This window comes from Lycium barbarum, chromosome 8, assembly GCF_019175385.1.
Source record: "Lycium barbarum isolate Lr01 chromosome 8, ASM1917538v2, whole genome shotgun sequence".
NCBI lineage: Eukaryota > Viridiplantae > Streptophyta > Magnoliopsida > Solanales > Solanaceae > Lycium > Lycium barbarum.
In genome coordinates, this window is record NC_083344.1 from 16,184,381 (window position 1) to 16,256,469 (window position 72,089).

Consider the following 72,089-nt stretch of genomic DNA (forward strand, 5'->3'; position numbering starts at 1 on the left):
CCACTCCTTGTTTCCTTAAAAGTGATTCCAACACTTAATTTACGGTCCACCCGACGTTGGGGGTTGATAGCAATTAATATATGTCCAAAGATTTAAACTTTAACCCATAACTTAACCAATATAAGGTTACGTTCATTTAATTCATGGTTTAGATAATTTGCTAGTTCGGATTATGTGCTCCTTATACTCCGTTGTCATCTCCGAGAAAAGAAAGAGTCATCAAGTTTTACCATTTTTAGAAAACCCTAAGTTCGTCTCTCCTTGAGGATTGGATAAAATATTTGTAATTTCATGTGTTAATCCTTAGTAGATTCTTGCGTTAATCGACTAGAATTAGCATTATTTTAATGATGGGGAGCTTTCCTTCAATAAATTGGTGAAGCCCAAATTAAGTCATTTTTCTCCTCCAGTCCTGACATGCCTTTTATATTCTGGGATATTTTAGGCCGTGGAGACACTCTGTGTTACCTATTTCACACCTATCAAACTTGGAATTTCCTTCAAATGATGTGTAATCAAATGTTGTGTGAGGCACATTCATAGCGCCAGACTAGTATGGTATTTTCTCCAAGTGTTGTGCGACTCAAAGTTATAGCGACGCAATACTGAAATTATTCTATTTTATCACACACGATGGTAATGTAACGCATGGCTCTTGTTCAAGTTCTGAGACGTGTATTTGTCCATTTTGAATAATTTAAAGTCACCTTATTGCTTCTACTAAGTCCCGTATCGTATTGTACTTCCATTAACATTAAAACGTCATGGGGCCTTAGACGCGAATAATCGCAATTATTAACGAAGGACATAAGCAAACTTTTCTTATTGTTCAGTGGTAGTTTAGGACCTTTTATACGAGCAGTCTCTAGAAAGGTCATACTCCGACTAACTTCCATAACAAGTTATAGCAAAATCTTTGTTAGGTAAAGAAGACAAACCAAAAAGTTAAACCTTTTTTTTTTTTTTCGCGCGACAAGAAAAACACTTTTGGAGAAAACTCAAGTTTTTCATATTACCTAGTTCATAAAACCCAACCCAATTCCCTGACCGGCCATTTGAGAGAGTTATCTGTTAAATTTTTCTTACCGAATCAGCTTTATTACCTGAAAGAGTTCTTTATGTTGTATATATTATTTACATCCTCAAGTTAAATTGACCTATACTAACTAGTAATTTTTCGTAGCAAATTTATGATAATCTGAAAAATAAAGTAATATAAGATTTTAACCGTTAAATTAACGTGCAATGTTAACTGTACACTGTTTGTGTGTAATAATTAAAAATCCTTAAAATAAATATAACTTGATACATTAGTTACAAGTTAGAAATTTTTATTGATAATTAGATAGGAGCAAGTAATTAGTAAGTCAAAAAATGGACGCGGAAACATACGTGAGCAAAGAGCAGGCCTCCAAATTTGTTGTCATGAAAGATACATTTGTCTCTTATGAAAAGGTACGGAACCGTAATCACCGTACCCTTATTTGACTTCAAACATCAAATGTTGTTTTTATTTCATTGAGTAGACACATATTGATGCTTTTCTTCTCTTTTAAGTAAATGTGCAAACTTCTTGAGAATATATAAGTTTTAAGATTTTTTATTCATATCATATTCATTGGTTGGCGTAAGATGTATTATTTGTAAATTTCTGCACATGTCAACATGACAACTCTTTGGCACCTAATTTGATTCTTGTGATCTTCGAGGTACCTCCTACTTTATCTCTTCAGCTTTGTAATTGAAAATAGCTCCTTTTTGCAGTTACTACTTTGTGCATTCGTTCAAGTGTTATACAATTTGGAGTTTGGCTATCAAAAGGCTTAACACTGCAAAGCACTTTTTCGGGTCACTAAAATCATATCTGTCCTTTTTTTCTTGGTGCAGACATTCGAGTGAAAGAAGAAAATAAATCATACTGATTTGAAATATAATCTTTGTGATTCAAAGTGCTTGACTGAGAAAAATGAAAAATAAATTTAACTTAGTATTATAGAAAAAAAAAATTAAAAGGATTTACAAATTGTCCAAACCACCAAAAAACAAGGAGGTCAACTTAATTAAGAGAAGGTTTAAGAGAGAGATGGAATCACCAAGAGGTTGGTGAGATAGATGTGATTTTTCCATTTTTTTCTAGAGATTTCATGTTCGAAATCTAAGAATAAAAAACTTTTAGTAAGGAGTTCTTCCCCTTTTATAGTACCTATCGGATGTAAATATAAATTAGTCAAGTCAATATATTTCGAATACCAAATTATTACCAACATAAAAACAATAGAGAAATGGGGAGAGAAATAATATAAAAAATTCTTATAGTCTTCAACATATATGGTTTGTATTGCATGGTAATTGCAAGGGGTGGTGTACTACATCAAGTACTTTGGACGAGCTCCAACGCCTGTGCGTAAGCAGGATCTATGCGTATTGTTGAGTTAAATCTAGTTTGCAGTGATAAACCTCTATGACACAATATTTGTGTAATGTTGTATTAAATAAAAATATTTAATTCAATTTTTTTAATATGTTCATACCCTGATAAGAAGATATTCCTATACTCCTTCCAAGGATTATAGGGAACTCTTCATCCTTTTCCATTTTAGTTTGGAGCTCGGTTCCTTCAACTTCTCTGAAGTCCTCCCATTAGAGAAATGGAGAGAGAAATAACATAAAAAATTCTAACAGTCTTCGACAGATATGGTGACATGTATTGCACCGTAATTGCAAGGTGTACTTGGTGAACTACATCAAGTACTTAGGACTCATTAAAGACGAACGTCCCAATGTAACTCTATCCGCCAAGGTTAGGACAGATCATGTCAAAATCGAGACAGAGACGAGAATTTAGAGAGACAAGAATAATGGGAGAATTCTTTCTACTTCGAATTCCTCATAATGACCTCCTTATATAGAAGTAAGGTCTTCCTTCTCCTAGTCTAACAAGGTAACCCTATTCTAATAGGACTATACATCCTATATTACCATAATTACAATTTATCATAAATAAAACTATTACAATTAGATTAGAATAGGGTTCCATACCTCCTTCAAGTTGGAACATGGGGGCCTCAAATTCCCAACTTGCCAGTCAAATATTGATGCTGCGATTTGCCCAAAGCCTTTGTAAACACATCGGTCAATTACTCACTGGTTGACACATGACTGGGAAGTATTACACCGGATTGGAGTGCTTCCTGGACATAGTGACAGTCGACTTCAATGTGTTTAGTATCTTTATGAAACATCGAATTTCGTGCAATATACAATGCCTCTTAACTATCACAGTATATTTTCACCGGAGATTTATGTTCAACGCCCACACTATGCAAAATTCTATTTAACCATTTCAATTCACAGACTGTCATTGCCATTGATCGGTATTTTGCCTCCACTAACGAGCGAGAGACAATATGTTGCTTCTTGGTTTTCCATGATATAGGTGAATTCCTAAGGGAGATAAACTAACCAGTAAGTGATTTTCGAATCAACGGCCATCCAACCCAGTCCGAATCACACTATTCGTACAATTTGAGATAACAATGTTTTATCATCACAATGCCTTGTCCTGGGTTATTCTTTAAGTAGCGCACCACACGGAGAGCTGCGTTCCAAGGTGCTTCCTTCGGTTGCTACATGAATTGGGACTGAACATGCACGCAATACGACAACTTAGGTCGGGTAAAACTGAGGTATATCAATCTACTGACCATACGTCGGTATGGTTCAGATCACTGATGTGCCGTGAAATTATGGCACATTTGATGTCTTTTTTTACTAGAAGTTTTACTTGTTTTTAAGTGTTTTTATATCATTTCTTATGTTATTTTGATGTTTTGTAGGGTTGGTTGACTAAGGAACGAAAATGAAGAAAATCGCTAAAAAATGGACAACTTTGGAGCTAAAGGACGGTCCGTAACTCGTGTTACGGACCGTAACGTGATCCGGAACATAAGATTGAAGTACCGAAGGATTGTCAACGTTACAGCTCAGAAGGAAGGTCCGTAACAAGAGTTACGGACTGTAACGTGGACCGAACCTGAGAGGAAATTTCAGTAAAATGCTGAAGGATTGTCAACATTACTGTCACACCCCCAATCCTGATAGGGCATGATGGGCACCCGACCCTTACTTAGAGTCGAGCGAACCCACTGGCTCTCGTTATACTCATAATCTCACTGGACTTTCAGGTCATGAATTGAAATTCATAATGGAAGCTTTTCAGAAAAATATTCTTTTCATCTTTCTTAAACCAAGTAAAACTGTAGTCATATGAAATCTGTAAAGTAATGCATACTGAATACATCGGCTTAGATAGCCGCTTACTAGACTGGCAGGCTATATACGTGACTCTATCTGCAAAGTCTCTAACATAAATCAATACACCATAACACACATACTCTGACTCGGCAACACTCCGGAAAGAAATGGAGCTCGCCAATCCCGCTGGAACATCTTCTAGCATATCCTCTATTCATCTGTATACACCTGCGTGGCATGAAACGCAGCGCCCACAAGAAGGGGCATCAGTACGAATAATGTACTGAGTATGTAAGGCATGAGTAACAACGTAACATAGATATGAAAAGTAACAAGGAATAAGAGAGATAATCTGTACATCTGAATGCCTCGTAGAGCGGATGTCATGCATGCTTAGCCTCTTAAAAAAAAACATTTTTATACATATATATATATAGTAACATGCCCGGCCATTAAGGCACGGTGTCATATATAATATCATGCCCGACCATCAAGGCTCGGTGTTATCATCATTAGCCTGCGTCCAGGCCTCCCGCGTCCGAGGCAATATCATAACATGTCCACTGCAGTGGTGTACACATCTACGTGCCTGCCCGGCCGATTATAGCGCGGCGCGGTGTGAGAAAATACATACATACATATATATATATATATATAAAGCATGCATGAGAGCGAAGTAAAAGCTATAAATACATCGGAGTGACGTAAGGTCGGTAACCTCCGATTGTGTTATGGAATAATTATCGTCGCTTTGTCCCACCTTGAAGGAAAAGTTATTATAAGGTGAGATCAACCACAATGAGTAAGATTAAGAAAGGTCAAAAGATAGCTCAATATTCTCATATCGTCATTGAAATCATAAACTTGGAACCTTTGAACATAAAATCGTTCTCATCATAGTCATCATAATAATGTAAAGCTCATGTACATGAAAATCTCTATGAATGAAAAATTATCTCATAATAACATGAAATCCGTATGCCTTGGAGTTTGGATAAATAAATCTCTCATAATCATCATCATGGTTATCATAAGGAATTATTCATCTTTGGCATCATAAAAACTTTAAGAATCATGAATTTCTAACGTTCTTGGAAATGAAAATTTTTATGGGATTCATACATAGTTTGGTAGGAAAAGAATCATGCTTTTATAAATTCAAGAACCTCATAAGGATCACGAAATTCGCGGGCTTCTAGCATTTGCGGGAACAATGATATTAGGGATACGACACAGAGATTTATAACGGAAAGATCACAGCCTTTAGAAAGAAGGGGAGTAGCCTTAACATACCTGTAAGATAATTTCTCGACTTCCAACTTACTTCCTGTATTGCAATTCACTTAATATCATTGATAGCCTCGTAATCTACATATAGAACCATTCATAATATTGTTAGAATCATCATCATACGCTCGTCTCGAAACTTTAATTAAAAATTCTTTTAGATTCTGTCGAAATTCAGGCAGCATTTCCCCTGTTTATATGCCTCGCCCGAAATTCCAATTCAATAACCAACAACATCAACAACAATACCAATAGTAGTAATATCATTCCCAACACCAACATATGCCATAAAACAGCCCACACACTGTGTTTCAAATTTCTCAACCAACCCACTTACGATACGACTATTTAATAACTTTATTTCCGTAAAGAAGCCGACATTAATACTAACAACATTAATAACAACATCCCCAACATCCTACAAGATAAATATATGTATTTCCATCCAAATTTCTCTTCAACCCTCAATCCATAAATCAAAAACATCAACACAACAACTACAACTTTTATTTCTTGCAAATATTCCTTAATCAAGGTTGATAAAGAGAAGGATTTAATGATTCATACCTTGTTTTTATGAAGGTTGCAAAATCTTCATCATTTTCTTGTTCCCAAGCTACTCTAACACAAAAATGAAATCATCATCGCGTCTACGTGTTGTTTGGACTTCGATTAGTACTCCGTAGCTTGAAATTTTGCTCAAAATCTTCAATTTTATGTGATGTGAGAGCCCATTTTGGCTGCTGAATTCTCTGGAAATTTTGAGAAGTTTTTAGATGATAAAAATGGGGGTTTGCCGCTTTTTATAAGGGCTGAAACGGAGTCACTGTAGCTGCAGTACTGTAGCAGTACTGTAGCGCCATGTTTCTGCATCAACCGTTCAGTTTGTAACGTCTATAATTCTCTACTCCGATGTCCTATCAACGAGCGGTTTGTTGCATTATAAACTAGACTCGACGAACTTCATTTTTGGCTTTTGAAACGCCTTAAAACCCCAAATATAAATGGATATATACCCCTCCAAAGTTGACTAAAAATCCATCCAGCATTTCTCAAATTTTCGTCAAACTTATTTTCTTCAATTTGTTCGATCTCAAAATATTCCGACACTCTCCATACATGATATTTATCACTTATTATACTAATGATGGCCATGTTCTTGTATTTCAAAATACTCTTTCCCGATTACGGCTTACGAAATCGTAATTCACCATGTTTTCTTCGTTGTTACGTACTTTCCATGGCTTGTGCTTTTCAAAACATCATGGGACGTCTCCGACACTCCATTACTACGGTGAGGTACATGTCATACTCATGCTCTGAAAACACGGGGTATAACACAATTACGACTTAGAAGGACGGTCTATAACGCATCATTACGGGGCGTAACGTGGGGCGTAATGCATGTCAAGATGATACCCACTGAAGACTTGAGGCTCAGATCCGCTGGGAGATACGGACCGTAACCTGTGTTACGGTCCGTCGAAGGAAGCCGTAACGGTTGACCTAATATCAAGCTGACAAAGGACGGAACAAAGGACGGACCGTAACACGTGTTACAGTTAGTAACGATGCTGCGAACGGTGTTTTTGTCCAGAACTGTGGCGCGTTTTTAGGTCCTATAAATTGTTTCTTCTAGGTTTTTCATCCAATTTTCACTCATTGTAGAGTATTAACTCTTAGCATTTGATATTTGTGAAGTTGTTGGAGCATTTCAGGCCTCAACTTCATCCTTAGTTCACATTTATTACCATTGTAAGTACATTATGTCTTCTTTTAAGCTTTCCTTGTTGAACAAAAGTATGAGTAGGTAATTTTATTTCTAAGGTTGTGGACACTATGATGGGTATTATGTGAATGGGTTTCTACTATTGATATATGCATAATGGTTGTTGGTGTTTATTCAATCTTTGTGTTTTAGTGTTGGGTAATGATTGCAAGCATTAGCCTAAGCCATTATTCTAACTTTTCTTGGGAAAGTGGGTTAGAATAGGTAAGATTGAATAACAATAACTCGGGGTGTTAACCCTCGTTTAATAGACTAACTTAGGGATAAGAACAAGTCTAATTGGCATATTGATCGTTCGTCGATATCAACTCTTTTATATTTGGGAAAATCATAAAGAGGAAATACGGCCTAACTGTTGGGAAACATTAGGAAGTCTTGAAGAGATCAAGTGCAAATCCTTAGAACAGCCATTAGAAGTATATCACATTGAAACCTGATGTTATAGCCCGTATTTTGTACGTTCGGATAATTCGAGATAATTGCGAGAAGTTAAGGGCAAGACAATTTTCCAAAATTATTTTAATGTACAAGTTGTTTATGAATAGTATTTATGAACATTATTAGTATGGAATTATTGAGAAAGGCTAAGGGTAAAAAGGGAAATTCACAAGGTGGTTCATGGAAATATTGTGGAAGGCTAGGGGCAAACGAGAATCTTGCAAAAGAAGAAAAATTTCTTGAAAGTTCATGAAAGGCCATCTTTGGCCGTGTATGTGTGTGTGTGTGGGTGTGTGGGTCTCACCTCCTTGTTGGACCAATTAATTCAAGCCATGGTTAGGGGAAAATGTCCTCCTTTCTATTGGTTGAATCTTTATATATATATATATATATAAGAGGTATGATGAATATTTCATCTTTTCTTTCCACAAATTCAAGAAGATTGGAGAAGAAGAAAAAGAAAGAAAAAGAAGACAAGGCATTCGGCCATGGCTAGCCAAATTTGGCCCCATGGAAAACTTATCAAAAAAATATTTTCTTCTAGTATTCCAAACAATTTGAAGGCCCTAATTAACATGGAGAGGTTGTTGGAGCAATAAAATCATTCATTTGTGCAAGTTCACAACCCTAGCCAAGCCAAGAAGTTAAGTGAAAAGGTATGTATTCAATCTTCTTTTCATATGTTATGGATGCTTTGTATATGTTGTAGAGTGAGGAATGAATGAAATTCATGAAAATATGTGTGTGGAAGTGGTGGCCGAATATAGAGGTGGTGTTGTGAGATGTGATGAATTGATTTTATTTAGCATTTTGATTGTTGTTGTGTTGTGGATTCTATGATGTTAAATGAAGATTTAATGGTTTGAACTGAAGTTGTAATCGTTTGTGGATTATGGAAGAAGTTAATGTGATATTAGTATGGTTCCTTATAATTACAAGAATAGAGTTGCTAATGTGTAGGTTGTAAATATAATTCATGAATTTGAAGGTGAGACATGTGGTTGGAAGATTGTAAGTTGGGTTGTTGTGTTTGAATTTGAAAGAAGAAAATGTGTTGTTATTGTTCTTATTGAATTTGGAAGGTTTCGGGCGAAGTAATATGTTGATTGGGTTGTTTGGAACATTATGTGAATTGTTTGAAGTATTCTTGAATCATGTTAGAATGATCTCGGACTAACACTTGAATATGAGATCATTGGTATTGGCTTGATTATATGTGATTGAATTGAATATAAATGAAATGCCGTTGAATTGTGTGACGGAGGTTGTTAATGTTAGAATATATTTTGAAATAATTGTTGAAGTTGGAGATGTGATTGTTGATATTGTTGTTGATAATTTGGCCGAGTTGAATTCTCGGATTGTTATTGATAAAATTGGCCGAGTTAGAATCTCGGGGATGGTGTATTTACAGGGGAAATGCTGCCGAAATTTCGGTAGAATATAGATGAATTCATTTAAAAGACTTAGACAAGTATATGTCGATGAATCTAATGATTATGTAAATCTTCTTGAATGTAGACTAGCAAGTTTGGACGAATAAGCGTAGCTAATAGGACGTGGGACAGGTATGAAAGGCTTACCCTTTCTTTCTTTTGGCATGATCTTTATGAAACGAAAAAATAACGTATATGAATGATTTCAAAGAAATTCCCATTCTTAGAGCCACTAGGATGGCTAATAATCTTGATTTCCATAAGCCGTTTCATATGATTTTGATGCGTATCTATGATGTCCGAAGATCTACTTGATATGTTTCCGAATTGGCATTCGAGAGATAAGTGATATGATTAATGTCTTGATTTTCAAATGATAGCACGTCTGATTATTCCGTTAAGTCTTGATATATTTTGATATGTACATATGGTTCCACAAGCTATATTTGATTTGATCCATAACGGTATCCGAAAGATACTTGATATGATCGTTGCTTTAATTTTCCAAAAATGGCTTCTGAAACGTTCGTAGAAGGTTCTGTACTTCAAACGCTCGTAACTTTCTTATACTAAGTCGGATTGACCCGAAACTTGTTTATGAGCCTTCAGATGTCAGTACGTGTACGTATCTATCGAGTCTTGATTTGTGTGCATGTGGTTTCGCACTACTCTGTTCGTGCAAGCCTCAGTATGTCCTCCACTGCGTCCCGGACCAGGTTCTGTTATCGTGCACATTCCTCTGCATTGTTCACCGCGCCCCTCGTTGGAGAGCCGAGATCTGTTATATGTATGTCTGTATATGATAATATGATGGTGGCCAGGATGGCTATACACCGCGTCTCTCCCTAGAGGGCCGGGATCTGTTATGTGCATATATGATATATGATATCGGCATATATGATGACTCTATTCACCGCGTCCCTCACTAGAGGGCCGGGATCTGTTATATGTGTATATGATATATGATGTCAGCATACATAATGACTCCATCCACCACGTCCCTCACTAGAGGCCTGGGATCTGTTACATGTATATGTATATGATGACATATGAGGTCAGCAAGCATGATCTGTGTTTGGAAAGTAAGTATTCTGATACTCTGGACGATTTACTCATTTTCTGTACTTCTTCTGACATATGACATCGGTATGCATGATCTACGCTCGAAAAATAAGCACCTTGGTATTCTGGCTAATGTACTTACTTTTGTACCGTAGTTCCGGTTATGTTTCTGTTTTCTGTATTTCATGCCTTACATACTCAGTACATATTCCGTACTGACCCCCTTTCTTCGGGGGGCTGCGTTTCATGCCGCGCAGGTACACCCAGATGAGTTGAAGCTGTTATAAAAGATGTACCAGCATAGATGGCAAGCTCCATTTTCTCCTGGAGTGCTGCCGAGTCAGAGTATATGTGCTATGATTTCTGATTGATGTTAGAGACTTTGCAGACAGAGTCATGGGTATAAAATGTCAGTTTGTAAGCGGCTTCATCAGCCGATGTGTCATTTTATGTTATGTTACAAATTCCATATGATTACCGATTTGACTTGTTTCTGAAAGTTTCCAAAAGCATTTATTATGTTTGTCATTTTTATTGATTAAGAATTCAAAGGATTATGTATGTAATAAGAGTCAGAGGGTTCGCTCGGCTCTAAGGAAGGGTCGGGTGCCCATCACACCCTAGCGAGATTAGGGTGTGACACCTGAAGCATAATATCTAATCAAAACGGGGAACACAACCTTAGTCTCTCTCTCTTTAATTACAATTCAAGTCATAGTGCTAATTTTTACTACAAAACAATTATTCCAAACTATTCGGAATAGAATTAAAGACTTTGAAGACCAGTATTACATACAATTAGTAACCTGTTCTCTCCATATTCCCTGTGGGATTCGACCCCAACCTTGATCAGGTTACTATATTTTACAACATCCGCTTTACGCCACTAATAAGTGTAATTTGAGCATATCAATCACCCAAATTAGCTCCTTTGGACAACGCTAAACCGCGATTCTGTTCCATGGGAGTATTGATTGGTTTAGCTCCCAAAAATCCGGACTCAGAGATTACATCCAAGGCATATTTTCAATGACAGAGAAATACCCAGTTGGTCCACGTGCAACTTTAACTCCTAGAAAATACTTCAGAGGGCCCAAATCCTTCATGTGAAAACATGCTCGGATATAGTCTTTGAATCGTTCAATGGCACTATGATCGTTTCTGGAGATAATCAAGTCATCCACATAGACTAAGACGTTAAGTTGCATACCTCCTTGGTGCATCGTGAAGAGAGAATAATCCGAGTACGACTATTTGAACCCATATTTCATAAAAGCACTTGACAATTTTGCAAACCAGCACCGTGGGGCTTGTTTCAAACCATATAAAGATTTTCGGAGTCGACATACTGGGCTCGGACCAGGAACACAAAATCATGGTGGCAATTTCATATAAACTTTCTCCGTAAGGTCACCGTGCAAGAAGGCATTCTGAACATCCAGCTGATGCAACTCCCAATTTCGCGCAGCTGCAACTGCCAGGAAGATCCGAACGGTTACTACCTTAGCAACTAGAGCAAACATTTCATTGTAGTCAATTCCTTCCTCCTGTTTATTCTCGAAAATAACCAATCGAGCTTTATAACGCTCGATTGTGCCGTTAGAATTGCACTTGATCTTGTACACCCATCAACATTTGAGTGCTTTCTTGTCCGGTGGCAATGTTTCTAATGTCCACGTTCCATTGTCCTCCAATGCTTGGATCTCTTGCTACATGGATTTTCTCCAATGTTCCTTTTTCATTTCCTCCGACAAGATTTTTGGCTCAGTTCCTGTGGTGATTGCTGCAAGGAAGCTTTGGTGTTGCGAGGAAAAATGATCACAAGATATATAGTGAGCTAAAGGGTAAGGTGCACCTGAGGGTTGCTTTGGATCGAGCGGACGCGTTGATGGACTTTCTTTCCGGAATGTTTCAGTGACGTTGCCACGTAACAGAATCTATTCATGCTTCTGAAGTTTATCCCGATCAAATTGTTCTTTTGGTGTTACTTAGTTGGCCCGGACACCTTCTGTCTGTAATTCCTCCATGTTTTCTCTATCTGGATCGACATCTGTTCGATCTAGTTTTGGCTGGTCCGTAGGTTTGGTATCTGGTGTTAGTATTTCGTCCATCCGAGTTTCACTCATACCTACATTATCAGTCTGGTCTTCTTCTAAGTTGTGTTGGTTTCTTTCTCTCTCCATTTCGTCCGGAATCACTTCTATGTTGTCGACCAAGTTACCTGATCCTACAGGAATGGGGAACTTAGTCTCGTAGAAGTCCACATCTCTTGAGGCTCAATATTCATCATTCTCTAAGTCATACAATCTCCAACCCTTCTTTCTTTAGGAGTATCCCAAGAAGACACACTTACGACTCTAACTCTCAAACTTGTGCCGTGTTCTTCCCTTTGCATGTGCATAGCATAGTGAACCTATCACCCTTAAATGATCATACCGGGGAGCCTCCAGGTATAAAATTTCATAAGGGGGTTTCTCATTTAACACTGAAGATGGTGTTCTATTGATCAAGTACCCCGCAATCAAAACATATTCTCCCCAGAATTTGATCAGAAGATGACCCTGAAATCTCAATGCTCGTGCCACATTAAGAATGTGATGGTGTTTTCTTTCGACTCTTCCATTCTGCTGTGGTGTCCCTGTGCAAGATGTTTGGACAAGAATTTCATGTTCGAAGAAGTAAGTCTTCATACATGTGAACTCAGTTCCGTTATCAATTATAACAATCTTCACCCTCTTACCAAACTGCCTATCTACCAACGCGAAGAAATTCTTTAGGGTTTGGGACACTTCTTTCTTGTCGACTAATAGAAAAATTCACACAGCTCGCGAACGATTATCCACAATAGTAAAAAAATATGAAGCACCAGAAGAAGAAGGGGTTCTATACTGTCCCCATAAATCATAATGAATCATTTCAAAGATATCTGAAGCTATATTATCACTTAAAGGAAAATCACTTCTTGTTTGCTTTGCCCTTTGGCATATATCACATTCTTTATCTGATCCAATATTACTCTCTTTTAGGCCTAATGCCATAATGGACTTCGTTACTTGTGCTGAAGGATGGCCTAACCGTTTGTGCCAAAGATCAAACTAATCAACTGCCTCTGCCTTCATAGCTCGTATCCGCGGAACATTCCGAAAGTTGTAAAGTCCACCTCGACTCTCACCCATTCCAAGCAGCTTCCTCGTGGTGGGGTCCTGTATAGCACACATAATTTTGTTAAATTTTACTTCACAATCTAAATGATCAACAAGTTGTGACACAAAAATTAAATTGCATGTTAAATCCAGAAACGTAAAGGACATCCTTCAACCATATCCTATTATTTAGCCTGGTTGTTCCTTCTCTCGTGGCCACCGAGCTACTTCCATCTAGAAGCCCAACCGGACACTTAGGAATGTCCCGTTGATCTCTCAGTTCCTCTGGATTACCTATCACATGATTGGTAGCTTCGGAGTCAATGATACATGATGAGTTTTCGGTCTTACTATCCATTTTTCCATTCGAGTTTATTCCTTGGGAATTCAACATGTGAATCACAACCTTCCAGATCTCGTTGATCAAATTGTGAGGTCCTGTCCTACTTGTACATGTTCACCGATCCTGTCTCCGCCTGTGTTCCTTCTTTGACAACCACGGTGTTATCCCGGTAGTTGCCTTTTCCACGATCGGTTCCGGTCCACCACTCTGCTTGCTGTCCTCGTCTTTTTCCTCTAATTTTCTTGTCTTCTTTTTGATTTCCTGGCCACCAATTTAGATAATCAATGAGTCAAAAACATTTTTCCACAACGTGTGCAAATCTCTTGAAATGTTTGTAGAATGCACCATCATTTTCCCTTTACCTTGCTCACGGTAAGGGTTTCTTTCTTGTATGGCAAAAGGCATGGTTTCACTATGATCCTCCGTTTTTCGTGTGATTCCTCTCACACGTTCTTCTTGCACCAACTTTAAATGGACTTTGTTCAATGATAGCAACGGTTCTTGGGCCAGTATGTTTGACCACACTGTACCATACGTTGTCTCATCCAATCCCATTAGCAAAAGATGGACTTTTTCTTCCTCAATTTTGGCTTCTAGGACCATTCCTAGATTGCACGTGCACTTTCCGCACGTACAATTTGGAATCTGTTCATAATTCTCCAATTCCTAACATAGCTCAGTGAGTTTTCCATAGTATTCCACTATGGTCCTTCCCTTCTACTTGCACTCCGTAATTCTGCCTTTAGTTGTTGCATCTGAGGGCCGTTAATAACGACGAATCGCTCTCGGATGCTCATCCATAATTCTTCCGCTTTCTTTTTATGTGAAATCATTGAGCAAACCATTGGTTCTATGGTGTTGCGAATCCACGACACCAACAATGAGTTTATAGTCCACCAATCTTCCAAGTCCGGCGACTCTTCATCCGGCTTCTTGATTGTACCATCGACGAAGCCGATCGAACTTCTTTTTTGCACTTAGGGATGCCCTCATGAATCTAGCCCATTATTCATAATTCTCACCCTTCAATTGGACTTGTGTCACCATTATTCTTGGTTTATCATTCGATGTAATGTCATAGGGAGAGATATTTTTTCTCTGGGTTTTGTTTTCTTCACTGGCGATTCCTTTGTTGTCATCGCCAGTTTCTTTACTGTCACCTGCCATTGTTTTTGGGTTTTTCTAATGTGGCTATGATTCCATGTCAAAATTGAGACAGTGACGAGAATTTAGAGAGACAAGAATAATGGGAGAATTCTTTATACTTTGTATTCATCATAATGACCTCCTTATATAGAAGTAAGGTCTTCTTTCTCTTAGTCTAATAAGGTAACCCTATTCTAATAGGACTACAGATCCTACATTACCATAATTACATTTACCATAAATAAAACTATTACAATCAGACTATAATATGGTTCCATATATGAGAAAAACACACTTAAAACTCATTTGGCCATGAGAATTATTCACTTTTTTCTGAATTTTTTCTTTAGTTTATTTGAAAAGCAACATTTGGCCATGAAGATTAGAAATTCAAATTGAAGTTGTATTTGAAATTTGAAAAACACCTAAAACCTTATTTTCACTTTCAGTTAATTAGACAATTGTATTTCTTTTTTTGTTTTTTCAAATTATACCACCCACCAAACTGTTGCGTGCTCTACTACCCATTCCCCAATGTTCTAAGCTTCACAGAAAAGAACTTGACACTCTTTGGGAATTGATCAATTTGAAAAAAATAATAAGCATTAGAGTTAACGAATGTGGTTTTTGTATATTGCATAAAATAATAAGGATTAAAGTTAACGAATGTGGTTTGGATAGAGGAAGAAAATAACAAGGATGACAAATTTGGGTTAATGATCAGTTTGAAAAAATAATAAGCATTAGAGTTAACAAATGTGGTTTTTGTATATTGCATAAAATAATAAGGATCAAAGTTAACGAATGTGGTTTGGATAGAGGAAGAAAATAATAAGGATGACAAATTTGGGTTAATTAGTCAAGTTGGTGGTTTTGATAGTTTTTAGAAATAGGGGTATAAATCATGTTCATGCTTTTAGGAAAAACACATTCAAACAACCAAATATTATTTCCAAAAACTATAACCGAACACAACTCCAACTGCAAAAATTCCAAATAAACTGAAAAATCATTTTGTTTCTATGGCCAACTCCTACTTAGATTTTTCATCTTTGCTAGAATTTAAGCCTGAAACCTCATCATTCTCAATCCACATCTTGACCACTATGCCTCAACCTTGGGTGCAGAAGTATTTAAGATGTTTGAAAATCATTTTTCTTGTTTCCTGTTGAAACCTAATTTTTGACCTCCCATAATTTATTTTAATTACTCAAAGTTCTTGGATGACAAATAAAATAAGCTGTGCATCTTAGAGGGGATAAATATTTATTTATAAAACTATTCAGGACAATATTTTACCTCTTTAAATTGATAAAGAGATTTTTAGGACAATATAAATTATGTGAAAATTAATTGAGGATTTATGACATTTAGGGAATATTTTATTGGAATTAGTCAAAAGCAGAAACAATTTTGAATATTTATTTACTTTATTGTGAATTAAGGAAAAGTCAGATTAATAATAATTTATTCTATTTATTGTCCAAGGTAATTTGAGTAATTAAAAGAATTGACCATTTTCCCCCTCAAACTTTAATTCTGTGTGTTTGCATAGTTGTTTAATTAATAAATTGCCTTGGTAATTAATTTGATTAATTATTGGGGCCATATTTGCAAAATGGTTTTAATAGTCGTGTTTCAAATTAATTGAGTCCTAATTTGATCATGCTTAAAATGATTTGTTAATAGTTGATATTTTTCAGTTTGGGCCATTTGTTTGACTGCATCTTTGACCCTCCATATGTATATATACACTATGTATATGCAAATATACATTGTGTGTGTGTATATATATATATATATATGTGTGTGTGTGTGTGTGTGTGTGTGTCAAAGAGGCCCATGCATTTTTTTTTTATAAAAAAGGGACCGAGCCCAGTCCATAATGGACCAGACCCGGTCCATGAAGCATTTAAAGGGGGAATATGTATATCCCTCTCCTTCATTTTATTCACAGACCCTAGGGGTCTCATTTTGCAAAAAAAAAAAAAAAAGAGGAGGCGGCTAGGGCAAAATCCTAGCACCGCCTCCACCATTGCCTCCACCCCCCCCCCCCCCCCCGCTTTTCCTCGTGGTGTCCCATTGTATTTGGAGTGTGTAGCGTGGGAAATCAGAGGAGAGGACGAAGCATTAATGGCTTCATCCTTTTCTCCATGAAATCCGGACAAACAACCCTTTAAGGCACAACATTGCCATTTCTTTATATATTCTGTTGATTTACAGTGGTATAGAATAAAAATGAACCGTTGATTTTTGTTTCCTTTCAATCTGGACTGTGTATGTTTGATTCAAATGAGGACTTGTGGAAAATCCACAAGTCCCACATCGTTTAGAAAGATTTGAGACAAGCTTTGGGGGTTCTATTTATAGAACCCTGTCCTTCACTGAAGAAACAAGTTTGACACCTTTTAAGAAGCTTGAACTTTGAGTTTTGCTCAAGATTCAAGTTTCATCAGTGTTATTAGGCTTTAACCGAAAAAGTTCGAGTCTTTCCTAGTTCTATAGATTTTATTTCTTTTCAGTGCCTGGTATTTGGTGGCTGAGTTTGATTTTGGAAGCACAAGAAGGCATCCAAGTCCATTCTTGCTCTGGTTGCACTCACAAAAGGCAATAATTTATTATTTTATCGCTTTATTTAAGTTCCTGTTTCTATTAATGGTAGTTTGGTATGATTGAGTGTTATATGTGTAGTTAAATGTAGTTTAGTACTAGTGATAAGCTTATTTTGATGTTTGAGCAATTATTCTGGGCTTGAATTACGATTAAGGGTTTATTAAGCGATGTGTTTGGTTTGATTCTGTTTATTCTATTTGGTAATGTGCTTGGTTTAAAGGTTTATTAAATAATGTTCTTGGTTTGATTCTATTTATTCTATTTGGTAACATGCCTGGTTTAAAGGTTTAAAGATTGATAGTTTATTCTATATTAATAATGTGCTTAGTATGATGTTTAAGCAATGGTTTCTGAGGCTTGAATTATGATTAAAGTGTTCATTAATCTCACACTTGTTTAATTACTCCTGATTGTGACAATTTGGTTTAGATAATGACTATTAGGACTTGTTTGGACTAATCTCTGAGTGGTATTTGTTGGAATAAGAATGTACTTAGGTGGTTTAAAGGGTCTTTGACACTGTTAATAAAAAATGGACTTAAGGCAGCCTTGAGATGGTCTTTGGCTTGTCTAAAATGGTCTACCAACTAGTAAACTATGCTTGTTAAGGGGTGACAATAGTTAAACTTAGTTTAACTTAGTGATAAGATGTCAAATCCTAAAAATGGCATTAAGAAAGGCTTTAGGAGGTTGGCAGGTTAACATAAAACATGTGTGCTAAAGATTAATCATGTGTGAGTCTGTCTTGTTTTACCATGTGTGGAAGTGCCTATGTGTGTGCTATGTGTATAAAAATCACTCTTCCAAGGCTGAACCTAATACTTGAGAATTAAGAAGATAAGAAAAAAGGGGGGAATAATGGAAAGCCTCGGTACAAGTTTGTCTAGGTTTCTCTGTGAAGCTGTTTGGTATTGCTTTTGGACGTTGTGGATTGAATTTCTTTGAATGAACAAGTAATCAGGGCCAAGAAGAGGACTAAGGGTAAAGTTTAGGATTTTGTAAAGATAAAGTGATTGGTGTTTGAGTCTGTCTTGCTTCATCATGTGTGAATTAGTTCTAAAAGAAGGACATGTATGCTTTGAGATGCTGTGTGGTATAAAAGAACAAAGTCATTTCTTAAATTAGATTTTGGGTTAAGATTGCCTTTGAACACCAGTCTATGTCATTGTCATCTAAATGTTTATGTTAGGTTTGTTTTAGTGATCATGCTTGTAACTTGGCCATAAAATCTTTAAAGTTGGATAGAGTTCAATGAGTCAACTGTGGTAGTCTTGTGATAGTGTTAAGTTGTCCTAAACCTTCCCATGGCCCTTAGTGTTGTCACTGGTGTATGAGGATGAGGTCATAGGAGGGGGAAAGGTCTTGGGAGAGAAAAAGGTGAGCCTCGGCATGAACTGGAGGTATTGACCAGTGGAACCCAAGATCCCTTTTTACTGAAAGGAGATGGGGAGGTGATGACCCCACCCTGCCCTGCTTCCCTTTCAGAATCCTGAGGCTTTTTTCTCATTTTTCTGATCTTCTCCTCATGGTCCTGGGACACATAGGTGTTGACACTTGATTTTGACCTCCCGTAATTTACTTTACTTACTCTGGGTCCTTGGATAACAAATAAGATAATTTTGCACACTCACAGAGATTTCTAAATAATTTTAAACAATTATTCAGGTTAACATTTTTACTTCCAAAAATTAATAGGGGCACTTTCAAAGCTTTATTAATTATTCAGAAATTTATCAGCATTTTCCAGTACTTTATATAATTCCCCTGGCAGTTGTTGCAATTTCAAATAATTGTTCATTTAATTCAGCAAAAAATTAAGAAAGTTAGATAAAAGGCATTTTCATTTATTTTATCCAAGGAATTTGAGTAATTAAAAGAATTCGCTACTTTTACCCCCCGAGCTTTGAGTTATTGCTATATAGGCATATTTGTGCCGCTTATGGAAAAATTATTTTTAATTCTGATTTTTAGATTAATTATTGTTATTGTGCATTAATGACCACCTCATTGTTAACCAACTTATGGTTCGATAGAGCTGGGGTCAATTTTGCAAATTACTGAATTCCGGACGGCCTTAATTGAAATGTCCAAGTCATGGACAGATTAATTAAGGACGTTGATGCAAATTAATCTTAATTGGTCAAATTAAATACCGGAGTATGGCTACGCTTGCAAATAATTAACTGCGAGGATATTTACGCAATTAATTACAATGATTGACCGTAGTTGCAATCTTTATTTACTGAAAGGTCAATTTGAAGCTTTTTATGCAAAAGTGGGTTTTAAAACTCTTTTTAATTTTGTTACGTCTTCAATCGACCTCGTTTTAATCATTTCCTTTTATGATTACGTACTTTTAGTAACAACCCTTTTATTGGATTATTTTTTTCCCTACGAGCGTGTATACACTCGATGTGCGTGTATACGTGCATAATATACAAAAGGGGTTAGATTTTGAAGAAAAATAGGGCCAGGTCCATCCCACAAAGGGGCTGATCCGGCCCAAGCTGCAATATAATACTCCCTCAGTATATCGGCAAACATAAGGGGGGCCTTCATGTTATTTTAGAGAAGGGGCTAGGGTGAAACCCCAGATGCCTCCCTACTCCCTCACCCCTCTACCCCCTTCCCCCTCTCCCTCCCCCCCGGTCGGGTCAAATCGCCTATACTGTGTTCCCACCAGTGTAGTGACGTCGTTGGGTGGTTGAAAGAGGACGAAGCATTTAAGGCTTCGTCCTTTTTTCCTCTGGTATTTTTCATCCAAAAAACCCCTTAAGGTACGATTCGCACTATAAGTCTCTTCTTTTACTTCATTTACAGTTGTAAGGAGCATTTGTGGCCGTTGATGGGCATGAATCTTGAATCTGAACCCTTCCTTTTGTGATCTGGGCTTGAAACTACGAAGTCCCACACCATTGTTTTAGATTTTTAAAAAGGGTTAAGAAATTGGAGATATAAAAATTCTCAAAGTTGAATATTTTTTAGTTTTTTCTTAAGGTTATTTCGATTTGCTCAAAAACCTAGTCTAAAATCTTAGTTTTCTTTTATTTTGGTTGCTGGGCTTGTGTTTTCAAGAGGGAGGTCTTCTCAAATTCACGTTTGGTCTTGGCCGTTCCCAAAAAAAAGTAATATTCATTTTGTTTGTTGCCTTCCTTTTAATTCCTGTTGATTTTGCTTTCATTTGTTTATTTTTGAATGGTTTGTTAATGATAAGTAGTTGTTCCCAACATTAATTATTATGGTAATTTCTTAGCTTTACTAAGGCTTGGCCTGATGAATATAGACAGCAGATGAGTGTTGTTGGTTTGATTATATCATGTGTGACATTTGTTCAATTCTTATGGGGTCCAGTTATGTTGTAAAGATAGCCTAGTTTGATATGCTTTCATTTGGCTTGTTCTTAAATGGTCTGTTGTTAGCACTAGATAATGTTTTTTTTTTGTTTTTTTTATTTTTTTGTTTTTAGTTTTAGCTGTTCTGGTAATTTCCTTGAACTAAAGTTTGGTGCTGATGGGATAAATATAGGCAGCAGGTAGTGGTGTTGGTTTGATTGAATCATGTTATGATATTTGTTCTACTATTTCAATTATGCTGGTAGAAGGAGTTTATTTCTATGTTATGGGTGGAGTGCCTGTTTTGTTTGAACTTATGATCAAAAAATGAATTAGTTTAGTTGAGATGTTGGCTAGGGTTTTGTTTGATAATGGTATGGATGAGTAACATAATAGGTTAAAGGGGGAAGGGAGTGGCTAATTATTTTGGTTGAATGAGAGGAAAGATGAAGTAAGCTTGTAGATGATAATTGTGACCCCAGCCTGATCTTAGATAGGTTCATAACATCCTATTGGTGATACCATGACTGTGCAGTCCTATGTGGTTTACTTCCTGGTCTTGATGAAACTTGTTAACATTAAAATGGTCAGTAAGGTTATATGATTTCGTCTAGTGTTGGTATATGTCTATAGTATGAGTCCTACTTGCTGTTGAAAGGGTAAAAGCCATGTGGAAGAAAGTGAATTTTTAAAAGTAGGATGTGTTAGCTTATGTGTCTTCTCTGTTTGTTTCTTTGTGAATTATATGAGCCTTTTTGTTCATAATTTGATCATTTTCACTTAATGCTATCTAGAAAATCCTGTCTGTTTATTTAGGTTGTCTTCATCATGTATATTATTGATACCATGTTTGGGTCTCCTGTGAGGGTGCAGACCTAAAAGATATAATAAGACAGTCTTCATGTGATTTTATAAGGGTGTGGCCTTGTAGTACTCCATGATCACCTAGATTTGTCATTTGTTTCTGTCACACATTACCCTTAGGTGGTTTAGCTCAACCTCTAATCTGCCGCTTGTTCTTTAACCTGTTACATGCCTCCTATGTGAACCTCTACTGGTTCAGGGTCAAAACTCAGTCACTCTAAGTCTGCCCTAACATAAATGATATCCCATGTGCCCCCTCTTTACTTGTTCATGCCTGCTTAGAGTCCAACTCATCTGTTTAGAGTTTATGTGTTTGTCCTAAGAGTAGCCTGCATCCCCTTATGATAAGTATGCCCTGCTTAGAGCTAGGCATACACCTTGGCACTCCCTTTGATTGGCCTTGAACCAACACCTGTGCATAGCCTGCTCCAACTTTAAGCCCCACACCCCTTCCCTTTGCGTGCCGGCTCATGCTATTTGTGTAAATGACTCATCTAAAATTGACTTGCATATGCATTTCGCCACCTGCATAGTACTTTGCCAAGCCTTCCTTTTGCATTACCCAAGATTTAAACTAGTTAGTGAGCATGCCCTCTTGCTTTGATAGGATGTCCATGTAGGTTTATCATCATGTTTACTATGCCTACATCCCATGTACACCTCTTGACTGAAACCAGCTTTGTCTTCTCCTTGAACTGCCACACTGCTTGAAGTATTTTTAGCATACATGGCATACCTGTTGTTGCATTGAGTGTGTGATCATCCATGCCGTGTGTGTCTCACTATGCTCCTGTCACCTGTCAACAAAGCATCCATGCTTCAAGACCATTGAATGATTGCCTAAATTTCTTAAGTGTATAACTTCCCTCTGGCAACTTCATCATAAAGTCCTGCCTATCATATCTCTGTCTCCCTCACCTTATTTAGTGTTTGTCCATGTTATGGCAGGTCTGCTTGTTTTTTATTCTCTCTCTTCTTGTTTTTTTTCTCTTATTTCCTTGCTTGATATTGACATCCATAGTCCCTCCCCTTTCTCTTAACATGCCTGTTCCCTGCCTCCGCTTCCTTCTCTTGGCTGCAGTACCTTATTTGTTTGCCTCACCTAGTCATGTAGTCCTAAGTACCAACTTTGCCCATTCCTTGTACATTATTGTAGTCTGCACCTAACTATGTACTATAGATATAGAAATTTGTCCTTCTGGCATTTTCATGACTGGTGCTGAAGTTATGACCATGCTGCATTCCTTTGTTGGTGCTGAACTCTTCTGTTAAGACTTCTTGTTTTGCCTTGTCTTGTTCTAAGCCCTTCTCTGCTGGGTAAAATGGGCTTTTGTTTTGATCTTTGGTCCTTGATATGGCACTTTGCTTAGGCCCCATCATGCCCCCTATCCCTACCCATGTATGATCCTGTCCAAGAATGTCCTTCTAATGTGATTAACTGCTGCTGTGCCCACATACATGATTGGTCACAATACCTTGTTTAAAGCAAGCTTAATGTCATTTGCCTGTGTGTACTAAATTTTCCTAAGAGTAGTCCTGCATACTTCTTGATTCTGTGAATACTTGGCCTTAAAATGGGTTTGAGTGATTCTTCTTCTTGAGCTGATCTTGCTTCACCTGTGTTGCTATATTATTAGTGACCTTTGCTCTCCTTCAAACTTGCTGTAAAAAATGCTGATAATATTCTCATGTTGTGCCTCGGCTGATCTGCTGAATCTTACCAAATCATTTCATGCTGTGCCTTGCTTATATCTCTTGTTCCTGGGCAGTGTTGTTGTTTTGTCATGTGCGAGCTTAGTTGATTTTGTTTAGTCTTAAAGCCTTATGCTCTCTACTGTCTCTCTTTGGGGTTTATTAGTTTTAAAATGAGTCATGGTAGTTAGGGTTGTCTGAGCCTTTCCCGGTGTTAGCCATGCCTGGTTCCCTAGAAACCCCTTGGAACCTGTGCGACATCGGGTATACGGAGCAAGGACCCAGTCCCCATACCATGTCAGGTCTCAAACTAATAAAACTCCATTTTGGGACTGGTATGGGGTAAGCATAAAACTTTACATGGTTTTGTTGATATGCATACATGCATAAATATAGTTGATTATTATTATAGTGATAAGATCAGCGATTATAAACTAACCGGTGTTTTCTTTCTTTTCCCCCTCTCCTCCTGTCACGTGACTACTCGAGTCAAAGTGTATAAACAACCCTCTTGGGCCTAAGGCCCAAGTAGGAATACTAATTCCAAAAAATAGAGTCCGGGAAGAAAAAGAAGATAGCGAGGCGTGCAGAAGGCCCAACCATGGGTGAAAATGGCCAACTAGGGGCTTGGTTGTCACGACCCAACTAGGGGCCGTGACGGGTACCCGTGGCTAACCATCGAGCACCGCTCGTTCTGCTACTCATTATACTCAATGGGCTTCCTTTTATCAAATTCATACTCAAATTATAAGAAAATCATTTTTCATTTGAGAACATAAACACTTTTTATACACATAAGCCTTTCGGCTATCAAAATGATAATGCATATGCATATATATATACAGTAGTAACCTTATGAGACCATATAACCCACACTGCGTATCTACGAGCCTCTACTAGAGTACTAGACATGAGGACGGGACAGGACCCCGTCGTGCCCAGATATACATATATACATATATACACAAAAGAATAATCATAAGCACCTCTGGAACAATGAAGTGCTTCTCAAATCAGCTACTGGCTCCTACGAGTCTGGATCAAGCTCACCTCCCTGTCTACCTGTGGGCATGAACACAGCGTCCAAAGAAAACGGACGTCAGTACGAACATTGTACTGAGTATGAAAGGCATAAACAATAATGATACGTAAATGAAATAAAGGAGCATCAATAAGGAATATCTGTATCTGACTGTTAATCATAGAAGAAATAATGCATGCTGACTTACTCATAATCATCATCATGTCATATATGCATACATATATAAGCTGCCCGTCCATATCGAATCAGTGTGATAATCATTAGCCTGCGTCCAGGCCTCCCGCGTCCGGGGTACCATCTCATGCCGCCCACCAGTGGTGTCTGCCCATGCCATCTGGCCATGGTGTATACGCTGCCCGTCTTGGCGGTGACTGCCCGGCCATGTAGGCGCGGTGTTATATGCTAATCATAATATTCTCACCATAATATGCTCATCATAGTATGTTCATCATAGTATGCTCATCATAGTACATGCATAAGGACTCAAGGACAACTATACTTTATCGGGGTGAAGTAAGGTCGTGATCCCCCGATTTCATTATGGAGCACTCATTGACATTCTGCCTCACTTTGAAGGAATTAGCATATAAGGTGAGTGTATACAATAACGACATCAATGGGTTATAGATAGCATCATTAGTTTTATAGGATCATCATATCATGGATTCTAGATTCTTTAGACTCAAACTTATCATCATCGTTATCGTACTCATAGTGTATTTCTTATTTCATATGGCTATTCATGAACAAGGGATTTTAGTTTTCTTGGAGATAGGAAATTCATGAAGAGGAAGGAAATTCATGCCTTAGAAAGAAAGGACTAGCCCCACATACCTTTTACGCTTAACTAATCTATCGCTTGCTTGATCTCCTTCAATGCCATGTTTCTACCTTCAAGAGAAGTCGCATGAACGTTAGCTAATCGACTATAAGAACGTGTTACTATTTCTAGGGAAAATTGGGCAGCATTTCCTTTGTTTATACGACTTTTCCCATATTCTATATGAAATCCCAAACATTCATAACAACCTTCACAATACAATAGACAACAATCATCATTCATTTACATTATCCGCAATTCACCATTTCCCTTCAATTTCTCCATAATTATGGTTATAATTCACTATCGCATTTTCTTACATATAATACTTATTCCATGTTCTACATGTCATTCATAACTTATTTACAATCACTGTTCATCACTAATCATGACTCAATCCCAACCTTTACTCAACAATGTCACTATTTACACTTTCATGACCCATCTCCTATGTCTTTCTACAATCCAAGTGTTTTCAACTTTCAACACCTTAAACAACAAGGAATGATCATGAAACTCACCTTGGATGATGGATAAACAACCCTTGAATGGAACTTCTTTTCTTGCACCAAAACCCTAACTCACTTTCCTTGAGATTTCTTGGTGTAGATGAACTTTTGCTAGGTTTCATACACTTGTTTTCATGGATTTGGTGTAGTTGATCATGGTTTTCCCTTGATTTCTTGTGGATGAAGAGTGGAGAGAATATTCTAGAGGTTTCTTGAAGAGAGGAGAGTGGAAATGAAATGAATTAATGAGGGGATGGTCCTTATTTTAAATGTTGAAATCTGTCCCGACCACAATATACGGACCAACATACGGTCCGTACATTTTATACGAACTGTATGTATGGCCGTATGTTTGGTCCAGTAAGTGGTGTCCCTCTTGGATAATTATACGGCCTAACATACGGCCAGTATAATTTATATGGCCAGTATGTTGGGCCGTATAATGCCTAGCTGTTCCGATTTCGTTCTCGTCGACTCGTTTGGTCTCAAATCCTTATGGAACCTTCTTGACACTTGTTTAGCACCTCAATACCAATCTAAGGGACGTTATCACTTGTCTCCTAAACGTCTTTAAGCCATTGTCGACTCGTCGCTCATAATTCTTACCCGACACGCAACATATCCTTTGCTTTCCTTGATAATCCTTCTTCCTTTTCGTTAAATGTCTTTAAATATTGATTAGGATCATCAAATTCTATTTCTTACTTATCGAAATGTCGTATACGTCGTGCCCTTCACTAGCCTATTCACTGTACGCTAACGGGGAATTTTCCAAGGTGTAACATTGTTCCCCCCTTTTGGGACATTCGTCCTCGAATATTAAGTCATCGGGGATTCTACGGAAATTTCGCCAGAGTTTGCCCTGTAATATGGCACTACCGTCCTGTCACAACAACCCATAATAATGTTGGCTCACAGGGCCACAACGCAACAACAATGTAAATTGGCCACACACGACAAAAAGCATGAAAAGAAATCTTACATACCTCAAAATCTTGGTGTTTCACCATGAATCACTTCTGGGGGTTGGAACAAGTGCGGATATGTGGATTTCATTTTCTCTTCCGCCTCCCAAGTCATCTCTTCTCGGTTGTTGTTTCGCTACAAGACTTTGACTGAAGCTACTTCTTTATTTCGAAGTCTTCGTACTTGCCTATCTAAGATGGCAATAGGCACTTCTTCATATGCTAGCTCTTCTGTCACTTGGACATCATCAATCGGAACAATCCTCGTAGGATCTCCAATACACTTACGGAGCATCGGGACATGAAAGACTAGATGGACTGGGTTAAGCTCTGAAGGAAAGTCCAGTTCATAGGCTACATGACCCACCTTGCGGATAATTTTATAAGGTCCAATGTATCGAGGACTTAACTTTCCTTTCTTGCCAAATCTCATCACCCCTTTCATTGGCGACACTTTCAAAAACACCCAATCATAAACCTGAAATTCCAAGTCTCGCCGGCGGTTGTCCGTATAAGCCTTTTGGCGACTTTGGGCTATTAACAATCGACCTCGGATCACTTTGAATTTTTCTACCGCTAGCTGAATCAATTCAGGGCCTATTAGTTGTATTTCTCCTATTTCAAACCATCCAATCGTGGATCTACACTTTCTTCCATATAAAGCTTCATACAGAGCTATTTGGATACTGGAATGGTAGCTATTGTTGTATGCGAACTCAATCAGGAGTAAGTGATCATCCCAGCTACCACCAAAATCTAATACACATGCCTGTAGCATATCTTCCAAAGTCTGAATAGTACGTTCGGCCAGTCCATCAGTCTACGGATGGAATGCTGTGCTAAGCTTCACTTGGGTACCTAGACCTGCTTGAAAAGACTTCCAAAACTTGGCTATAAATTGCGTTCCTCAATCTGTAATAATGGATATCGGTATGCCATGGAGTCGCACAATTTCTTTAAGATGCAACCTTGCATAGTCTTCTACTGAGTATGTGGTCCTGACTGGAAGAAAATGAGTTGCTTTTGTCAATCTGTCCACAATTACCCATATAGAAACATACTTGCCTCAAGAACGAGGTAATCCCACAATAAAATCCATGTTGATAACTTCCCACTTCCAGGTAGGGATTTTCATTGCTTGCAATAATCCTCCTGGCTTTTGATGTTCGATTTTCACCTGTTGGAAATTTGGACACTGAGCTACAAATTCTGCTATGTCTTTTTACATGCCGTCCCACCAATATATTAATTTAAGATCATGATACATCTTGGTTGCACCTGGGTGAATAGAATACCGAGAATAATGAGCTTCTTCTAGGATTCGACGACACAATTCTGCGACATTCGGAACACATAACCTGCCTCGGTATCTAAGAATTCCGTCCATGGAAACATCAAATGGGGACTTCTCTTTTCCATGAGATGTGTCTCTGTAATGGCACAATTGAGGATCTTTATACTGACGCTCTTTCACTTCTACATTCAGAGATGAAACTGTGGGATCATTTATACCAATCCCTGCACTACCCAAATTAATTACACGTACTCCAAGATTGGCTAATTGGTGGAGCTCATGAATCAATTCTTTCTTTTCCGAAGGTACTTCACATAGACTACCCATTGATCGGCGGCTAAGCGCATCGGCTACTACATTTGCTTTTCCGGGGTGATATAAAATGCTCACATCATAGTCTTTCAATAGTTCTAACCACCGCCTCTGACGCAGATTTAACTCCTTCTGTTTGAAAATGTACTAAAAACTCTTGTGATCTGTATAGATGTCAACATGCACACAACACAAGTAATGTCTCCACATTTTCAATGCATGAATAACTGCAGCTAATTCGAGAAATTGGGTTGAATAGTTCTTTTCATGTTTCCACAGCTGTCTCGAAGCATAAGCAATAACTTTACCGTGCTGCATTAACATGCATCCTAACCCAACGCCAGAAGCATCACAATGCACCACATAACCATCTGGCCCTTCTGGAAGTGTTAAGACTGGAGCTGAGGTTAATCTGTCCTTCAACTCTTAGAAACTGCATTCACAAGCATCATTCCACTGAAATTTAACTGACTTCTGGGTTAGCTTCGTCAATGGAGCGGAAATAGAGGAAAATCCCACTATGAATCTTCTACAGTAACCTGCCAATCCCAGAAAACTATGGACCTCAGTAGGCGTTGTAGGCCTTGGCCAAGTCTTCACAGCTTCAATTTTCTGGGTGTCGACTCGAATGCCATTATCTGAAACAACATGGCCCAGAAATGTTACAGAATTCAGCCAAAACTCGCACTTTGAAAATTTTGCATATAATTCTCGGGCTCGAAGAATTCCAAGAACAATATGTAAGTGATCGGAATGTTCTGATTCTGTGCGAGAATATACCAAAATATCATCAATGAATACTATCACGAACAAATCCAAGAGTGGCCTGAATACATTATTCATCAAATTCATGAATACTGCCGGGGCATTAGCCTGCGTCTAGGCCTCCCGCGTCCGGGGTACCATCTCATGCCGCCCACTAGTGGTGTCTGCCCATGCCATCTGGCCATGGTGTATAAGGTCGTGATCCCCCGATTTCATTATGGAGCACTCATTGACATTCTGCCTCACTTAGAAGGAATTAGCATATAAGGTGAGTGTATACAATAACGACATCAATGGGTTATAGATAGCATCATTAGTTTTATAGGATCATCATATCATGGATTCTAGATTCTTTAGACTCAAACTTATCATCATCGTTATCGTACTCATAGTGTATTTCTTATTTCATATGGCTATTCATGAACAAGGGATTTTAGTTTTCTTGGAGATAGGAAATTCATGAAGAGGAAGGAAATTCATGCCTTAGAAAGAAAGGACTAGCCCCACATACCTTTTACGCTTAACTAATCTATCGCTTGCTTGATCTCCTTCAATGCCATGTTTCTACCTTCAAGAGAAGTCGCATGAACGTTAGCTAATCGACTATAAGAACGTGTTACTATTTCTAGGGAAAATTGGGCAGCATTTCCTTTGTTTATACGACTTTTCCCATATTCTATATGAACTCCCAAACATTCATAACAACCTTCACAATACAATAGACAACAATCATCATTCATTTACATTATCCGCAATTTACCATTTCCCTTCAATTTCTCCATAATTATGGTTATAATTCACTATCGCATTTTATTACATATAATACTTATTCCATGTTCTAAATGTCATTCATAACATATTTACAATCACTGTTCATCACTAATCATGACTCAATCCCAACCTTTACTCAACAATGTCACTATTTACACTTTCATGACCCATCTCCTATGTCTTTCTACAATCCAAGTGTTTTCAACTTTCAACACCTTAAACAACAAGGAATGATCATGAAACTCACCTTGGATGATGGATAAACAACCCTTGAATGGAACTTCTTTTCTTGCACCAAAACCCTAACTCACTTTCCTTGAGATTTCTTGGTGTAGATGAACTTTTGCTAGGTTTCATACACCTGTTTTCATGGATTTGGTGTAATTGATCATGGTTTTCCCTTGATTTCTTGTGGATGAAGAGTGGAGAGAATATTCTAGAGGTTTCTAGAAGAGAGGAGAGTGGAAATGAAATGAATTAATGAGGGGAGGGTCCTTATTTTAAATGTTGAAATCTATCCCGACCACAATATACAGACCAACATACGGTCCGTACATTTTATACGAACCGTATGTGTGGCCGTATCTTTGGTCAGTAAGTGGTGTCCCTCTTGGCTAATTATACGGCCTAACATACAGCCAGTTTAATTTATACGGCCAGTATGTTGGGTCGTATAATGCCCAGCTGTTCCGATTTAGTTCTCATCGACTCGTTTGATCTCCAATCCTTATAGAACCTTCTTGACACTTGTCTAGCACCTCAATACCAATCTAAGGGACGTTATCACTCGTCTCCTAAACGTCTTTAAGCCATTGTCGACTAGTCGCTCATAATTCTTACCCGACACGCAACATATCCTTTGCTTTCCTTAATAATCCTTCTTCCTTTTCGTTAAATGTCTTTAAATCTGGATTAGGATCATCAAATGCTATTTCTTACTTATCGAAATGTCGTATACGTCGTGCCCTTCGCTAGCCTATTCACTGTACGCTAACAGGGAATATTCCAAGGTGTAACATTGGAACGCCCCTAGTCTAACTTAGTCTCTTTACATTTATTCAAAGACCTGTTCCCATTTTGATGTGCTTGTACTAAGTGTATTAAAACTCATATTATAGTGGAAATCCTTATGATTGGAATTAGACGTCTTAGGACAACAGTTCTTATGCCGTTTCATCGACTTTAGGTCCCCGTACGCGATTTTTTTAAAAACCCACGGACTCAACATAATTTTTTTTTTTTATAACTAAGTACTAAAGTAAGGCTTTAAACTACTTCCAAACAGATCACCACTGATTTTCCAAGCTTAAATAAACAAATCACGTTTTATATAATAAAGTTATTTCATAAAAAATGAGTTTATTAATTAAATTCTACTCCAAACTGAATTTCAAAAATCAGCTTTAATTGGACAGGATTAACATAGGGTTAAATCTATACATGACCCATTTATGGCCTAATATTGTTTTCAGAAGACAAAAAATCCGATTTTTGCTAAAGCCATAAAACTCATCTCTGAAAAATAGAAACAAGTGGAGTTTTTTTTAGTATGAACGCTGTTTTGGCCCAAAGTTGGCCCAAATTAACCTCTATTTTCAGTCGGGATATACTCGTTAAAAATAAAATACCTTTACAAACAATTAAAGGAACCTACGCATAATATAAAGTTCCGGATATGACTGGAACGTACTGATACGGATCAACCCGAGCCTTGGTGTATGAGTATAAAATAAACAATATTTCTTTAAGTTTATTTATTTCTTACATAAAGGGAAACTATTTACGCACGGATAATATAAATCCGAAACTACGATACCTTTATAAATAAAGGGGATATATTCTTTCAAAATATGTGGTATGCATGACAGTTGTACTTTTTACGGGAAAATAAACACAAGTTAAGCAGTTTAGACAAATACTCATACATTGGGATTCGAAGGTCAACCGTATAGTATGGATCCTTAATACTGGGATGCCTAACACCTTTCCCAGGGGATCACTAGAACCCTTACCTAGAACTCTGGATTACTAAGGTTTTGTCACTGTATTTGAATAAACCCTTCGAAATCGGTTTTCCTAATTTCCTAAAAATTAGGTGGCGACTCTTTTAAAACAAAGTCCGAAAGAGCATCAGTGAGTTCGTAGTAGCTTTCTTGTGCCTTAAACCCGCGCGAAAAAGCGAACCGTTAAAGATGGCGACTCCGCTGGGGATCTTAAAGGTTCTAACCATAAGGATTTCAGTATAATATGAGTATATTTGTTATAAACTGCTTATGTGCTTACTTTCCCGCAACTATTAAGTGTCATTGCATGCATATCATAAACTCCGCCACTCCTGGCATTTACTTTAAACTTTGTACCAAAGGCGACTTCGCGGAGCATGCGGTCGTTCCTTCACTATAAAAGCAAAATCTTTCTCTTAAAACTGTTATGAGGCGGGTTTGGTACGCGGTCGTCCAACAACCCTAATGGCTCAGCCCCAATTGTTCGCTCAGCTTTCCGGTCATTTGTGAAAAACCACTCTAGAAAAACTAAGATAGAGCTTAGCCAAATTCCTACTAGACTAGAGCATTTATACCTAGATGGGCCTTGGGTATCTTAGACGTACCTAAGGCTCATTAAGAATGACTTCCCCGTGTTCGGGCGGTCTGTCACCTGAGGGACACCGCATCTCATTTATGTGTTATATAAAAGGTTTTTGCGCCTATGTGATGAACCATTGACCCTATAGGAACCGGGGGGTGGGAGGGGGGGGGGGGGGAATCTTAACAGTGTTTTGTTTTGTAGAAGGAACGGAGGATTCGTTTTGACATTGTCACTGAAGCTCCAGAATTGCTGAGGGCCTGGTACGAATGGTTGGGGGACGCTCACAAAAGAAAGATTAACTATACCTTAAGAGACTTGTCGTCTATCATGACTATGAAAGGTCGTCCGGAGCTGATGGAAGTGTTGGCAGGGTTTTGGGATGATAACGAAATGTTGTTCCGTTTTGGGGATATCGAAATAACTTCTACCCTAGAAGTGATTAGAGATGCTATAGACAGTAATGGAACCTGTCTAAGGAGGCAACACAAGTCGGACCACAATCCGTTATTTCCACACAAGCCCTCCATCGGCCAGATCATGGGATTTCTTTCTCTAACCGAAGCGTCTTGGGCACAGGGGCCCACTATATCCTTCAGGGATCTGTACCGTAGGTTCGGAGATGTCACCGGATACACCCTATATCAGAGAGAATTCAGGAGCCGAGAAGAGTGGGAACCTGCTAGACCTCTAGCCTTTGCCATAGCCTTGTTGGGCACTATGGTTTTTCCACAGGACGAGTCATTGGCCATAGACACCAAGGTAATATACCTAGCCCATACAATCTTCCACGGGAAAGCCAAGGATCAAGAGACGAGGTATTTTTACCGGCGCCCATCATATTAGCCTACATCTTCCGGGCTCTTGACAAACACCGTAATCGCTTCCGATACTTTCAAGGGTGCAATATGCAGCTATAGTGGTGGATTATCAAACACCTTAACATGGCCAAAGAGGTTCAGGGCTGAAGCCGACAGAACCGAATAGACCGTCTCGAGGATTACTGCCCAAACATCGATTATACATCCAAATATTACTGGGTTGAGTTTTTCACCGACTTAACCGAAGATCGGGTCCGTTGGATGTTCCCCAACTTTATATTTGAGATCGTGGTGGTCCGAGGAAATAATTGCCCATTCGTGCCACTAGTCGGGATTCGGGGAATTCGTCTTTACTTTTCATCTCGAGTTTTGAGACAGTTCGGCAGAAGGTAAGTGATCCCTCAGGTGGGAAACTCTGAGCAGCTCATCATCGAACACACCGAACAGAGAATCAGGCACGCTAGGGTGATCCTCAGAGAGTAGAATGGTCGTGTGAGTTGGGGCCCAGAAACTATGGCTCCTGACAGGTTTGAAGCAGGGTGTGACCCTGGATATCGTGCATTGCTACAAAGACACCTGGCTCTCACACCGGCGCCAGAACTCACACCTCCTCAGGAAGCCCAAGAAAAGGAACGCATGAAAGAGTGTTTGGAAGGTACGGACGAGCATCTGTCGAGGATCCTGGAAGAAACAGACCCGGTAATTGTCAGAATGGAGCTCTATCAAGCACGCCATCGTATCCAGACTACCCTCTAAAGGGTCAAGAAGGCCAGAGCAAACCAAGCCTCGACATTAGCTGCTGGAGGACCTCTTTGACTGCTGATTTTTTCTTTCTTTTGTTATTTTTAAGCCCTATGACGGCTTTTGTCATCACTTTTTGTAATCCCTATGGGAAAAGATATTATTATAAATTATGATGGCTTTTCGGGGCAATGGTTCACTTCACAAATGGCACTTACATGTTTTAAACGACTAGAAAGGCCTTGACTCAGGAGGCCTTAGGAACGCGAGTAGTATAAATAACTGCAAATTACATGATTATCTGCTACGTGCTTCACATGCCTACTTGCTATATGTACAACCGTGTATTGAGCTTGAGTATCATTGATCCGATAATCTAAACCACGTACCCGAAAGAAAAATCGTGAGGTTGAAAACTTACCCAAATTTATCTCCAAAAAAGGTTAACTTGCAATGGCGAACCAAGATGGACAAGTGGCACGGATTCTGGGAGAAACGACTGAGATGCTACGGGGCAAAGTGCTGCAGATGGAAAAACATCTCCAAGAAATAGGGAGAAAGATTGAGGAGGCAGTAGGATTGCTGAACTTGGTTGGAAATCTGCCGGAAGGCGTACCCTAAGAACAGTACTACGAAAATGTCCCTGAAGAGGTGAGGGAGTTGGTGTTCAACTACATACCGCTGGAAAGAAGACCCGTGACACCCAGGGAAAGGACCCCGGAGGAAACCAATGGAGGACAAGGGGTAGATTCGGACCTGTAGGTCTTCATGCAGGATTCGCATGAGGGAGCAGAGCCCTGGGAAGAGGACCCCGATCCCGGTGAGGAAGAAGAACCAGAAGATGAAGAAGAGGAACCAGAAGAAGAACAGGAAGAACCTCAAGACATGGAAGAACCTCCCGACGTAGGGGTAGAAGTAGAGGAGAACCCGTTTGATATGTTCCCGGAGTTCCAAGGAAACGATACAGACAAAGAATCTGGTTATTATGCCCCTACTGATGAGGGAACAGACTTCTATGCGCCTTTACCCACGATGATGCCTACCGTCTCTGCTTTGGCTTCGGAACACTTTGGAAGGGAAAATATCCCCGTCCCAGCCCCGTGGAGCATAGCCTTCAAAGATCGATCTTCTCCATTCAGGGTAGCCCCGCTATCTATCACTTGTAAGGATATATTCAGGAAAATGGTGGCCGCCGAGATGGATTGCACCACTAGGGCTAGGCTGCCGGTCCCCGACTTGGTATACGCCTACAAAAGGTGCCCATTTCGCCTCAACCAAGTGGGGCACACCCTAAACGAGTGCATAGCATTGAGAAGAAGGATTATTAGTCTCATAGATGATAAAATCATCGGGACCTTATGGGGGCCGCACACTTTGCTGGTTCATGACCCCATCACTCCAGGAGAGGGGGTTACCCCCGAAACCCAGATATGGCGATATCATTTTACTGTCTTCGAAGAATCATATGCTCGCCTCTTCTCGACTTTGACTTCATTAAACAGAGTCAGGCCTATGGAACCTGCCTACGAGCCCGCAACAAAAGGGCCCAACAAGAACAGGTTCTGCCTATACCATACCGGAGCCAGGGGACATTATATCGAAGAATACCACGCTTTTAAGCTCGAAATCGAGAACATGGTCAGCATCGGACAAATTTTGTTCCTACTTCCATCGTGGTTTTGAGCAAAGAAAGGGCCGATAGAGAAAGCAAGTCCGTAAGGACAACGGCTTGCAAGAATTATACTTTTGGGTAGATACTAGGTGTCCCATCTTTTGCACAAATGTTGCCTCCACCCTCATAAAAATGTAAAAGAACCGTGCCGGCTTGATGTCCCAATGGAGGGGTACGCAGAAAGCCCTAGTCGGGCCTGGTCTGGGGATGTCTGTAGCTAGGACTAGTCAAAAGGATATTTAGAAAAAATGTATATCCTGATTTGTAATCGAACTACGTAGGGCCTGATTTCCCACGGTGGGATACGTAGGCATTCTACGTAAGACTTGGTCCCTTTCTGTTTTAAATTTTAAATTCCCCTCCCCATCCGCCCAAATGACAACACTCAGGGTTCGCCATTCTAAGTCAACCGCAGGGCCACCAAACCAAGACCCACCCGAACATAAAAGCCCACAATATCCCAGACTTTAGAACATCAGATCAAGAGTACTCAAGCTTTAATATACGATCTTGTGTGCTAATTGAGTGTTAAATATCCATATTCGATATTGTGCTTTTATAGTTGATGTGCGGAATCTAACTCTCTTTACCGTTGAGTTATTCTTATCTTATAGAAAAAGGCCAGCTAGTGTGGTATCAAAAGCTGGAATATTTCACAAGGTCCAAAGCCGCGTTAGCATCCCTCCCCAACAAAAGGAAGGACAAAATGATTGGTACTCTTGAGGAAACAAGAAATGAGCTCGCTCTCCGCAACGGGGATACCCAGGACTCGCAAGAGGCCGCCTCCCAAGAAGATGTAATTACGACATTGTTAACTACCGTCACTACTCTCTAGGATAAAGTAGCCAGGAGGGAGGAAGCCGACGCAGAAAAGAAAACCATCAAAGGGAAAAGGGCCTCTCCCCCTTCCCAGTGTTGAGTTCCACAGTGCCCGGCCATTTTCCCATCTATCCGCCGGGAACCATGCCACCACCACTAAACATCGCCAACCCAAAACATGCTGGCCCTTCTTACTGTACCCCACTACCAGTTAAAAAATCTCAAGGCCCAGGGGCCATTAATTCGGTCCCCGCATATCAAGCCCCCCAGCCGGTATTCTACAATCACACCAATCAAACATACGCACCAGCCTCACCTGTGGGACAAAACGCTGCCAACCCATTCAACTATTTCATCCCCCAGATATCCTACGTCACTCCCAACGTGACAAATGAATCCTCCCCGGGGCACAAAGAACCAAATCACTACAAAGAAATTGTTACACCTCAAAAATTTTCACGACATGTGCGTTGTGAGTAAACTAACGTAAGCTCGGAGAGTTCATGGAACCCTTATAAGTTTAATGAATACTATTAACAGTGTTAAGAAAGCGTCTAAAGGTTCCGGGATCAAGCAAATCGAAGAAAATAAGTTTGTCGAAAATTTGGAAAGGAGTTGACAGAATTTTGGGTCAACTTTAGAGGGGTATATCTTCTAGTATATTAGGAGTTTTAAGGTGTTTCAAAAGCCTCAAATGAAGCTCGTTGAGTCTAGTTTCTAAAGCAACAAACCGCTCGTTGATACGACATCGGAGTAGAGAATTATGGACGTTACAAGTTAGGCTCACAGAGCAGAAACACGTGCTACAGTAACCGACGTGCTACAGTAACTGCTATAGTACTGCTGCAGTGCCCGAACCGACTTTATCCACCTATAAAAGGGTCAAAACCCCATTTTCACCCAAAAATCAGATCTTAAAGCTCAGCAACATATAGGGACATTTTTGTCATAAAAAGTTGAGGGATTTGAGTGATTTTAACTAATCAAGGCTTGGGTGGTGCATAATTGTGATTATAGTATCGTTTTGCGGTGGATTTGGCTTGGACTCAAGGTAAATATTGAGGATATTGCTGTTTTAACAAGAATAATGTATGGATCTTTCCTTATTAATGTTTCTTTTAGTTTAATTACAAAGGTAGAGCGATTAGATGGCCGTGTAATGAGGTTGTTGGTTGAGAAATCGGATAAAACATCGTGTGGGATGTCTTATGGAATATTTTGTATTGATGATGATGTTGTTGATGTTATTATTGTTGTTGTTGTTGTTGGTTGTTGGTATTGTGATTCCGGGCTAGGGATATAAATAGGGGAGATGCTGCCCGAATTTCGGCAGACTTTAAGGAATTTAATTTGAAGGCTTAAGGCAAGCGTATGAAGATAAGCCTAATAATAGTATGAATGATTTTATAGGTAGATTAGGAGTTGGCGAATGATCTTATATAGAGTGCAAGATAAGAAGTAAGTCGGGAAGTCGAGAATTAAGCTTCCAGGTATGTAAGGTTTTCCCTTTCTTTCATTTTGGCATGATCCTATGATATGATCGAACAAACAAGTAAGAGAGATTCCATATTACTCTACTCTTAGAAGTACTATGAGTACTTCTGTCTTTGATGTTCCTTCTGTTCACGGGTTTTGAGATTTCATGTTTTAATGATGTTAGCTCAGTAAATGTTCATCAGAGGTAGAATGACATCATATTATTCAGAGAGTCATATTATTTTACTTTACTTGTGCAGTGCACTTATTTTCATTTCTCATATATGTATAAATGTATAAGGCACAGTTGACAGAGGGTGAAGCTGTGGCCTATGTTGTGATATTTATGTATATGTATAAGGCACAGTTGACAGGGGGTGAAGTTGTGGCCTATGTTGTGATATTTATGTATATGTAAAAGGCACAGTTGATAGGAGGTGCAGTTGTGGCCTATGTTGTGATATTTCTGTATTTATATATAAGGCACAGTTGACAGGGGGTGAAGCTGTGGCCTATGTTACGACATTGATATATCTATAAGACACATCGGACAGGGGGTGAAGATGTGACCTATGTTGTGACGTTCCTATTCATTTTTATGTATATGTATGATATGGTTTTTTTTTAAAGAAAGCATGCATATTGTACGCTCTAAGAGGCATTTCAGATTTACAGAGTCATACAGACAGTTTCAGATATACAGATTGATTTTCATTTTCAGACGATTTTCATGATTTTATGTGCATATTGTTCATATGCCTTACATACTCGGTACATTATCCGTACTGACTCCCCTATTGTTCGGAGGGGGGGGGGGGGGGGGGAGGGCTGCGTTTATGCCCATAGGTTCAGAGAGCCAGGAAGACAGATCGCATCCTTAGGCTGCTTCCTCAGCTGGATAGCTGAGCACTCCTCTCTTACCGGAGTTGCCGTCTAGACCGGGTATATGTTTTGATGTATATGGGTAGGGAAGGGGCCCTGACCCGTCCATAGCATGTTCAGTATGTCAGTAGAGGCTCATAGACACTTTTATTCAGTCAGACAGTGTGGCCCGCTCAGCACATGTTTGGTTACATAGTTTTATCGAGTAGCCTTGTCGGCTTGTACCCCAGTTCAATTTAGTGATGTGTGTATATATATCTTTTGAGGGCTGTGAACCTCTAGTTTATGATAACTATCAGTCAGCAGATCATGTTGTTAGCGCCCTCAGGTGGCCCAGAATGAGCATGAGCAGGTATGTTTTGTGGCATTTAGGAGGTCAGCTTCTCGATATCTGTCATAGCCCTCCGGTTGGGCTGTGATAGAAATGGAGAGGGTTTGGAGAGATGAACAGGATAAACGAGAGAAAGACATGGAGAAAAAGATGGAAGAATTGCTGGAAAAGTCCACGAGGTCTACAAGAAAGGCGACAGGCCTAGGGTACGACGACCTGTGCATGCACCCGGACCTAGACCTGCCAGAACGGTTCAAGATCCCGAAGTTCGAGATTTTCAACGGGACAGGGAACCCCAAAGCGCACCTCCGTTCATATTGTGACCAGTTGGTCGGAGTAAAGAAGAATGAACCCCTGATCATGTGATTGTTCAGTCACATCTTGACAAGTGAGGCCGCAGTATGGTTCGCCATACAGGACATACGCAAGTGGCTCCATTGGGAAGATATGGCGGAATCCTTCATCGAAAGGTTTTGATTTAATATCGAGACCGTACCAGACGGCTACTACCTTGAAAAGGTCAAGCAAAAATCCGCAGAAAATTACAGAGAATTCGCCAGTAGATGGAGAGCCGAAACAGCCCACGTGCAGTCGCCCATGAATGAGGGAGAGCTCGTTTCTGTGTTTATCTGGTCACAAGAGCTGGATTTCTATGATAGGATGCTGTCAATGGCTGGAAGGCCGTTCTCTGAGTTGGTAAAAATGGGAGAAGCCATAGAAGATGGCCTTAAGTCTGGGAAGATCGTCAGTATCTTCAACAAAGCGTCTAGGCAGGCCGCCACAAGGATCTTCCGCAAGAAGAAAGAGGATGTGGCGAGCATATCCCACATCTCTGACCAAAACCCAAAAGGATCCTCACCATCGCACCAAGCCTCGCCCTTTCAAAATTGTTCCACCCCGCCGTACAGCCCAGCTCCCATATATTACACCCAGCCAGTATTTACCACGGCCGCGCCAACATACCTGGCTCTGCCTTGCATCCGTGTATCCGCCTCTGTTTACCAACCACTTTCACAACAAACTTACCAACCACCACCATAACAAACATACCAATCACTACCCCAGCAAAACTACCGCCCACCACAAAATAACGCCACGCAAGCCTATCAAACCCAGAACTACCAAAATCAGCCACCACCCCTACATATAATACACCAAGCCTAACTTTCGAGAAGAGACCTGTGAGGGAATTTACGACGCTTCTCGAGCCAAGGGCCAGACTATTAGAAAGACTACTGACCGCGGGACTAATTCAGAGAGCCCTGCCAAAGTTAGTGCAACCTGGGAGCCGGTAAGTTAGTGAAACCTGTGAGCCGGTTCTACAGGGCTGATTAAACTTGTGCTTACCATTCAGGAAGGGTCGGGCAAAACACTGATGATTGCATAAACTTGTAGAACAAAATCCAGGACCTGATCGACAAGAGGGAAATCATTTTGGAGACTGCCACCCCTAACGTGAACACGAACCCATTGCCAAATCATGAAAATGACGGGGTCCACATGATAGACTGGGAAGCCTGTGCCACGCTGTCCCCTGAAATCACCCAGCCTCTAGAACAGACGGTGGCTTCCCTCACACTCCAAGAACGTCCCAAGTTCAGAGTCTTGATTCGCAGTCCGAGGGTTCCCAAGGCTGTGTTCAGAACCTTAATCCCAGCACCTATGGTGACCCAGATAGGACGATAGGCTGTGCCGGACCCTGAAAGGATGGTCACCGTGCAGACCATAATGACCCAAGGCATGACCCGTTCATGGATATGTTACACTCCAAAAAAATTGGCCCAAAACACCGCAAAGAAAGGGAATGCTTAGAAAAGGGCGATAACTGTGGGAGAGGCCGAAGAGTTTTGGCAACGTATGCAGCCCAAAGACTATTCCATCATCGAGCATCTGAAGAAATTTCGGTGATGTTACTATTAGCCAGTTCGCCGTCTCATAGGACAGCCCTCATGAGGGTATTAGATGATGTATACATGCTAGCAGGGACTAGCAGTGAGGATTTGGTCGGGCTAGTGGCCCGTATCATTGGGGAACACAAGATCTGCTTCTCTAAAGAAGAATTGCCCGTTGAAGGGACCTCCCACAACAAGACCCTCCATATAACCCTGGAGTGCCATGACAAGGTGGTGGGAAGAGTATTGATGGACAACTGGTCAGGCCTTAACATCTGCCCCGTTACCACCCTGACGCAGCTTCGCTACGACGTAGGAAAGATCTGCTAGGGCGCGACAAACGTCAGAGATTTTGACGGGGCCTTAAGTGATTCCTTAGGAGAGGTCGACCTACAGATCCGGGTCAGACCTGCCTCCTTCACAGCAGATTTCCAAGTCATGGCGATCACCGCCAATTACAACATGCTCTTAGGAAGGCCTTGGATGCACTCCGCGATAAGGTACCATTACGTATGCACCAAGCCATCAAATTTGATTGGCAATGACAAGAAATTATTTTGGCAGCTGAGAGGGATGTTCAGAAGACTCCTTACAACACCATTTCCGGCGATCGAAAGAAATTATCCTTTCTCCAATTTTCACATAATGGGATATTCAGGGGCAACCCATGCAGGAGAAGAGGTCGACAACCTTATGCCAGCCGTCTACCTGATAATTGTCTCTACCCTGTTGAGAAATGGTTTCGAAATGGGAAAGGGTCTAGAAAATGACCTCAAAGGGATAATAGAACTTGTGCTGTTCCCGGAGGAAAATTACCATTTTGGTCTAGGATATACCCCTAACGAAGATGAGTTCACAAGGGCAATTAGAAAGGAACTCAGAATAGGGAAACTGCCTCGTCCAATCCCGGGTTTGTACCAGTCATTCCTTAAAAAGATGCCGATGCTAAATGAAGAGGAAGTTGTTGAAAGTCTCAAATCCTTATTTCAAGAAGAGGGATGCTACGCGATCACTGAAGAAAGTAAGGAGACGCCCAACATACACGATCTGAGGTCGGAGGAACACCTAAACAATTGGACGTCCACCCCCCTCGTGGCCTCTCGACAGAGAGACAAATTTTTTTTCTAAAAATAAAATCTTTTGCTAAAACACGGTGACGTCGATCGAGGCCCGTACGATTGACTCTTTTCCTAAGAAGTTTATTCTATGATGTTCCGCAGTGGGAATGGTCTGATGTTGTTCCGGACCAGGACCGCCGCTGTAATCCGTTATTTTTTTTTAATTAATGAAAACCTCGTAAATCACTGCCTTTTACCAACTAATAATAACTGCTTTTCTTGCTAACTAAGTAATAACAACCAATAATAATCCTAATTTACGTCGCATCGCCTTTTCAGTAATAATCATAATAAAACTGCAGAAAACGTCATGGCATGTGGCGAAACGAGCGAAGAGGGCGACCAATAGAAGTACGAAGAGTATGACGAATCTACAATGATGCCAGAAGGGCTGGCAGAAGAGTTAGAAGAGCTGGAAGAAAAAGATAAGCCAAATATGGACGAAACTGAGGTGATTGACCTCGGCGGCAGAGAGGATGTCAAGGAGACGCGAATCAGCGCTCACAAATGAGCTCCACAAAGAGAAGAAATCATAGCTTTACTGAATGAATATGCCGATGTCTTCGCTTAGTTGTACGCGGATATGCCAGGGCTAAGCACTGACATAGTGGCTCACATAATGCCCATTAAGGAGGGGTTCACCCCAGTAAAAAAAAAATGCGAACGCTCAAGCCGGATATGAGCATTAGAAGAAAGGACGAGGTCGAAAAACAGATCGAGTCAGGAATAGTGGAAGTAATATCCTACCCCACTTAGGTGGCCAACATAGTGCCAGTGCCCAAAAAAGACGGAAAGATCAAAATCTGTGTGGACTACTGAGATCTCAACCGGGCTAGTTCGAAGGATAACTTCCCTCTTCCGAACATCCACATCCTGATAGATAACTACGCCAAACATGAACTGCAGTCATTCGTGGATTGCTTCGCCGAATACCACCAAGTACTCATGAGTGAGGAGGACGCCGAGAGGAAAACTTTCATCATCCCTTGCGGAGTTTATCATTACCGGGTAATGTCGTTTGGCCTCAAAAACGTCGGCGCCACATATATGAGGGCCATGACTACCTTATTCCATGAAATGATGCATCGAGAGATCGAGGTCTATGTGGATGATTTCATCATAAAGTCAAAAGAAAGCGCGGAGCAACCGCACATTTGCGCAAGTTCTTCGATAGGCTTCACAAGTTCATCCTAAAGCTAAATCTTGCTAAGTGCGCATTTGGAGTGCCTGCTGGAAAATTGCTGAGGTTCATAGTTAGCCGCAGAGGCATCGAATTGGATCCTACCAAAATCAAAGCAATCCAGGAATTACCGCCACCCAAAACAAAGAAGGAGGTCATGAGCTTCCTAGGAAAGTTGAATTACATTGGGCGGTTCATATCCCAGTCTACCGTGATCATGGAGCCAATTCTTAAGTTACTCAAGAAAGACGCTCCCACTAACTGGACAGAAGAATGCCAAGAGGCATTCGACAAAATCAACAGATATCTCTCCAATCCCCCCGTTCTGGTGCCCCCCAGGCAAGGGAGTCCTCTTTTACTGTATCTATCAGTGTCGGAGAACACTTTCGGTTGTATACTGGCCCAGCATGATGAAGAAGGCAAAACGTTCACACCCTGTGATGCACGGTACACGCTCGTGGAAAAAACCTGTTGCGCTCTTACTTGGATTGCTCAGAAGCTAAGACACTACTTGTCGGTGTTCACCACCAACCTCATATCCCGAATGGATCCTTTAAGATATATCTTTCGGTAACCGATGCCCATGGGAAAGTTGGCTAAATGGCAGATGTTTTTAAGTGAATTCGACATCGTATAAATAACACAAAAGGCGGTCAAAGGACAAGCCATGGCTGACCTCCTGGCAGAGAGCCCCGTCGACGACAGACTTGAGCCCTTACTCACTTTCTTCCTAGATGAGGAGGTACTAGCCATGGAAGGAGAACTAATGGGACCATATGAAGGATGGAGGTTGTTCTTTGACGGTGCGGTCAATTACAAAGGATCAGGCATCGGAGCGGTGTTGATATTAGGAATGGGACAACACTATCCGATGGCCACGAAGCTCAACTTTAGATACACCAACAACATGGCAGAGTATGAAGCATGTGTCCTTGGCCTCGGGATGTCACTGGACATGAACATATCAGAGTTGCTGGTAATCAGGGACTCCGACTTACTCATAAACCAAGTGAAAGGGAGCTCGGAGACCAAAAATGATAAAATACTTCCGTACGTAAATCTGGTACAAAGACTATGCGGGAGATTCAAGAACATCGACTTAAAGCATACCCCGAAACCCCAAAATAAGTTTGCGGACGCGTTGGCTACGATAGCCTTCATGATCCAGCACCTGAGAGGACTCACATCGACCTCTTGGATATTACCATAAGGGAAGAACAGGCTCACTGCGCCCACATCGAGGACAAGCCAAATGGCCAACCATAGTACGCCAACATCAAGATGTACTTGGAAAAGAGGGAATACCCCCCCCCCAGAGAGTTCAACAAATCATAGGAAGACCGTCAGAAGACTGGCCAACAGTTTCTTCCTGAACAAAGAAGTATTGTACAAAAGGACGCCTGATCTTGGTTTACTCAGATGTGTGGACGCCGAAGAATCCACGAGATTGTTGAAAGAGGTGCACGCGGGGGCATGAGGTCCTCACATGAATGGGTTTGTCCTTGCAAAGAAAATCCTGAGGACAGGATATTACTGGATGACCATGGAGCATGACTCATGAAAATTTGCGCAGAAATGCCATCAATGCCAGATGCATGGAGATTTAATCAAGGTTCCTCCTACCGAATTAGACGCGATGAGCCCTCCGTGGCCTTTCGTAGCGTGGGGAATGGACGTCATAAGACCCATCGAACTACCGGCCTCCAATGGACACCGTTTTATCTTAGTCTCCGTTGTCTACTTCACCAAATGGGTGGAAGCCACTTCCCACAAGTCGGTAACCAAGAAAGTCGTGACCAATTTTGTCTGAAACAATCTAATATGCTGCTTTGGCATACCAGAGTCCGTCATCACGGACAACGGTGCCAATCTGAACAGTCATTTGATGAAAGACATTGGCGAACGATTTCGGATTACGCACAGAAACTTTACTGCCTACTGACCACAGATGAATGGAGCTGTAGAGGCTTCCAACAAGAATATTAAGAGAATCCTGAGAAAGATGATCGACAACTATCGGGATTGGCACGAGCAGTTGGCTTACGCTTTGTTGGGGTATCGAACGACAACCAGTACTTCAACTGGTGCGACTCCTTATCTCCTTGTCTACGATACAGAAGCGGTTATACCTGTAGAAGTGGAGGTCCCCTCGCTCTAGATCATCCAGGAGGAGGAGTTGCAAGAGGCAGAGTGGGTTAAGAGTCGTTCCGAACAGCTGTCTATGATAAAGGAGAAGCGAATGGTGGTAGTATGCCACGGACAGCTATATAGGCAAAGGATGTCTCGAACCTTCAACAAGAGGGTCAGACCCGACTCTTCCAGATCGGTCAACTCGTGCTTAAGCGAGTTCTCCCTCACCAAGAAGAATATAAGGGAAAATTCGCGCCAAACTGGAGAGGGCCATACATGGCTAGAAAAGTACTCTCGGGAGGAGCTGTGGTCTTAACCGAAATGGACGGGCAGGAGTGGCCCAAGGCTATCAACGATGATGTGCCCAAGAGATACTACACTTAGGATTTCATTTGCTTGTAATTGCATTGTTATTTCCTTGTAATCACATCTTCTGCTTGTACTTGTACTGGAATAGGAGCAAAAAACCAGTCATCTATGTAATGAACTATGCAATGACCTGATTTTCCACGGCAGGATGCGTAGGCAGTCCATATCGAACCCGGTCGCTTTGTTTGAAAATAAAAATAAATAATAAAAAATAAAATAGAACCAAAACTCAATTACTTTTACCCGAACTATGTTCGACCTGAATTCCTGCTGCGACAGGATATGTAGGCGCTTTCGAGCTCGGTCGTCACAAACGAAAAACCCAAAAACCATTAAGAAAACCACAGGGCCAATGGAAACAGCAAAATTAAAACGCGAGGACTGACCAGTGTCAAACCCACACTGGGGAAGAATGTTTGAGAAGATATCAAATACCTATGAAGGAACAATCAACGGAAAGATAGCAAAATAAAACCCCCACGCTGGGGCAGAATTTTTGAGGGGGCCTCAAAACATTCCCGCACAATGGAAAGTAGCGGGGGCCGATTGAGGCAAGCCCAAACTGAGACATAATTTTCAAGAAAGGTCTTGGAATCCCTTCGCCAAGTTCAGAGTCAGCAGTCGTACCTCCCGGGATTAGGAAGACCGCGCTCACGGTCACATGTCATGACAAAATGTTTTTCGAAATAGTAATAATATATATATATATATATATATATATATATATACTCGTTAGTATAAGCGCGCCCCAAAATAGTCTGTAGGAATGCCGAGGCCAAGAGGATTCAGAAGAACATCCAGGAAAGACGCCAGACGGAAGCACAATAGCGCTAATCAGCTTTCTAGGAAACTTACAATTTTTCTGTGGATACAGGTCTTAACAGGAAAGGAGACAGAACTGGGGAAGCCAAGACCGACAAATATAGCAAAAGAAGCAAATGACAAAGAAACGTTCAACCAGAAAGGGATAACAAAAAACATTAAAGACATATTCGACCAAAGGGTTCATTACAAAGACAAAGGGGCATGTCTGGCCACGAGGGTCCCAATCCACGCATAACAGATCATCCAACTGCAAGGGCCATACCCGTATCTTTTGACTCCTTTCAATCATTCCAATTCTTTACTTTCCTGTCGCTAAAAGGGCCATTGCATATTTATTTTTTGTCACTGAGAGGGCCATGCCAAAAGGGCCATTCATACATCTCATACTGCCAAAAAGGCCATTCATGCATCTCATACTGCCAAAAGGGCCATTCATGCATCTCATACTGCCAAAAGGGCCATTCATGCATCTCATACTGCTCTATTCATGCATTTCATACTGCCAAAAGGGCCATTCGTACATCTCATACTGCCAAAAGGGCCATTCATACATCTTATACTGCCAAAAGGGTCATTCATACATTTCATACTGCCAAAAGGGCTATTCATATATTTCATACTGCCAAAAGGGCCATTCATGCATCCACTTAACACTGCCAAGGAGGTTGTTCACTTTATTATATACTTCCATCACGTGTTTGCTTTTGTTTCACAAAGGATCATTTCAAGAAAATATACGAAGACATCTGCGATATTGTTAAGCTTCGAAAACAGGTGCACAATCTCAGAAAGAGAGTTAGCCTGTTGAACCGGATCTAAACAAATCGCGGAGCAAATGTGAAACTTTTCTTACATGGCCAGCCAAAAGAGGGTGACCATGAGAGTTAAGCTCTCCGGCCAGGATTTGGAAGACCCCGCTCCCAAACTCAGCCAAGCCTGCTTGTTTTTCATTTTTTTTGCTAAAAATCTCAACCGGTCGGGTACACACCGAGAAATCCGAAGGTATTCCCACATAAGAGACATACCCTTCTCCAGCATGTTGAACTACATGCGACCTGATTCCCAGAGACCAGGGATATGTAGGCGGTCTCACGACCAGAGAGCCGACCACGCTCCAACAAAATGCCCGGGCACTCAGGCACGATACCGTTGATCTTGGGACTCTCCCGTTACGCACTCGAAAGTATTTAATAGAGTCGAACTACAAGTGCCTTGAACTCTCGTATAGCCCGAGATATGTAGGTAACCCAACAGCCCGGGTCTGGCCACACTTATGTGATTTGTATGAAAATCGAAAGGTAAAAGAGTCAGGTCAGTCGAAAACCAGGGTTAGTCAAGTGTCGTTGCTCAGGAACGGTCTCTCCATCCCCGAACACCGAAGGGGTAGTTGTTGACACCTGATTTTGACCTCCCGTAATTTACTTTACTTACTTCGGGTCCTTGGATAACAAATAAGATAATTTTGCACACTCACAGAGATTTCTGAATAATTTTAAACAATTATTCAGGTTAACATTTTTACTTCCATAAATTAATCGGGGCACTTTCTAAGCTTTATTAATTATTCAAAAATTTATCAGTATTTTACAGCATTTTACAGTACTTTCTATAATTTCCCCAGCAGCTGATGCAATTTTAAATACTTGTTCATTTAATTCAGCAAAAAATTAAGAAAGTTAGATAAAAGGAATTTTCATTTATTTTTATCCATGAAATTTGAGTAATTAAAAGAATTCTCTACTTTTACCCCCTGAGCTTTGAACTATTGCCATATAGACATATTTGTGCCACTTATGGCAAAATTATTTTTAATTTTGATTTTTAGCCTAATTATTGTTATTGTGCATTAATGACCAACTCATGGTTCGATACAGCTGGGGTTAATTTTGCAAATTTTTGAATTCTGGAGGCCTTAATTGAAATGTTCAAGTCATGGACAGATTAATTAAAGACGTTGATGCAAATTAGTCTTAATTGGTTAAATTGAATACCGGAGTAAGGCTACCCTTGCACATAATTAACTACGAGGATATTTATGAAATTAATTACAATGATTGACCGTAGTTGCAATCTTTATTTACTGAAATGTAAATTTGAGGCTTTTTCTGAAAAAACAGGTTTTAAAACAATTTTTAATTTTGTTACGTCTTCAATCGCCCTCATTTTAATTATTTCCTTTTATGATTACGTACTTTGAGTAACAACCCTTTTATTGGATTATTTATTTTTTCCCTACGAGCGCGTATACATTCGATATGTGCATGTATACATGCATAATAAACAAAAGGGGTCAGATTTTGAAAAATTATAGGGCCAGGTCCAGCCCACAAAGGGGCTGACCCAGCCCAAGCTGCAATATAATACTCCCTCGGTATATCGGCGAACATAAGGGGGGCCTTCAAGTTATTTTAGAGGAGGGGCTAGGGTGAAACCCTAGATGCCTCCCTACTCCATCACCCCTTCCCCCTCCCTCCCCCCCCCCCCCCCCCCGATCGGGTCAAATCGCGTATACTGTGCTCCCACCACTGTAGTGACGTCATTGGGTGGTTGAAAGCGTCCTTTTTTCCTCTGGTTTTGCCCGATTTTTCATCCAAACAGCCCCTAAAGGTACGATTCACACTAGAAGTCTCTTCTTTTACTTCATACAGCTGTAAGGAGCATTTGCGGCCATTGATGGGCATGAATCTTGAATCTGAACCTTTCCGTTTGTGATCTGGGCTTGAAACTACGAAGTCCCACACTGTTGTTTTAGATTTTGAGTGCATCCTGGGTTTCTATAAATAGAAACCCCCTTTCATGAGTTAAAGAGGTTAGATTTTGAAAAGGGTTAAGAAATTAGAGATATAAAAATTCTCAAAGTTGAATATTTTTTAGTTTTTTCTTAAGGTTATTTCAATTTGCTTGAAAACCTAGTCTAAAATCTTGGTTTTATTTTATTTTAGTTGTTGGGCTTGTGTTTTGGAGAGAGAGGTCTTCTCAAATCCACGTTTGGTCCTTGCCGTGCCCAAAAAAAGGTAATATTTATTTTGTTCTTTGCCTTCCTTTTAATTCCTATCGATTTTGCTTTCATTTGTTTATTTTTGAATGGTTTGTTGTTAATGATAAGTAGTTGTTCCCAGCATTAATTATTATGGTAATTTCTTAGCTTAACTAAGGCTTGGCGTGATGAATATAGACAGTAGATGAGTGTTGTTGGTTTGAATATATCATGTGTGACGTTTGTTCTATTCTTATGGGGTCCAGTTATGTTGTAAAGATAGCCTAATTTGATATGCTTTCATTTGGATTGTTCTTGAATGGTCTGTTGTTAGCACTAGATAATGGTTTTTATTTTTATTTTTAGTTGTTGTGGTAATTTCCTTTAACTAAAGTTTGGTGCTAATGGGATAAATGTAGGCAGCAAGTAGTGGTGTTGGTTTGATTGAATCATGTTATGATATTTGTTCTACTATTTCAATTATGCTGGTAGAAGGAGTTTATTTCTATGTCATGGGAGGAGTGCCTGTTTTGTTTGAACTTAGGATCAAAAAATGAATTAGTTTAGTTGAGATGTTGGCTGGGGTTTTGTTTGATAATGGTATGGATGAGTAACATAATAGGTTAAAGCGGGAAGGGAGTGGCTTATTATTTTGGTTGTAGGAGAGGAAATATGAAGTAAGCTTGTAGCTGATAATTGTGACCCCAGCCTGATTTTAGATAGGTTCATGACATCCTATTGGTGATACCATGAATGTGCAGTCCTATGTGGTCTACTTTCTGATCTTGATGAAACTTGTTAAGATTATAATGGTCAGTAAGGGTATATGATTTGGTCTAGCATTGGTATATGTCTATAGTATGAGTCCTACTTGCTGTTGAATGGGGAAGGGCCATGTGGAAGAAAGTGAATTTCGAATAGCTTATCTGTCTTCCCTGTTTGTTTCTTTGTGAATTATGTGAGCCTTTTTGTTCATAATTTGATCATTTGCACTTAATGCTATCCTCCTGTCTGGAAAATCCTTTATGTTTGTTTAGGTTGTCTTCATTATGTATATTATTGATACCATGTTTTGGTCTCCTGTGAGGGTGCAGACCTAAAAGATATAATAAGACTGTCTTCATGTGATTTTATAAGGGTGTGGCCTTGTACTACTCTATGATCACCTAAATTTGTCATTTGTTTCTGTCACATATTACCCTTAGGTGATTTAGCTCAACCTCTAATATGTAGCTTGTTCTTTAACTTGTTACATCCTCCTATGTGAACCTCTACTAGTTCAGGGTCAAAACTCAGTCACTCTAAGTCTGCCCTTATATAAATGATATCCCATGTCCCCCCCTCTTTACTTGTTCATGCTTGCTGAGTAGAGTCCATCTCATCTCTTTTGAGTATATGTGTTTGGCCTAAGAGTAGCTTGCATCCCCTTATGATAAGTATGCCCTGCCTGTTTTCCCTCATCTTTCCTTGAGTTTTGCTTTATTGTTCTTCCCAACTTGCTAGCTGAACTTGCATGAACTAAAGCTTGGCATACACCTTGGCGTTTCCTTTGATTGGCCTTGAACCAACACCTGTGCATGACCTGCTCCAACTTTAAGCCCCACACCCTTTCCCTTTGCATTCCAACTTGCCTGCTCATGCTATTTGTGTAAATGACTCATCTAAAATTGACTTGCATCTGCATTTCGCCACCTGCATAGTACCTTGCCAAGCCTTCCTCTTGCATTAGCCTAGCTTCAGACTAGTTAGTGAGCATGCCCTCTTTCTTTGATAGGATGTCCATGTAGGTTTATCATCATGTTTACTATGCCTGCATCCCATGTACACCTCTTCACTGAAACCAGCTTTGTCTTCTCCTTGAACTGCCACACTGCTTGAAGTATTTTTAGCATACCTGGCATATCTGTTGTTGCATTGACTGTGTGATCATCCATGTCGTGTGTGTCTCACTATGCTCCGATTACCTATCAACAAAACATCCATGCTTCAAGACCATTGAATGATTGCCTAGATTGCTTAAGTGTATAACTTCCCTCTGGCAACTTCATCATAAAGTCCTGCCTATCATATCTCTGTCTCACTCACCTTATTTAGTGTTTGTCCATGTTATGCCAGGTCTGCTTGTTTTTTTTTTCTCTTTTCTTGTTTTCATTTTTTCTTTTCTTTCCTTGTTTGATGTTGACATCCATAGTCCCTCTCCTTTCTCTTAACATGCTTGTTCCCTGCCTCTGCTTCCTTTTCTTGGTTGCACCACCTTGTTTGTTTGCCTCACCTAGTCATGTAGTCCTAGGTACCAACTTTGCCCATTCCTTGTACATTACTGTAGTCTGCACCTAACTATGTATTATAGATATAGCAATTGGTCCTTGTGGCTTTTTCATGACTGGTGCTGAAGTTATGACCATGCTGCATTCCTTTGTTGGTGCTGAACTCTTCTGTTAAGACTTCTTGTTTTGCCTTGTCTTGTTCTGAGGCCTTCTTTGCTGGGTAAAAAGGGATTTTGTTTGGATCTTTGGTCCTTGATATAGCACTTTGCTTAGTTTTGCTTAGGCCCCATCATGCCCCCTATCCCTACCCATGTATGATCCTGTCCAAGATTGCCCTTCTAATGTGATTAATTGCTGCTGTTCCCACACACATGATTGGTCATAATACCTTGTTTAAAGCTAGCTTAATGTCATTGCCTGTGTGTACTAAATTTGCCTAAGAGTAGTCTTGCATACTTCTTGATTCTGTGAAGACTTGTCCTTAAATTGGTTTGAGTGATTCTTCTTCTTGAACTGATCTTGCTTCACCTGTGTTGCTATATTATTAGTGACCTTTGCTCTCCTTCAAACTTGCTCTAAAAAATGGTAATAATATTCTCATGTTGTGTCTTACCAAATCATTTCATGTTGTGTCTTACCAAATCATTTCATGTTGTGCCTGGCTTATATCTCTTGTTCCTGGGCAGTGTTAGTGTTTTGTCATGTGCGAGCTTAGTTGATTTTATTTAGTCTTAAAGCCTTATGCTCTCTACTGTCTCTCTTTAGGGTTTATTAGTTTTGAAATGAGTCGTGGTAGTTGGGGTTGTCCGAGCCTTTCCCGGTATTAGCCATGCCTAAGGTCCCTAGAAACCCCTTGGAACTTGTGTGACATCGGGTATATGGGGCAAGGACCCAGTCCCCATACCATGTCAAGTCTCAAACTAATAAAACTCCATTTTGGGACTGGTATGGGGTAAGCATAAAACTTTACATGGTTTTGTTGATATGTATACATGCATAAATATAGTTGATTATTATTATAGTGATAAGATCATCGATTATAAACTAACTGGTGTTTTCTTTCTTTTCCCCCTCTCCTCCTATCACGTGACTGCTCAGGTAAAAAATGCATAAACCGCCCTCTTGGGCCTAAGGCCCAAGTAGGAATACTACTTCCAAAAAATAGAGTCCGGGAAGACAAAGAAGATAGCGAGGCGTGTAGAAGGCCCAACCATGGGTGAAAATGGCCAACTAGGGGCTTGGTACGCCCTTAGTCTAACTTAGTCTTTTTACATTTATTCAAAGACCTATTCCCATTTTTATGTGCTTGTACAAAGTGTATTCAAACTCATATTATAGTAGAAATCCTTATGATTGGAATTAGATGTCTTAGGACAACAGTTCTTATGCCGTTTATTCGACTTTAGGTCCCCGTACGCGATTTTTGTAAAAAACCCACGGACTCAACATAATTTCATCCTTTTTATAACTAAGTACTAAAGTAAGGTTTTAAACTGCTTCCAAACAGATCGCCACTGATTTTCCAAGCTTAAACAAATAAATCACGTTTTATATAATAAAGTTATTTCATAAAAAAATGTGTTTATTAATTAAATTCCTACTCCAAACTGAATTTCAAAAATCAGCTTTAATTGGACAGGTTTAACAATTGGGTTTAATCTATACATGACCCATTTTTGGCATAATATTGGGCTGGTTTTCAGAAGACAAAAAATCAGATTTTTGCTAAAGGCATAAAACTCACCTCTAAAAAATAGAAACAAGTGAAAGTTTTTTAGTATGAACGCTGTTTTGGCCCAAAGTTGGGCCAAATTAATCTCTATTTTCAGGCGGGATATACTAGTTAAAAATAAAATACCTTTACAAGCGATTAAAAGAACCTACGAGTAATATAAAGTTCCGGATAAGACTGAAACGTACCGATACGAGTCAACCCGAGCCTTGGTGTATGAGTATAAAATAAACAATATTTCTTTAAGTTTATTTATTTTTTACATAAAGGGAAACTATTTACGCACGGATAATATAAATCCAAAACTACGATGCCCTTATAAATGAAGGGGATATATTCTTTCAAAATATGTGGTATGCATGACAGTTCTTCTTTTTACGGGAAAATAAACACAAAATAAGCAGTTTAAACAAATACTCATACACTGGGATTCGAAGGTCAACCGTATAGTACGGATCCTTAATACTGGGGTGGCTAACCCCTCTCCTAGGCGATCACCAGAACTCTTACCTAGAACTCTGGATTACGAAGGTTTTGTCACTGTATTTGAATAAACCCTTCGAAAATCGATTTTCCTAATTTCCTAAAAATTAGGTGGCGACTCTTTTGAAACAAAGTCCGAAAGAGCGTCAGCGAGTTCGTAGTAGCCTTCTTGCACCCTAAACTCGTGTGAAAAAGTGAACCGTTACAACTAGGATCTCAGGTAGATTAGGAAGACTTAACTATATCTGGGGGGGGGGGGGTACACCTAGAGTTAGATAATATTTTGTCAGTGCTTTTAAGGTCTAAATCATGAGTTTTCACTATGTCTTCCAAAAAGATTTTAAACTAAGGTGGTTGGTTGTCTTTGTTGTTGTCTGAGTTAGGTATTTGGTAAGGAAGTAGGACTGGGAAGTGTGCTAGTGTTGATCCAACCCCATATCATAGGAGACTGACTACCAGTCTTGTTGTTTGCCATTTGCTTCTACTTATAATCATGTGCCTTCTAATTTTCCTCAACTTATGCACCTATGATTTGCACATAGGAATATGTTCCCTTTGTTGTTGTTGTTGTTGTTGTTGTTGTTGTTGTTGTTGTTGTAATATGTTTCCTTTGTGATGACGATTTAGTCTTTTGATTACCAGAACCTGACCATGTTATAAACCTATCTCTCTTTCTTCTTGTTTCTTTGAAAGAATTTGCTTAGATTAAACAGTCGAAGAGCCATTACTAAGAACTAAAATTGTCTCAAGACTGTTTGACTGATTGCTTTCATAATATGCTTCCTGAAATCCATTTTTCTTTTACTGAAGGCCTTCAATATATTTCTATGTGTGAATTGACACTAGTCCTAGTTAGCATACATGTTTGTTATGTGCCTAGATTTATAAAAGGGGTTGTGAGCTAAATTACTAAGTCTAAATGTGTGCTCTAAGTCACAGTCGCTTCCAAAGTTTTTATTTTTTGTCTGAAATAAGTTAACATAATGTCCAAGGTTTCAACCTGTCTACTGTGTCCTCTCTAAGCCCTTGTGTACTTCTGAGTTGGGATTCTGATGGTTTTTGTCCATATGGTTAGTGCCATTACTTGTTTGTTTGGTTCTGTGCATCCATGAGAATGCCCTGTCTATGTACTGAACTACTAGTTGCTTGCTAATTTGGTTGTGTGCATCCCTGTGGTTGGTTTGAATGGGGCTTATGGCATGGCCTGACCTATAGGGAGTCTAGACCCATTTGTGGTGAGACTGTGAAGCCAAGGAAACCTGAATAACTTGTAGTGATGAACCTGATCCATGTTATGCCTTGAATTAGTTTAGTGATGCCTTGAGGAGTTTGAGAAATGGTCATTACCTTAGTGTAAATGGACAGGTCTTCTTAGGTGACCATGTATACTTGAAACTTTTTGGAATAAGTTCTGGGTGTGAATACTTTAAGAAACCAGTCCCCATATGATCACAAGGGGGGTTGAAAGTGAACTAAGGCCACATGGCCTAGGATGAGTCTTTTAAAGGTGCCCTGGAGAAAGGAGAAAGGGAAAACCAGGTCCAGCCTGGTTTATAACACCTTTTCCCTCAAATAAAGGGCCCCATGACACTTCTATGGCTTGTGGGGGCTGCATGTTACTACAGAGAACCTTGGGGTTTTATGGATTCTGCTGTAATTGAGGCCCCAGATTAGAGTTAAGTGCACTATTAGGAGTAATTAATGACGTGATCAAATGAAGAATGAGTGTGCATATGTGTTTAAGTTAGACACAAAGGGGAAGGGATTAGTGGAAGTGTCAAGATGTTGCCTTGACCATGTCTTGTTTACTTGTTCCTAGAGTGTACCAACTGCCTTTAGATGACACTAGGTTTTGTACATGAAAATTCAGATATAGGAGGACCTTAGTCCATATACCTTAATTTTCTCCGTGTGCTCTCTCATTTGCAAGAGGTGAACTGGCTTAGTCCACTTCATGGTGGTGTGTTTTAGTACTAGCTTACCTCCCTTGTGTGTTACAGTTTATGTGTGTCTCACCATGGTCATGTGTTTTGATCCTTAAGCACCCCACATCTGTATACTGTAGCCCATGTTGTCTCTCCATGATCATGTTGCTTTGTTCCTTGTTCCATTTATGTTACACTGGTGGGGCTGCTGTTGTGTTATCCCCCATATTTGTATATTTTGGCCTTTGCCTCTTTGTTCATTTCAGCTTGCCTTGATTTCCTTTTATGAGTGTATGTTTGGTCCTACTTTTGCTACTTCAAGCCCATATCCAAAAAATTTACTTGTTTGTCTCTGTTCCTTGATTTGCATTATGTTTATGGCTAGTTATATTATGGTTTGGTCCTGGGATCTGCCTATGTTGTGGCTACATTGGTGTGGGATAAGGTAATTTGGGGTAGGGGCCTGGTCTTAGCCTTCCCCGATGTCCAGTCATGCCTGGGGTTCATGAAACCCCTTAGAACTTGTGCGGCATTGGGAATACGGGGGCGACGACTCTCCCTTCCTCTTTGTTACCAGATACCTGCCAGTGGGCCTTGTCGTATACACATATATACACCTGCATAGTCGCCTTACTTCAGTGACTTATAAATTTGTTTTAATACATATGTGATAAATGTGTTGTTTTGTACAAGTATAATCGTGATGAGTTCAGAAAATTATAAACTAACCGAGTCCCTTTTTCCCTTTTTCTCCTTCACCACGTGACAACTCGGGTCGGGATCAGCCTGCCTATTGGGCCTCCGGCCCAATAAGAAAAATTCTTTCTATGAAGATATCGAGTTCGCGAAGATAGAATTAAATAGTTTGGCGCAGAAGGCCCAGCCATGGGTGAAAATGGCCAACTAGGGGCTTGGTACGCCCCTAGTCTTTCCCTTTCCTTTATTTATTTCCTCTTTTTCCTCATCTTGAGCTTTGTGTGTATTTGTACAAACTTGTAAAAAAACTCATGTCATAGTGGAATCCTTATCATATGAACTAGTAGTCTTAGGATAACGGTACTTATGCCGTTTAGATTGACTTTAAGTCCCCAAAACTATTTTCAAAAATCCAGATTTAGCATAATGATTTTGGCAAACTTAAATGGATAATTAGCTAAACTATTTTGAAACGGCTTAAGTTTGAACAAGAACTGAAGGATATTTGCAAAAATCACAAGTGTTACAATTTTATTAAAAAACGGACTGAGTTTTAAAAACCGAAGCACATATTCTTTACAAAAAATTAAACCAAGTTTTGTTTTCAAAATAAGGCAAACGATACACGTTTTGGATCAAATTAAATAAATCTGGTAAAGTCTTTGGGCCAAAAACCCCACTGATTGTTTAGAAAAAATAAGGCCAGAGCTGGCCAAGTTCAGTAGAAAACAAAAAGGGATTTTTGGGCCAAAGCCCACTCTGTATAAAAGGGTGATGATATAGACATTTCAATTTCTTTATGTACAAAGTTCATTTGGGCCAAGCCCAAAAAACGGAGAGACCTCTTTAAAAATGGGAAAATTGTAAATTTTGGCTATAAAGCCCAATCCGAGACCAATTTCATGACTTATAACAAAAGACGTATTTCTCAAAACAAGAAACATTCGTAGATACGGGTTCTTGGATAAAGGGCTTTGAATGTATTAAGCGGATTGATCCAAACAAAGTATGAGTTAAGCATTGTAGCACCCCCTTTGGGAGGATGCCATTTACGAAACAAAAGCAAATTTCATACTTACAACGTTCAGAAGAAATTTATTTAATAAGATATTCACAATAATTTAGTAGCGGAAATAGGCCCATGTGAACAAGTTTTAAAATACAACGTCTCAACATAGTAGGGTCTAAAAAAAAATAGAAATATACAATCATATAAATGGACAACACCTATTTTGAGTTAAATCAACACTTTAGAATTCATTAAACATGTAGTAGAGAAATATTTTTCATGCTACAACATCCAAGGCTCATACCAAGCATGAATTCAGCTCCCATTCTCAATATACAAACTAGTTAAGTTTCCCAAGTTCAACATAAGTACTGAATTTAAAATATTAGAAGACTTGGGGATGGACACTCTCAAAATAGTCAAGTCATTCAGCAAAATCAAGTTATTAGTATCATGACCCAAATTTCATTCAAAAGTGCATATCTAAGTGTATCACATGGATCACGTACAAGTCTCCAAAAGTATACAAAATGAACATGCTCATGCAAATGTGATCTTCATCTAAGCTTCCAAATAGTCTACTTCAAATGGCCATCCTTAAGTCTCCCTCGGAACATCACCTACGATAGGAACAAGCTATCGCTAAGCATAAAGCTTAGTGGCACATAAACTTAACTAACATTTCATATAAAAAAGTATGCTATGTAAGGAATACAAAAAATAAATTCTAGAAATGAGCATATCAAAATCATCATCAAGTACTTAATGAAGGTACAATTGTTTCAAGAGAATCACATATCGAATATAAAATAGTTCAATATATCAATATTCAAAATCTCAAATGTCAAGAAGCTTCCCAAAGCTAATTCAAAAAGGTTCACTGATTAGTTAATTGAATAGTGAACTATGTATCAACTATGAGCGCAAGAAGTAAATTCAAGACATAAGCTTATCCGATTTATCATCAAGTACTTAATCAATGTACGACATTTCAAGAGAACCACCAAACCATAAGATAGTTCAAGATACTAATAGTTCAAATACCAAGTGTCAAGAATGCTTTCGAAGCTAATTCATGAAGCGTCATTCAATTAGTTAATTTAATAGTGAGCTACGTATCAAAAATGAGTCCAAGAACTAAATTCAAGGAATAGACTTATCAAAGTAAGCTATATACGATATTCAAGAGAATCAAATATCAACCCAAGAAGTAGTTCCAGATAACAATATTCAGATCTCTAGTGTCAAGAAAGCTTCCCAAGCTAATTCGAGAAAGTCATCCAGTTAGTTAATTTCGCCCAACACATACGTCATGCCATCACATCAAGCATAATCAAATAACAAGAAGGACCGAAGCCCAAATCAAGAAGCGTCGTCACCCAATAATCAAGAGAAGCATGAACCATGTTGAAAGTGGCTTTTCACTCATACTCGAAAATGGACAAAAGTCCATCATCAAGACAAAATGTAAATGCAAAGTCAAGATGGGAAAGATTCGAAATCGAGAAGGGTCGTCACCCAATAATCAAGAGAATCAAGAGCCATGTTGAAAGTGGTTTTCCACTCATACTCGAAAATGGACAAAAGTCCATTGTCAAGATGAAATGTAAATCCAAAGTCAAGATGGGAAAGATCCGAAAAATACCATTAGGTATGTCATTATAAGTGACAAGGTAACCATCACAAGAAGGACAATCTCCCGACAAGAATGCAATAATGCTCAAGCAATCCATATGTGTGGGCGAATTAAGTCGTCTTACAGAACTACTTCACATAACACCAATGTGATTTTAACATACTCATAACTCAATTACAAAATTATACCCTCAATGATAATGTTATCATATTGAAGCGTCTCAAGATATTCTTTCTCAACCAACAAAGCAAGTAAACTATTAAAGTAGCAACAAAATCAATATGACGACAATTTAAAGTAGATACTATTTCACCAAAATTCAAGCTTCTCACAATATCTCAAACAAAATAAACTGAAAGAAAAGTTCAAGTTTAGGTGCAAACCTTAGAGCTTTAGCGCTTCTAAAACTCAAACAAACATCAAGAAGTTATGAATCCCCAAAGCAACGATCAAGCAAATATGTCGACATCCTGAGCATTTACAAGTGTCTTGTGTACCTTAAATACATAATAGAATACTTACTTAAGGTATGGAGCTTAAATATATAAGAGCTAAATCATGAGGAACAAAAACGGGGCTAAATGGGTCACCGCTATTCCTAGTTCTTAAGTAGAAAAATCTGGACAGCAGTTATATCCTACATCGCACATCATTTTTGACATAGTAAACAAAGGAATTAGAATTTTCGTAAAACATGAAAGTTGTGGGTAATTTTCATATCTTTCTACAAACTTTTGAATCACCTTAATCAGAGTTATAGACAAAAATTTATGATAGAAATACTAACAGCTGTGCAACAAAAATGGGATTTCAATTCTTACCACAAGTGAGAGCAATGACTTTTGAATCTTTCAAAACAAAGGTTAGATTCTTGGTTTAAACAAAAAAAAAAAGTATTCAACAAAGAAGATTTTATTTCTCATGAGAAAAGTGAAGAGCTAGGGTTTGAGCTTTAGACTGTAGTAGAGAAGATGAAGTAGCTTCTAGAAAAAAATAAAAAAGGTAAATTTCATCTAATGCTAGAAAACAAATCTCATGGATCTAATGACTAGGATATAAAGGCTATTTTCTTGAAATTGCACATGACACCTCCTTATTTTAGACTCTATAGAGAATAAACCCTTTGTCGCTCAAATTATATAATTGGCTCAAGAAGATATTTATAAGAAAAAATATAATCAATTGTAATGCACATAATAAATCCAGAAAACTCGGGGTGTTACAAGCATGGACAAAATTATACACTCAAAACATAACAAGTTCATATTTTTAAATAACATGTGTAAAAGATGACAACTTTTATACTTGCTTTACAAACAAAATGCATCATCCTTATATACAAAGGGAGATTATTTTATCCGGATATCATTATCCAAATCCATGTACCCTATATATAAAGGGAATGTATTCAAAATTCTTTTTTTTTTCTCAAAATGATATACAAATGACAAGATTTTTGCGAGAATAAACACTAAATAGACAGTTCATGCAAATACTCATACATTAGAATTCGAAGGTCAACCGTATAATACAGATCCTTAATACTGGGGTGCCTAACACCTTCCCCAGGGGATCATCAGAACCCTTACCTAGAATTCTGGATTACGAAGGATTTTTCACGGTATTTGAATAAACCCTTCACCCTCGGTTTTTCTAATTTCCTAAAAATTAGGGGGCGACTCTTTTTTCAAAACAAAGTCTGAAAGAGCACCAATGAGTTCGTAGTAGCTTTTATGCGCCCCGCGTAAAAAGCGAACCGTTACACTTCCAATTTTCGTCTAAAATCAAATCTTCCCTCTTATTTCAACTGATTGTTTCAAATATCTATTTTAATTCTATATTACAACATTAATCTCTTTTAACTTTTTTGAATATCATTATTTTTCTCATGTATTATGCGTTTTCCTATAAAACAAATCAAATCTTATTCCTGTAATAAAAGAAGTGAAAAATAATAATGAAGCATATAAGTTAATAACATAATGAAAGAATGAAAAGAATAAAAACTATAGGATAAATAATTACCCGTATAATTAGTAATTTACTAACATCAATCAAATTCAAAAATCTATTTACACAACTGCCAATTAAAGAGAATAATAACTTCTTAAGTTTATATTCAATGTAAGTGATACAAAAGCTTAACACTAAAAATAGAGGCATATTTTATAAAAAAATATATTCTACAAGGATCATATATTTATACTTTTGCGAGCTTACACTTGCATTTGAGACTAATCTCATCACTAATTTTATCATGCAAATAGTATGTTCTGTTGGAAAGTGTGAATTTTATTGATAATGAAAAGCAAACATTGATAAATAGTCTTTACAAAATGCATAAAGTAAGAGCTAGTTAAAATGACAAAAGTCAAAACCACACTAAAACTGATAAACAGTTCTAACAAGGTTTTACAATTGACACTATATTGCATTTGTGATTTCTGCCTGATGTTCTCCGTGAGTATGACCTTTGAAGCTTCATCTTTGGTTGTCTGCAAAATATGATCAATGTGAAAATCCACCAGAATTTAGTCATGTTTTCAGTATTGTTCCTTGTCAGTTTCTTGCTTCTTTGAGTCTGTTATATGGCCATTGCATTTTATCATTGTTGATGATCTTCTTTCCAGCTATGTCCATCTGCTAATACAATTGATAGTCAACCCTCCCTTTGTTCAGAGCGAAGTTTGCCAGATGATCAGCTAGTTTATTGCCTTCTCTCAAAATTGAGTTATCTGCATATGAAATAGTATCATGATGTTTTGTATTTTTCTATCCACATCCCAATGGTCCATAGTGTTTTTCATTTTCCTTTATAGCACCTTCTGCAGCATTAGTGAATCTGTTTCGATTAGAACATGATTGAAAGTCTTCTTCTCACAAAATCTACATGCTTCCAGGATAGCCATAATTTTTACTTCTATATTAGTTGTAGTCTGTATTTCCTGAGCCTCTGTATAGATTAAATCTCCTTGCCAATTCTTATGCAGTAAGCGTACGATCGCTCCTTCCTGGATTCCCTCTTAAAGATTCATCTGTATTGCACTTGTATATAATCCCATGGGAGGGAGTTCTCATAGAACCTTTGTGATTTTCACTTTAAGAGTGTAAGATTCCAGGTACCTTAGTATGTCAATCCATTTGTGAGGATAATTCTGCATAGATGGCCTTCTAATTCTGAGTAGGATCTGTGTATTGTTTGTCACCTGGTAAATGACTCTATATGTAGAAACCAAAGTCCCTTTATTCTTCTTCTGATTTCTTCTTTTTCACAATTCTCATAGTATGGTACAAGGGATAGCTTTGAAATAAGCCTTTATGTTATTTCTGACTGGTAAATTCCACCAGTTCAAAACATAACCTCTCTCAAGTGTAATCTGTCCAGATTGATACTTGCAAAAGACGAAAAATAGGACTAAGTCTTGTTAGTTGTATGTGAGTTTTGAAACAGGTGTATCATTGTCTCTTGTTTAGGCTCATTGCAACACCAGCACATGAATGGTAAAACAATATACTATCTTCTTATTACATCTTCAATAGGAAATTTGAATTTTCATATTCTCCAAGTAAAGAAAGACATCTTGAAAGGTAATCCTTTATCCAGATATTTCCAAACAAAGCATTTGATTCTTTTTTCTGTCGGACATACTCTTATGTTGTTTTCACTGTAAAATCTCCTCTTGTGCTTAACATCCACCATGACTTGTACTTCTCAATTTCACTGTTTGGAGGTTGGATCTCCTGAATTATGTATTGAGCGATTTCTGCTGGTAGTACACTTTGTATAATCTTTTCATTTCATCTCATCTTGTATCTTGCAACCATATTCTGAATGTTCTCATCATAATAGAAGTCATTTGAAGTGGTATGGTATAGAGCATCTGTTAGCCTGTCCAGTTATCATGTCAGAATTGAGCAGATCCGATCCTGATTTGCTCCCATATTTGATGCTCTACCTTGTCCCGTTCTTCCAACATCTTCTTCTATGTTCGAAAATTTCCTGTCCTCCATTATGTTATAATTGCATTGACTTTCTTACAGTGCTTATTTTCATGTAGTTGCTCCATAAAGTGGGCTTAGTTCTTTAGTTTCACCACATTTTATAGAATAAAGTCATTGATACATCATAAAGGGATCTAAAATCAAGTCCTCTTTCCTTTTTTAGGTAGACGTACACTCCTCCACATGACGCCCATCGTCTGTTTTTGCCACCAATGTTATTGCTCCAGAAAAACTGAGCAAACATTTTGGCAGATGTTCCATCACATTTTTAGGGAATTTACAAAGATAATTGATCAATTGAAATACTTTGTATCACATGTTTAATTAATATATCTCTCCCTTGATACGCTCAAATTACACCTAATAAATGGCGTAAAGCGGCCGCTGTCAAATATAGGGGGTCGAATCCCACAGCGAATACCGCGTGAAACGTTACTTTTTGTAGTATGTTATTTGACTCTAGTCATAATTCTATTCCGGTAAATTTTAAAAGAGTTCGGTAATTCTATTAGCTATTTTAACTTTAGATTACTTGAATTGGAGAAAGAACTCAAGATTGTGTCCCCGTTGATGAAGTGTAATGCTATAGGTGTTAATGCTATATTCCTAATGGGTCATTGTATAGTATGCACTTGATCTCTAAATGACTCTCTAATATTTACCAATAGTTAGAAAGTATTTCCTCTTTATGATTTTCCCAAATGTAGAAGAGTTGAAATGAAGAACAATCAATTTATTCCTAGTAAACTCCTCTTAATCCTAAGTGAGCCTATTACGGAGGGTTAATGCCCGGAGTTCTTGCCATTCATTTATACCAAACCCTAACTCACTTTTCCAAGTAAAGAAAACGCCAATGACATAAGTTAGTTTTTGCAACCACCAACCAACATTAATGAATGAGAAATAAATAGAAACTAACAACTCATTATGCATATATTCAATGTTAAACACCCATTAACATAACATTCATCATTGAGTTCACAACCTTAGTATTAAAATTTAGCTACTCATGGTTTGAGGTACAAAGAAATATAATAAAGAAAGCTTAAAAGCTTACAATGAATAAAGAAGAGAAGAAGAAGAAATATTCTCCTCAAAAGCTTCAACACGTGGAGTATTTAATGCTATGGAATAATGCGACAAGATTCTGAACAAAGATGACCCACAAAAACCCTACACAAATGATTTATAATGGTTCAAAATGCGAAAATAATTGTGCCTAAAATGCCACTAGCGTACATAGTTACGGACCGTAAAAAAGTGATATGGTTCGTCGATTTGCTGCTGGCCGCCGTACAAATGGAATCCTTCAGATCTAGGTCTTCTTTTTGTTCACTTTTACAGTAAAACAGAAATACGGTCCGTAACTTTTTGCGTTAATTGGATCTTCAGTTGAATCATGGTTCTGTTAAGATTCACGGTGGGATTTTACGGTCAGTTGAAATGATCTACGATCGGTAATTCTTGCCGTAAAGCCTCTCTAGTTAGATCATGGTTCTGTTAAGATTCACAGTGGGATTTTACAGTCTGTAGATATTTTCTATAGTCTGTAAGTCTTGTCGTAAATCTCTTGCCGTAAATCCTCTCTTCAACAGCTAAATCACCGAACTTCAGAATTGGTTCTTTTTTATGCAACTTTCCTTATTTTTGCCATTTTGTCTCCGAATACCTACAACACAACAAATAACATAAGAAATGACACGAAATTCATTTAGAAACAATCAAAACTCTGTGTAAAAGGCATCAAATGTGCCGTAATTCCATGGCACATCATCCCTCTATAAGATAAGAGTTTACCCTTTCAAATCTGCAGCTTGCTACTCACTTTGTGCCTATATTTTAGCTCGGCTTGATCTCTGTCTAAATTTGGTTCAGCTCGGCTCAACTTGGTCAAAGCTCGGTCAAAACACAACTCGATAAAGCTCAGGATTGGTTGAGCCATCGTGGCTCAGCTAAATTAAATTGGCTCGCTCGAGTCATGTAGTAGTTACTTTACGATTAGATTTCATCTATTAAGTTTAATTAAGTTAGCAATAAGTCAATTAATAATCACTATTGTTATTATTATAATAAGTTTGTAACTGTATATTTGTTTTAGTTAATTTGATGTAATTAAACTCTTTATACATACCGTTATTTAAGACTACTATATGAGCGATATGAAACACAACTACCATTTAAATTTAAGAATTTATAATGTAAAAAATTTAATATTTTACAATTTTTTAAGTTTATTGTTGCTAGCTTAATCTTTTATTTCTTATTTATTATCTAAAAGTTCTATTCTATGTTCAATATTAAGTTAACCTCATTTGAATTTGAGTAATAATTTTAATCTAATAATTTATATAATTCAATCTCACTTGAATGCAATTACCAATTTAAATTAGTAATACTTATATTTTTCTTAATCAACCTATTTATTAAGAATTTAATTTCTTTCTATGGCGTAGCACTACCCATAACAAAATATTAAAGAGTGATTTAGGCTCGACGCGAGTTCGGTCATAATTTTGCAAATCTTGGTTGATGTCATCTCAGGCTCGGGCTCGACTCGGCTCAATATTGTAAAAATCTCGATTGAGCTCGACTCGATTGGGCTCCATTTAGGCTCTGCATGCTCAACTCGATGCAAGGCCTGCTCACTAAACTAAACCGATAATGAGCTTGACATGCTTTTGGATTGGCTCACAATTTAATGATTCGGTATGTTGCAATCCTAGTATAGACCCGTTCCTTTTTGTATGTCTACAGACGAACCTTAATATAAATAAAATCCTTCCATTTAAGCAACAAAAAAAGAAAATCCTAGTATATCGTGTGCTTCCTTCGATTTCCAGAGCAACTCTAAACGTTATATTTTGTACTTCGTCAGTTCTTTTTATTTGTCAAATTTATATTTTGCACTCTTCTTAAATAACTTTTAAGTAAGTGTTTATTTCATTAAAGTATTTTTAAAAAATAAAATTTAACTAATAGTAGTTTAGTTAATTTGAAAAAGCAAAGACATATATATTCTAAGCAAATTAAGAAGCCATTGTCATTGTCAACGATATTGGACTTCAACTGTTAGAAAAGAATTTAGGAGATATGTGCGACTATTTGGAGAATATCCTTTTGGGGGAAGTTTACTTATACACGATGTATACGTTAAACTAACAATAACAAGACATGTTTTTTTTTTTTTTATTGCACTTTTATTATTTAATAACTATTAATTAATGTGTATTTTCCTTAACTTATTACTTAATCGAAATAATGTAATTTGATGTAAACATAAGTCAATTTTTCTCATAACCCGTTGACATCTCCTGTTTCCTTTTCTCCTTCCTCGCTAAGGGTTATATATGTAGGATAGTCAATATTAAAAGTTGGAGAGGAATAGCATCACGCTACAGTTATCATTCAGAGAAGGGAAAAGGGTCAAATTTACCCTCCAAGTATAGTTTATAGTTTAAATTTGCCCTCCGTCAAAGTTTGGGATCAAATTTGCCCTCCCCGTTAGGATACTTGATAAATTTGCCCTTATATGGATGGAAGTCTGACTTGGACTCCACAACACAAAAAGCTAGCCACATTGGATCCACATAGGCTCCACGTAGTCTCCCAATCCCAATTCTCTTAACCCAATTCTCTTTTGAAAAAAAAAGGTGCCCCTGCAACATTTGTTTTGTCATAGTGAAGGTTTCTTCATTAACTCTTCAGAGCATTTCTGAACAGAGGAGAATATTTTTTCTCATAATACATTCCTAAACGTATACCGACAGTAAGATCAGAAAAGTTATAATCCTGCAAAATTGATAACAAGACAACAAAATAAATTTGTGCAGTTCAGCTTTGAAAATCCATTTTCAGTTCTCTTCAACGAAAATCCATTTTCAGTTCTCTTGAATAGTTTTTTAGAGCTTCTGACAGGGAGGCGACAACAATGAGTTAAGTTAGCTCCATCGAAGTTCACCTAAGATAGATGTCATGTTCAAGAAAGTTTTGCTGGTTAGATAAATTCTATGTTTCTGGAGAGAACAACGAATCCTTGGTCGTATTAAACATTTGTTGTTGCTGCTGTAGAATTTTTCTTACATGCCTCCTATTTTATGCATTACGTGTGTACCTCGATGCGATTAAAACTACGGCTTTTCACATTACTACACGTGCCTTAGTGTCAGCAATAGTCTAGACGGGTTAAGAGAATTGGGATTGGAAAACGGGTTAAAAAGAGAATTGGGTTTGAGAGTCTACTTGGAGCCTATGTGGATCCGTCGTGGCTAATTTTTTTGTGTTATGGAGTCCAAGTCAGACTTCCATCCATATAAGGGAAAATTTATCTAGTATCCTAATGGGAGGGCAAATTTGATCCCAAACTTCGACGAAGAGGGCAATTTGATCACAAACCTTGACGGAGGGCAAATTTAAACTATAAGCCATACTTGGAGGGCAAATTTGATCCCAAACTTTGACGGAGGGAAAATTTAAACTATAAACTATACTTGGAGGATAAATTTGATCCTTTTCCCTTCAGAAAATTCTAGTACAATTTGAAAAAAGAAAAACGTAACAAATTTGAAGTTGAAATACTAAATAAAGAGGTAAACTAAGGTGTTGGAAAAAATGAATCTAATAAGCGTTATTTGTTCTTGGTCAATGTTTCAAAAATGCTGGGAAAAAAAAACACTTTTAGGGAGTGTTCGGTACGGAGTAAAACATTTTTCAATTTTCTCATGTTCGTTTAGTAAAAAAAATTAGAAAATATTTTCTTTAGGAAAATAAATTCTTTAAAAATGGGGAAAATGACTTCCCTTATAAAAGTAGAGAAAACAAATCTCATAAGTGACATTTCACCAACCACCCAACCCACCCCCAACCACCACACCCCAACCACTCCCACAACCCCATGCACCACGCCCACTTCACAACCCCCACCCGCACCACCGCACCACCACCCCAGCTGTTACACCACGTACTTTCAGAGCATGAGCATGACATGTACATCACCGTAGCAACGAAGTATCGGAGATGTCTCATGATGTTTTGAAAGATACAGGCCATGGGAAGTATGTAACAACGAAATAAAAAGACGAATTACGATCTCGTAAGTCGTAATCGAGAAAGAGTGTTTTGAAACACGAGAACATGGCCATTATTAGTATAATAAGTGATAAATATCATGTATGGAGAGTTTCGGAATATTTCGAGATCGAGCGAATTGAAGAAAATAAGTCCGACGAAAATTTGAGAAATGCTGGAAGGATTTTTAGTCAACTTTGGAGGGGTATATCTCCATGTATAGTTGGAGTTTTAAGGTGTTTCAAAAGCCTAAAATGAATTTCATCGAGTCTAGTTTATAATGTAACAAACCGCTCGTTGATAGGACATCGGAGTAGAGAATTATAGACGTTACAAACTGAACTGTCGCGCAGAAACCGGACTGCTACAGTACTGCTAGTACGTCGGCCCACCCACTATAAAAGGGCTAAAAACCCCCATTTTCATCACAAAAAAATGCTACAATGTTCCAGAAAATTCAGCCATTAAAAAGGCTCTTAATCTCACATAAAAGTGAAGATTTTGGGTGAAATTTCAAGCTACGAAGTACTAATCGAAGTCCGGGCAACGCATAGACGCGATTATGATTTCATTTTGGAGTTGGAGGAGCTTGGGAGCAAGTGAAATGTTGAAGATTTGGCTACCTTCATAAAAATAAGGTATGAATCATTGAATCTCTTTCTTTATCAAGTTTGATTAAGGAATATTTGCAAGAAAATAAAAGTTTTAGTTGTTGTGTTGATGTTTTGATCTATGGATTAAGGGTTGAAGAGAAATTTGGATGGAAATACCTATGTTTATCTTGTAGGATGTTGGGGATGTTGTTATTGATGTTCTTAGTATTAATTTCAACTTCCTTACGAAAGTAAAGATTTTTGAATAGTCGTATCACAAGTGGGTTAGTTGAGAAATTTAGGAAACATCGTGTGGGATGTTTATATTGATATGGAAATGATTGCATTGATGTTGGTATTGTCATTGTTGTGTTGGTTGTTGAATTGAGAATTTCGGGCTAGGCATATAAACAGGGGAGATGCTGCCCGAATTTCGACAGAATCTAAAAGGACTTTCATTTAGTGTTTAAGACGAGTGTATGACGATGATCCTAATGATATTATGAATGGTTATATATGTAGATTACGAGACTACGAATAATTCTTAAGAGAGGTGCAAGACGGGAAGTAAGTTAGAAGTCGAGAATTTTCTTCCAGGTATGTTAAGGCTACTCCCCTTCTTTCTAAAGGCATGGTCTTTCCGTTATAAATCTCTGTGTCGTATCCATAATATCGTTGTTCCCGCAAATTCTAGAAGCCTGCGAATCTCGTGATCCTTATGAGGTTCTTGAATTTATAAAAGAATGATTCTTTTCCTACCAAACTATGTATGAATCCCATAAAAAATTTCATTTCCAAGAACGTTAGAAATTTATGATTCTCAAAGTCCTTATGATGGCAAAGATGAATAATTCCTTATGATAACCATGATGATGGTTATGAGAGATTTATTTATCCAAACTCCAAGGCATACGGATTTCATGCTATTATGAGATAATTTTTCATTCATAGAGATTTCCATGTACATGAGCTTTACATTATTATGTTGACTATGATAAGAACGACTTTATGTTCAAAAGTTCCAATTTTATGATTTCAATGACGATATAAGAATGTCGAGCTATTTATTGATTTCTCAACTTATTCATAGATGGTGACTTTATTTCTAAATCTTCCAAAAATACATGACTTGATGCCTTATGAGATTTACGATCCTATTCTATGTTTTCTCTTAATTCTATTCTTCATCGATAGTCTCACCTTAAAATAATTTTTCCTTCAAGGTGAGACAAAGCGACGATGAGTATTCCATAATACAATCGGAGGCTACCGACCTTACGTCACTCCGATACAGTTGTGACTTTTGATTGGGCTCTTATGCATGCTATATATATATATATATGTATGTATTTTCTCACACTGCGCCACGCTATAGTCGGCCGGGCAGGCACGTAGATGTGCACACCACTGCAGTGGGCATGTTATGATATTGCCTCGGACGCGGGAGGCCTGGACGCAGGCTAATGATGATAACACCGAGCCTTAATGGCCGGGCATGTTACTATTTATATATCACACCGCGCCTTAATGGCCGGGCATGTTACTATGTATATGTATATTTTTATTTTTTTAAAGACTAAGCATGCATGACATCCGCCCTACGAGGCATCCAGATGTATAGGTTATCTCTCTTATTCCATGTTATTTTTCATATCTATATTATGTTGTTACTCATGCCTTACATACTCAGTACATTATTCGTACTGACGCCCCTTCTTGTGGGCGCTGCGTTTCATGCCGCGCAGGTGCATACAGATGAGTAGAAGACATTGCTAGAAGATGTTCCAGCGGGATTGGCGAGCTCCATTTCTTTCCGGAGTGTTGCCGAGTCAGAGTATCCATGTCATGATATAATGATTTATGTTAGAGACTTTGCAGACAGAGTCACTTATTTAGCCGGCCAGTCTTGTATGTGGCTATATAAGCCGATGTATTCATTATGCATCACTTTACAGATTTATATGATTACAAATTTTATTTGATTCGAGAAAGATAAAAAGAATGTTTTTGTTAAAAGCCTTCCCTATGAATTTCAGTTCATGACTTAAGGATTATGAGTACAATGAGATCCAGCGGGTTCGCTCGGCTCTAAGTAAGGGTCGGGTGCCCGTCACGCCCTATTGGGATTGGGGTGTGACACCAGCCCCACCCCCGTCCAATTTTTTTTTTTGGGGGTTTCTTCACCACCCCATAACCTCCCCCCCCCCCCCCCCCCCCCAATTTTGTTTTCCTAAACAAAAGTTTTTACAAGTTTTTCTTTTTGTTTTTTCCACCACCCCCCCCCCCTCCGAATTTTCTACTTCATATATTTAATTTTACCTTTATAAAAAATATTATAAAATTGGAAAGTTTGCGTGGTTAAATTTGGTGCGGGGTGGGTGGTGGGGGTGGGGTTGTAGTTGGGGGTTGGGGCCAAGTGGGGGTTGCGTGGGGGTGGGGTTGGGGTGGGTAAGAAAAAATTTCCCATTTTGTATAAATTTTTTATAAAAGTAAAATAAAATATATGAAATGGAAAATTTGGGAGGGAGGGGATGGGTGGGTGCGCGGGTTGGGTGAAGCAGTGGTGTGGGGTGGGATGGGGTTGGGGTGGTTGGTGGTGTGGGGTAGGGGTGGGTGAAGATGAAGTGCGTTCGAAGGTGGCGGTTGGGTGGGGGTGGGATTTGTTTGGGGGTGGGTGGTGGGGTTGGGGTGGGGCTTGGGTGGATATTTTTCGAAAAATGTATTCTACCAACCAACCGAACGTGAGAAAATAAGTAAGAAATTCACTTATTTTTCACTACCCAACCGAACATGAATAAATAAGTAGAAATTCGCTTATTTTTCAAGAACACATTTTCCAGAAAAACGTTCTCCTCCATACCGAACACACCGTATATATATCTCCTACTAAAGAGTAACTTGTTCTCTTTTCGTGTTCGTCCTCAGGAGAATGAATGTATTTGATTTACGAAGGTCAGAAGAACCAAAATCAAGTTGATCTTTGTCGAAT

The 72,089-nt window shown here is 38.8% G+C and overlaps 1 protein-coding gene across 1 annotated transcript; it reads left to right on the plus strand.

The window, feature by feature from the left end:
* Positions 1–34,475: 34,475 nt before the first annotated feature.
* On the plus strand, positions 34,476–36,613 carry LOC132607720 (uncharacterized). The gene is made up of 3 exons (XM_060321799.1): positions 34,476–34,613; positions 34,797–35,162; positions 36,530–36,613. Exons 1-3 carry the CDS (start codon positions 34,476–34,478, stop codon positions 36,611–36,613), a joined length of 588 nt encoding a protein of 195 aa, XP_060177782.1.
* Positions 36,614–72,089: the final 35,476 nt, after the last annotated feature.

Excerpts from the sequence above, each read along its gene's own strand:
- LOC132607720 (XM_060321799.1), top strand. The coding sequence starts at position 34,476 with ATGGCGAACCAAGATGGACAAGTGGCACGGATTCTGGGAGAAACGACT. Across the intron at positions 34,614-34,796 it reads CAGTAGGATTGCTGAACTTG|GATTCGCATGAGGGAGCAGA; the intron begins GTTGGAAATCTG and ends GTCTTCATGCAG. Across the intron at positions 35,163-36,529 it reads ATCGATCTTCTCCATTCAGG|GATAAAGTAGCCAGGAGGGA; the intron begins GTAGCCCCGCTA and ends ACTACTCTCTAG.